Consider the following 72,089-nt stretch of genomic DNA (forward strand, 5'->3'; position numbering starts at 1 on the left):
GATTGAGAGATAGATTGAGAGAGAGAGATAGATAGATGGATAGATATATTGATAGATAGTTATAGATAGAGAGAGAGAGAGAGAGAGAGAGAGAGAGAGAGAGAGAGAGAGAGAGAGAGAGAGAGAGAGAGATAGAGACAGTCTGTAGTGAAGGAGTTTCTTTCGCCGGTCAAGATGTCCGTTAAAGTTTAAATCTTCCGGACAAAATTAGAAAAGTGCCGGTCAAAGGTCTTCTTTGTTATTTATTGAGCTTTAAAACAAATGAATAACAACTCTATAGGCCTATAATAACACGGAGGACGGAGATCTATTTTTCTCCCCCTCTTCTGACTTCATCAGAGCACGGCTCCCCTCTCCTGCAGGGGGGCGTGGTCAGCTGCAGCTCACAGAATCAGCCCCATAGACAGCAAACAGCAAATAGAGCGAAATGAGGCATGGCTAAAATGCATGATCTGTTTGGTATTTTGAAAACAGAAACGTATAAATATACCTTATATAGGTATGGCCCTACAATATATCATTTAAATATAGCATGATAGGTCCACTTTAAGTTATGTTAAATATGTCTATGTTGTTTTGTTAGTACTGAAATTAGCATTATAATTGACTAGCCGCGGCGTGTCCTGTCATGTAAAACCACTTGTTCCTCTAGAGGCAGTAGTGAGTCACTTTTGAGTCCAATCTGCCATCAGTCCACCATGAGGAAAAAGGAGAGCTGCCTGAGGGCTGGTCGATAACATGTTGCATCACATATTATTTGGCTGACGTTTTTATCCAAAGAGACTTACAAACATTTCTATACCGTAGACATGGAGCAATTTAGGGTTAAGTGTCTTGCCCATGGGCGTATGTTTACCTAAAGTGACATAATTTAAAAAATAGCTTGCAACCTGGTTTCATCCACCCGCCGCTAGTTAACTACTCCACCAGGAACAATGTTTGGCAGCTCCCCGAGTCAAACCGTATGTTAGCGATTTGCTCAAATTCATCTTGCATAAACCCCAGCACTGGGGGTCCATCCCAGGGTACTACTGCCCCGACTCCCTGCCAGATCAGGAAGACTTCTGTCAAAGGTTGCACAGGTGATTGGGTTTGGAGTTGCCAGGGCTGCTAACTTGAGGTTCGTGTCATTGGCTGTTGAAAGTTACTGGTGGTTTTCCTGGTACTGCCACCTACATTTGGTCAAATAAACCAACTATCAAAGCTTATCGGAGTGTTCTATCCTGGGTTGGTGCCACAGATGTCCAATGTAAACTAAGGTCTGATGCCATACGTCAAATAATGGACAAGCTAACGGTGTTAGCTAGGAGTCACAGGGAATATCTGGAGTGTAGTTAAAGTGCCTTACGGAAACATGGCTGCACCAAGATATATCTGACAACAACGTCTCCATCAACCTGATCTCACCAGAATGCGTGACTCCACCACGACTCCTTAACACTGCATTGCGTGGTGGAGTCACGAACTTTGTTACATTTACGTGTCTGCACCACGCAAACAACGCCAATGTAAAGTGAATGAGGCTCCTTTGTCGTGGTGCACACACGCATTTCTACAACGTCCAGCAGTGAGCTTTTATTCTATAAAACGTTTTTAAAATCTACTGTATAGCTTGTAGTAACTCACAGGAGGCTTCTTTTATTTTATTTGTATTCATAATAATTTTTATTTTTCGTCAGAATGTATTATGGTGCATTATTCACCAATGTTTGTTCTCAAAAAACAATGTATTGTAAGTAATACAACTGTGATTTTTATTAAATTAGTTCGTTTTTAAGGAAGGCCAGAGCTTCAGCTGTGTCAAAGAGATTGTTCCCTTTAGTTAACGTTATTTAAAAGATAATTATATTCCTATTTGATTAAGTACCCTTTATTGTATTACGGACCCAAAGAGCTGAGCGTCCATTCCCATTGGATAACAGAGCATTTTACACCCGGAAGTAAGTATTCTCCTTACTGTCCATTGATTTTATTTACAGTGATATCTGCACTACTCATCAACTCAAAAACACCAGATTATCCTTGTTAATTACACAACATTGATTGGTTTAAATTGTGTACAATGCTTTTGTATTTTCCACTTTCGATTCGGAGAAACAAATATGTTTTCGGAGTGTGTGGATGGTAGAAGACACTACACTACCCAGAATCCTCAGCTATTGTTCCGCTTTGCCTCAAGCTCTGTGATTGGTTGACCTCCAACTGCATTCCAATGAAAAAAACGTTTCGTCAAAGATCAAATCATACTTTATTCAGCAGTGCTTGCTTTACTCTTTGAAAGTCATCACATGAATGCATTGTAATGAATGGTTTGGCTGCATTAAACATTACACATCTGTCGTAGTTCTTTATTTATCTACAGAGATCGGGCCTCAGAATGGACCGGAAACTATTCTTTTACCGTTCTATTTTAATTTCACAATAAAATTAGTAGTAATAATTTGTTTTGATATTATTGTTTTTTATTAACTACTAGACCGCTGGGTCATGTTAAGACCATCTTTTCTGTGTTGCTGTGGGTTTTTTACATCGCTTTTGTGTTACAAATATCAAAACAATAACAGAATATATCCGTCGTAAACTAAACCAGAAACAGCAGTATATTTTATTTTGTTAACACTGTAAACTTGACAGCTTTTTAACCCGCACCTCCTACTGGTTAAAGCACGTTATTACACGTTTAGAGTAATGCAATGCAGGTAGATTGGGTTGCTTTTTATTGACTGTTTTAAAATGCCTTTTTCTTAATGTCTTTCATTTTTGTAAAGCACTTTTGAATGTGTTATATTTGATGAAAACATTTCAATATTAAGAGTACATACTCTTAATATAGTGGGAAAGTGGAAGGTCAATGATATAAATAATATAGAATAGAAAATATCAAGAAGATACTGTAAGTGATCTCTACAATAAAACAGTTTAGTGCCTGATAGGAGGATGTGCAAAACAGACAAACTTATAAGGCTTTATTTAAACATTAAAGAATACTTTAGGTTAAGGTCGTCTTTTAAATAAGAAAAAAGCTTTGGGGGTATCTACAGATATTAAGCCTGACAAAGTACTTAACGTCTAATATATTGCATGGTTTGTTTTGGAACTTGACAATCAACTTTCCTTCAATGTTAACTATGTTGAAGCACTTATTTTAACTGATATTATACATATTAATTATACTCTTATAAGATGTATGTAGATAGTATAAGAAATGTGCAGAATATGTTTAATGGTGGAGGTACACAGATATCGATAGATGTCTTGTGATGCACTGTTGATGAACCTGTGACCCAAGTGTTTCATCCATTGCATAACTACACCGTAGTTGTGTATATGATATGTCAATAAACCTTAGAAAATCTTGAAATCTTGAAAGGGATGTGCAAAATAGCCATTATATACAGTTTTTAATTAACTATTAGTAGAGAATAACGAGTAATGAATATGCTTTAGGGATCTGCAGATACATATTTAGTCTTCTCAAGCACCCACTACCAAATATCTCGCCTGATTGTTGGCTGAATTCACTGAATTTTACTCCGGTGTAACTAAAGTCTGATTTAAGGGTTGTTTATATTTCACATCATTAATCCAAATCTGTAAAGTAACTAAAATAAATGTAGTGGAGTAAAAATACCAGGTTAACCTTAAAGAAAGCCCTCAGGATTATAAAAGACCCCCCATCACCCCACAAACTGTTCTGTCTGCTGCCGTCTGGCAGGCGGTACCGCAGCATCCGGACTAAAACCACCAGACTCAGGGACAGTTTCATCCCACAGGCCATAAGACTATTAAACACCTGAACTTAGAAACAACATCCATAACATTCATCTGGCTGCTACTTAGAAATTATTTATCTAATATATCATATTCCAATCACTTGTATATAGACTCTTATTGCACTATTTCACTTTTTACTATTTTTCTTTTTGTATTTACTTGCACTATTTGTTCTGTGTAGCCTATCTGTTTTATTGTGTTGCACTGTTGGAGGAGCCTGTGACCTAAGGGGGGGGGGTAGGACACGTTCTAAGCACATGGTGTAGTCCTATAGCTGAGGATTCTGGGTAGTGTAGTGCCTTCTGCCATCCACACACTACGAACAAATATTTGTTTCTCCGAATCGAAAGGGGAAAATACAAAAGCATTGCACACAATTTAAACCAATCAATGTTGTGTAATTAACAAGGATAATCTGGTGTTTTTGAGTTGATGAGTAGTGCAGATATCACTGTAAATAAAATCAATGGACAGTAAGGAGAATACTTACTTCCGGGTGTAAAATGCTCTGTTATCCAATGGGAATGGACGCTCAGCTCTTTGGGTCCGTAATACAATAAAGGGGACTTAATCAAATAGGAATATAATTATCTTTTAAATAACGTTAACTAAAGGGAACAATCTCTTTGACACAGCTGAAGCTCTGGCCTTCCTTAAAAACGAACTAATTTAATAAAAATCACAGTTGTATTACACACAATGCATTGTTTTTTGAGAACAAACATTGGTGAATAATGCACCATAATACATTCTGACGAAAAATAAAAATGATTATGAATACAAATAAAATAAAAGAAGCCTCCTGTGAGTTACTACAAGCTATAAAGTAGATTTTAAAAACGTTTTATAGAATAAAAGCTCACTGCTGGACGTTGTAGAAATGCGTGTGTGCACCACGACAAAGGAGCCTCATTCACTTTACATTGGGGTTGTTTGCGTGGTGCAGACACGTAAATGTAGCAAAGTTCGTGACTCCACCACGCAATGCGGTGTTAAGGAGTCGTGGTGGAGTCACGCATTCTGGTGAGACCAGGTTGTCTCCATTTATGGCTTCCGGACTGTTTTTGCAACTTTTCCATCAACAACATTTTCATTAACAACGTTTCCACAGGCCCGCCCCTCCCTACACGCAGACTGCGTCTCACCTCGCGGAGGGAGCCTCATCTTGCGGAGGGAGCCTTACCTGAAGCGCAAATGCGGCACAATTAAGCCACAGTTCCGCCGCTGCGAGGCTCCGGTGCTCGTTCACGAGCGTGCTCCACTAGCACCCCCAGTCGACGTTCGCAACACAGAGGGCCTCATCACATAACTTTGCGGGGGCCGCAAGTTGGCCAGGGCCAGCCCAGCATTTACAACTTTTAGTTTGATGGCTTCCGGACTGTACGGGCCGACAAGGGGTTTTCAGAGGGTCGCTGTGGTGTGGAGGACATGCTGTACTGTTCCTGTACCTACAGTTTGACAATGTGCCTAAGACACTGTGTCCCTGTGGCTACAAAACCTAATTTCCCTCTGGGATTATTAAAGATTGAATGATTAATGTATTTATTGAGTGAAGATTTATAAAATAGCAGCGTTATATTACCGGCTTTCAGAGTGTCAACAGTTTGGTCAAATGTTGGGTTTTTGCACTACTGTTAGTTAGGACGTTTTCTTTAATGATTTTTATAAACAACGACTTTGATTGCTTAGCTCCAGCTAGAGGGGGTAGGACCAGAAACGTTTTTTTTTAGCTTCTTCTTGCCCCTGTTGAACATGACAGAGACTTCTCTTTGTTATAATTATTATTATAAGATTTTTTGTTTTATTATTATTGTTGTATGTTTTGTTTCTAACATGTTCAATAAATTGACAAAAATAAATAAATAATAAAAGAAAAAAGGTGAAAAGCGGCCACTATCTCTTTGGATCATTTGGCTGGGCATTAACCCTTTCCAATTTAGGTTGGTTATTTCTCCCTTCCTTGTAAATCCCTCTGATCTCAGCTGGTAACTAGACAATACCATTTTATCACTAATACAAAAAAACAAAAAAGATTCACAAATCTATAATAATGAGAGTGATTGTTTGAGTAAACCTCAAACATTGTGTTGTTGATTTGAACAGAATAAATTGATTTGTGGTTATATTTTTACATTGAACTCTTCATGTTGTCTCAGCTGTGTGAATCAGAGACGACACGCTCTTGTTAAAACTGAAACCACCTACAGAGAGAGAGAAAGGAGTTTTAACATGGTAGCTCTCTTTCTCTCTCTTTCTCTCTCTTTCTCTCTCTTTCTCTCTCTTTCTCCCCACTCTTCCTCTCAGCGGGATGGATGGATTTTTCGTCCTCCTCCATCTCTCTTATTTTTTTCACACACCAGTAGGATGAGATGCTTGACTGAATGGCCTTAACACCCTGCAGACATGTGTGTGTTTGTGATCTTCCCTCAGCAGGAGGTCTGAAGATCAAACACACACACCCTAATGTACTTTATTGGCGCGTTTGTTAAACAGAAACAGAATATTGTGAACACACACACACACACACACACACACACACACACACACACACACACACACACACACACACACACACACACACACACACACACACACACAGTGATAGATGCAGTGCTGGCAGCAGATCAATGCTGCCAAACTTTGGTTGAACAAACAGCGATCCATAAAGAGGACTAACACTCGCTTTTCTATCACTCTGTTTTTGTCTTTCTCAATATTCAAATACTTGTCTTTCAATCTCTCTTTTTATGCTTTTTTAAAGCCTCCAGCTATTTGAGGTTATTAAACATATTTTTTTATCTCGGGTCCTTTCCTTTACTGGCCTCTTATAATCCAAATACCACTTTTTCTCCCAAAAAAACACCCATGCTCTTTTCTCTCTTGTTCATATTTATATTTATCACCAAAAAAAAAAAGTGGAAATGCTGAAAATGTTGAGAAAAATCCTAATAATCAAATAACACTTATGGATGGAAAAGCGATTTAAGGGATAGCATATTATTAACCTGTTAAGCCCTGAGCCTGTTTTTCAGGTCTCAGGCTCGAAAATGACATTCCCAGAACAAATGACCATATCTTCCCTTCTAAAAGGGTTAAATTAATAATCTTTTTTCTCAAAGTAATGATAAACCTGTGAGTTGGATGTAGAAAAGTCAGAATCAATATAGATGTTTTTTATTTTAAAGAAAACTCAGATTTTACATAGTAAAAAACTGTAAATTATAGTGTCCGTCCAAAAATTCTTTTTTACTTATAGTGAAAACTACCCTTGGATGATGGTAAGGTAGACTAAAAGCTTTAGGAATCCAAAGTACAACATATAATAAGTACCCTGTATCAAGATTGATGCAAAACAAGTGACATTTGACCTTTTTAGAGAGATTTAGCAAAAAGAAACCACTTCTGGGGTCATTTGGGTGGATTTTCCATATCTCTGGCCCCCCTTGTTCGATTTTGATGGTTGACACCTCTTTCTGACCGTTAGAGCCAATAGAATCAAAGGGGGAGTCCCCCACACACACTCATTGTGAAGAGAAAAGGTGGGGGCTTCGCGCATGTAATTTTCCATCAGAGTGAACCTATCTCTAGCTTTGACATCTGGAAACGGAAAAGCAGTTTTAATGCTTATGGATTATCAGAAATCATTTCAAAGGGACACAGACACATTGGATTAACCTATGGATTAACTTCAGCAGCGTTTTTATCGTTTTAATGCCATTGAAGACCACTTTGGAGAGACTACAGAGCCAAGGTAAAAATGTTAGCATTTTTAGCTACCTAGCGTCATCCTGTTTTGATGTCCGTTTTTGCTTATAACGTCGCCATTTCGTATAATTCAGTGACAATGTGGGTGTCCAACAATTCTGTGTCACCTCACGATGTGAAACGATGTCATGGATGTAGAGAAGAGATAAATAACTAGAGAATGCAATTCCTGAAGAAATTGCTAGTGGGAATGCTTTATGCTGAAAATCTGACGCTAAACTGCTATGCTGAAATGTAATGTGTAAGAAGAAAGTGAAGAATTTAGATTGAAATGATACATGAACACTGGGGGCTTGAATGTGTGATGAGAGAAGAAAAGAGAGTAAAAAGGCTTGGAAAAGCAGCAGAATATTTGAACTGCAAACTTTTGAACTAACTTGATGGTGAATGATATGTCGCCATGCCAACGGCATTTGATGACATCCCATAATAGGCTTAGATGCGTTGATGGCTGCATCGTTACCAAACCTGTGAAGTTTTGGGCCATTTCGAGTATTTTCACTGAAGTTATGAGAAAACCGTGTTTCATGGCGGGCATTGTGTTGCCATGGCAATGGCATGTCCCGTAGATGTCTTCACGGCTGGACTGTTAGCACACATGTGAAGTTTGAGCACTTTTTGAACATTTTCATAGGAGTTATAGCGACATCGTGTTTTATGGCGAGGGATGCGTTTCCATGGAAACGGCATATGGTGAGATCTCATATTTGGCGTAGAGCTGTTGAGGCATGGACCGGTGATATACAAGTGAAGATTGGGGGACGATTGGACCGTGTCCATTGGACTTACAGCGACATCGTGTTTCATGGCGAGTGGTCTGTCGCCATGGCAACGGCATTTGATGACACCCCATAATACGCTTAGATGCGTTGATGGTTGCATCGTTACCAAACCTGTGAAATGTTGGGCCGTTTGGAGCATTTTCACTGAAGTTATGAGAAAACCGTGTTTAATGGCGAGCATTGTGTTACCATGGCAACAGCATTTGAAGAAACCCCATAATTGACGTAGAGCTGTTGAGGGCTGGACCGGTGATATACAAGCGAAGTTTGGGGGACGATCGGACCGTGTCCATTGGACTTACAGCGACATCGTGCTTCATGGCGAGTGGTCTGTCGCCATGGCAACGGCATTTGATGACACCCCATAATACGGTTAGATGTGTTGATGGCTGCATCGTTACCAAACCTGTGAAGTTTTGGGCCGTTTGGAGCATTTTCACTGAAGTTATGAGAAAACCGTGTTTCATGGCGAGCATTGTGTTGCCATGGCAACGGCATTTAATAATAATAATAATAATAATACATTTTATTTTTAGGCGCCTTTCATGACACCCAAGGACACCGTACAATTTGTTAAAAAATAAATAAATAAAACGCTAATAGGCAACAAAACATGATAAAAACACAAACAGGAAATCATGGAGGAGACAGTCAAGTGGACACAAATGAAACATATAATAGGGAGGACTACAGTGAGTAGGCAGATTTGAACAGGTGGGTTTTTAATTGGGATTTGAATATGGTGATTGTGTCTGACTGTCGGATGTGCGGGGGGAGGGAGTTCCAGAGTCTGGGAGCAGTGCAGCTAAAAGCCTGAGCACCCATGGTGACGAGGCGTGGGGTGGGGACGGTTAGCAGACCAGCAGAGGAGGAGCGGAGGGAGCGAGACGGGGTGTACTCCTGAAGAAGGTCAGCCAGATAGGGGGGGGGCCAGGTTATGTAGGGCTTTGTAAGTGAGCAGTAGGTTTTTGAAGTTGATGCGTGATTGAACGGGGAGCCAGTGGAGTTGGATGAGGATGGGGGTGATGTGTTCTGAGGCCTTGGTGCCGGTGATGATCCGGGCTGCAGAGTTCTGTATGATTTGTAGTTTGTTGATGAGCTTGGTGGGGATGCCTGAGAGGATGGCGTTACAGTAGTCGATGCGGGAGGTGACAAAGGCATTGACCAGGATTTCAGTGTTTGATTGAGAAAGGGATGGGCGGAGTCTGGAGATGTTGCGTATGTGGAAGAAGGCAGTCCGGGTGATGTTATTTATGTGAGGTGAAAATGAGAGGGAGCTGTCCAGGATGACACCAAGGCTCTTAACTTGGCCAGAGAAGGGGATGGAGTAGCCATCAATGATGAGGTTGGAGGCAGGGGAGGATGAGGTTTTGGAGAGAGTGGTTTTGGTGCCAACCAGCAGGGCTTCGGTTTTGCTGCCGTTGAGCTTTAGGAAGTTCCTGCTCATCCAGTTCCTGATGTCCTGGAGGCAGTTGGTGAGAGAGGTTGGGGGGAGGGCAGTGTTGGGTTTGCTGGAAATGTAGACCTGTGTATCATCGGCGTAACAGTGGAAATGGACATTGTGATGACGGAGGATAGTGCCAAGGGGGAGTAGGTAGATGATAAACAGGAGTGGACCCAATACTGACCCCTGAGGAACACCATGTGAGACAGTGGAGCAGCTTGACCAGTGGGTGCTGAGACGGACATATTGTTTTCTGTCTGTGAGGTAGGATGAAAACCATGAGAGTGCAGTACCAGTGATCCCAATGTCTGCCAAGCGTTTGATAAGCAGTGGGTGCGAGATGGTGTCAAAGGCAGCTGTGAGGTCAAGGAGGATTAGGATGGTGAGCAGTCCAGAGTCAGCTGCACATTTGAAGAAACCCCATAATTGACGAAGAGCTGTTGAGGGCTGGACCGGTGATATACAAGCGAAGTTTGGGGGACGATCGGACCGTGTCCATTGGACATACAGCGACATCGTGCTTCATGGCGAGTGGTCTGTCGCCATGGCAACGACATTTGATGACACCGACATTTGATGACACCCCATAATACGCTTAGATGCGTTGATGGCTGCATCGTTACCAAACCTGTCAATGTGACATCATCGTGTTCCATGACACAAGTGTTTATATTTGAGCTAACGACGACAGCTGTGTGTCACCAATAATGTATAAAATAGGTGGAACATGTTGAAGTCAGTATGAAGTCTCCATCAGACAGAAAAGAATAGGCTCAGACAGTCTGTTAAACTCCAGTGACCACGTCGTTAGCTCAAACACGAACACCTGTGTGTTATGACATCATCGTGTTCCATGACACAGGTGTTTATATTTGAGCTAACGAGGTGTGCAGAGATCAAAGGTTTCCATTGTTCTGAATGAGAGATAAACCTCTTACATGTGAACGTTTTGTCGAAGAACCGTAATAGATATCTGTGAAATTTCAAAACGTGAAGCATGTCAAGGAAGTTGAATATCTGAAGTGTAATATTTGTGTACTTTCGGGTTAATAATGTGGCCTTTTTGGCAGTTTAACTAAAGGTGTGCGGCTGCTACCGTGAGGAAATATCAGCCTGAAATTACAATGGGCTTTAATGGATGCATGTTGAAAGTTTTTGTCACTTCATGCCCTCAAGAGGCATTTTGTTTAATTATTTTTTGCTTAATTATTTGTCATTTTTCAAGCTACGAGATGTTTTCCTACGTTTGTCATGAAAAATGATGTCTCAGGAATGTAGGGTTTGGGAATTATGGCAGTTTTAAAAAAAAATATGAAGGCAAATTTCAAGATTTCCTCCACTCTAGCTGTGACATCACGCACTCTAGTTAATGTTAAAATCTGAAGAAAGCCTCTTTACCAAGGTCTGAACAATGTTTAATATCTCTAAAAGTAAGAATCAGATTTAAAAGTTGTGTTACACGAATAATGTCAGAAAGATGTGTAACATTTTAAAGTTGGAATGAGGTTTCTGAGTGAAAGTATGAATGAACAGTTAGCAGTTGAAGTCGCATGAAGATTTGTTGAAGTCTGAAGAATTTCTCCATTGACTTCAATGGTTAAAAATGTGATGGATTATGGGATGTATCTCTGGAATTATGAAAGTTATGAATGATAAAAGTAATAGCCTGCGATTCCCGACCGAGCTGAACGTTTTGATGTTTGAACGGAGTTTCTGCGATGTTGAATGTGGGAGGAGAAGAGGGCCAAAATAAGTCGGCGGAATAATAAACTTTTTGTCCGTAGCATAACATATAGTTGGAATGCTGTATCAGCATTCCCACTAAATAAGGTTTTGTGAGTGATTTTCGGTGCAGTAAGGTGTTACCATTTTTCGCTCGTTGCTAATTCAGAGGCTCAGTGTTAGCATTGTGGGTTTTATTTTGAAAAAAAAAAAAAAAAGATCAGTTAGATGAGTTTCTTCCCGTTACATGGATATAAAACATTCATAGTTTATTAAATGAACATGCCCTCAGGCACTGTTTCCTGCAAGATGTTGCGGCAGTGCCCCGGTACCGGGGTCTCTCGGGCTTAACAGGTTAAGTCTAACCTTGTGCATTACACCTGCAATGTGCAAATAGATAGTTTTTGCAATCTACTGTGCAATAATGACTGTTATGTGCAAATCATACATTTCTTTTAAATTCTAATAATATCTCAACACCTTAATATGTTCACTTTTAAAATGCTGCTACAAATTGTATCCATAGATGTGTACGTATTTGTCTTTATTAATATTCTACTAATGTGTGCTTTTCTCTTTATTTAAAGAGGCCCTATTATGCTTTATTTGTAGTGTGTTATTTAGGTTTTAGTGCATGTAAATGGTCTGCAAAGGCTACAATCCCCAAGTTCCCTCCAGAAGGAGTTTCTCTCCCACACTCACACTAACATAATGACATCACTATGTAGGACTTGTGTTTCAATTGGCTTCACACATTGTAAGTGTTTGGCTAAGGGTCGGGACATCACTACAGAGCCAGCAAGCTAACCAATCAGAGCAGACTGGGCTCTGGTTTCAGACAGAGGGTGAAAGAGGTGCTTCACAGTAGAGGAACAAAATACAAATATGAACCTGAAAGTGAGAAGAATACGGCCCCTTTGATATGTTAGCTCAATGTTTGCCTTGCTGTAAGGATGTCTGATTCTGATTCATTCACCTCTCCTGAATCGTTCTCTCTTTTTCAGTGCTTTCATGTCTTCTTTCTTTTTCTCTAAATTCCTCAGCCTGTCTCTTTGAGTCTTCTAATGCTTACATCTCTATTTCTTTTAAATGGTTTTATCCCTCATCCGTCCATCTGTCTGTCCTTTGTTCTTCAAACCGACTCATTCTATTCATCCTGTATTTCTCTATGTTCTGCTGTGATGACTCTGTCTACCCTCTGAAGTGAAGCCGGTGTGATGGAGCTTCAAAGGAGACATGTTGTCTTTTCCTCCTTCTCTCCGTCCATCTCCAGTCTTCTCACTCTCTCAAGTACAATAAAGGGTCCTAATATCTTGTGTCCTCACTTCCTTGTTACCTTTTCAGCATTCCCTCTCTTTCCACTACACCTTCTTGCCTTCATACTTATTTTTTCCTTCTAGAATTTCCTTCAGTCATTTCCTCACCTTATAGATTGCTCCCGACTCTTCTTCCTCATTTACTTTCCTCATATCTTTCCCTTTTTTCTGCACATCCTCACCTTCTTGATTCCTTATTCATCTTTCACCTATTTCCCCCCTCCTTTTCATCCTTCCCTCCTCTCATAAGTTTTCCTTCCTTCCTTGCCTATCACCTTTTTATTATTTTCTTTTCTTCTTCTCTTCATCATTTCTCTTCTCCTCCTCCCTTTTTAATCCTCCCCTCCTCCCATATTATAGGGTGAGGGTCCCTTTTCCATATATTTCCTTAAAATGTCCTCCTCTTCTCCTCTTCTCTTCTCCTCTTCTCCTCTTCTCCCTCCATCACTTTACTATTCCATTCTGTTTCAATCCCCTCATTCCTCTCTCCTGTGTTCTGCAAGGATACACCTTCCTTCTAATGCTTCTCCCTCATTTCCTTTTCCTATTTCCTTACTTGTGTCCTTACCTTTTCCTCTCTTCTCACTTCACCTTCATCCTACCCTGCTCTCATCCTCATCTTCATATTTCTTCTCCATTTCCTATCCTTCTGTTGAATAATTTCCCTTTCTCATATCTCTCTCCCGTTTTCTGCAAGGACACATCGTCAAAACGCCCTTCCTTCTTATCCACTTCCGCTTCTCCCTCATCCTCTTCTCCTATTTCCCATCCATCTCCTCTTGTCCTAACTTCCTTGTCTCCCTTTTCATTTGTTTCTCTCTTCTTACTCCACCTTTGTCTTTCCCTGATATAGTCCTCACGTTTTTTTCACCTCCTATATTGGTGACTTCCTCCCTTATTTCCTTGTTCTCCTTTCTTTCCCATTTAGTCTGCACATGTTCCTAACTTCTTGATTCCTTATTCATTTCCCAATTCCTCTCTTACCCTTGTCTCTTCTCTTCCTCCCATCCTCCCATATTTTGTTGTCTCTTTTCCATATCCCTTCTTCTCTTTTCTGTCCTCTTCCCTACTCATCCTTTCTCCCCTTCTCCAAATCTGTCTTCTCCTCTATCTCCGTCCCTCTTTCATCTCCCCCTCCCTCCTCCCTCCCTCAGTCCGTCAGATATTGTTTAAAAAGCGGAGCTGCAGTTTGATGGTTAAAACGCTGGCAAATCGATACCTTCACACATGACAGAACGCCGGCGGACGACAGGACGGAGGGCGAGCGAGGCAGTGAAGAACAGAGGGAGAGAGAGCGAGGGAGGAGGAGGGAAAAAATAACAAGCTGACAACAAGGAGGCCCTTATTTCCACAAGCTGAGATGGATGGATAGCAGGGGGACGAGGGTGCTTCTATCTTTCTATCCTCCATCTTATCCTCCTTCTCTTTTCCGTCTATTACTTTTCATCATTTTTTTCCATTTGTTTCCTTCGTGTCACCTTCTTTCTTTCTTTTTGTGTCTTTTTACTTCCTTTTTTACTTAATCTCTCCATCTATCTCTCACTGACTTTTCATCCTCTTCATAAATCGTTACACCTTTTATTTGTTGCTATGGCATGGTGAGTCATTTGTATGTTGATTTTAGATTAGACTGATAATAAAAATAAATTAAACACAGTAGTTAAATGAATGAAGAAATAACTAGATAAAGATGTATTCACATAAATGATACTTCAAACTTTATCTATTTACTTTTAATATTGTCTCAGTGATCCAGACTGTGTGAACAGACATACAAAATAGTAGCTTTTGCAGTTATTCTCTGCTCTGTTGTGATTGGACCACCGCTCAGAGATGTCCCACCCCTTAGCCTATCATGTACAATGTTTTGGAGCACTAACCAATAGAAGTGTGAGTGTTGTTGCATAGGGTTGCCACTATGTTACGGGAGTAAACATGGGGGCGGGGGTGCAAGAACAACTTTGGGATTTTAGCCTTTGCAGACCATTTACATGCACAAAATCCTATATAACACACAGTAGAGGGAAACCTCCAAAAAGCATAAAAGGACCCCTTGAACGCCAATCAAGTCTCAATTATTCCAAATAAATTCATGGTGGCTTATTTTCGATGTGGTGCCTGTATTAAATAAATGAAAAAAGACATGTTTGACTTCCATTTGTCATGTGTCTGGTCCCGCAACTTCTGTTACATAGGCAAAATGGCCGTTGTTGAGTGTGAGAAGTGTCCAGCGTTCCACACTCAACTTTTTGACCATTAAGCTTCAGTCACATGATACATGGAAAAAGGGCTCTGCGCTGGCATTGCCGTTATGTTTCAATGTCGAGAGCAGTCCCAGCTAGCGGGGAACGTTCTCACAACTTTGGCTAACGTTACCTACAGGTTCTAATAATGTTTTAAAGAAACTTCTTAATCTGATGTTCAAAGAACCTTTTTAGGATGTTTATTATTTCAAATAATGTTCCTATGAGGTTTAAGGTTAACTAAGACATAACGTTTTAACTGCAACATTCAGAGGATGTTTTGAGGATGTTATTAACCTGTTAAGCCCTGAGCCTGTTTTTCAGGTCTCAGGCTCGAAAATGACATTCCCAGAACAAATGACCATATCTTCCCTTCTAAAAGGGTTACATTAATAATCTTTTTTCTCAAAGTAATGATAAACCTCTGAGTTGGATGTAGAAAAGTCAGAACAATATAGATGTTTTTTATTTTAAAGAAAATTCAGATTTTACATAGTAAAAAACTGTAAATTATAGTGTCCGTCCAACATTTTTTTTTTACTTATAGTGAAAACTACCCTTGGATGATGGTAAGGTAGACTAAAAGCTTTAGGAATCCAAAGTACAACATATAATAAGTACCCTGTATCAAGATTGATGGAAAACAAGTGACATTTGACCATTTTAGAGAGGTTTAGCCAAAAACACTCCACCTCTGAGGTGATTTGGGTGGAAATGTTTTTTTTTTCCATATCTCTGGCCCCCCTTGGTCGATTTTGATGGTTGACACCTCTTTCTGACCGTTAGAGCCAATATAATTGAAGGGAGAGTCCCCCACACACACTCATTGTAAAACAAAAAGGTGAAGGCTTTGCGCATGTAATTTTGCATTAGAGTGAAACTATCTCTCGCTCTGACATCTAGAAACGGAAAAGCAGTCTCAATGCTCATGGATTATCAGAAATCATTTCAAAGGGACACAGACACATTGGATTAACCTATGGATTAACTTCAGCAGCATTTTTATAATTGTAATGCCATTGAAGACCACTTTGGAGAGACTACAGAGCCAAGGTAAGCTTGTTAGCATTTTTAGCTACCTAGCGCCAAATGTTTTGATGTCTGTTTTTGTTTATAACGTCGCAAATTCGTATAATTCAGTGATAATGAGGGTACCCTTCGATTCTGTGTCACCTCACGATGTGAATCGATGTCATGGATGTGGAGAAAAGATAAATAATAAGGTTTTGTGAGTGATTTTCGGTGCAGTAATCTGTTAGCATTTTTCGCTCGTTGCTAATTCAGAGGCTCAGTGTTAGCATTGTGGGTTTTCTTTTTAAAAAAATTAAAAAATGATCAGTTAGATGAGTTTCTTCCCGTTACATGGATATAAAACATTCATAGTTTATTAACCTGTTTCACGCCTTCCCCCCGGTACCGGGCGGATAAACGCGTCATTTGCAGGAAACAACGTCTAAGGAATCTTAATATTGAATAAAACTATGAATGTGTTATATCCATGTAACGGGAAGAAACTCAGCTAACTGATATTTTTAATTTTTTTTTTCAAAAAAAACCCACAATGCTAGCACTCAGCCTCTGAATTAGCCTCGATCGAAAAAACGGGACCGACAAAGACACATAAACTCACTCAGAACTCCCTTATTACTTATCCTAGATGCACAACCAAACACTATTTTTTGGTGTCCTGGAGACACTGAATCTAACGGTGCCCACCTCAACACTCAGTGATAAACATTCGCGACGCTATCAACGAAAGCGTACATCATCACATGTGGAGCCAAGAAGCTAAACATGTAAATATGGCTCACCTTGGTCAAAAGTGGTCTTCAATGGCATTAAAACGATAAAAAAACGATGCTGCAGTTAATCCATAGGTTCATCCTATGTGTCTGTGCCTTCTTTGAAATTATTTCTGATAATCCATAAGCAATACAACTGCGTTTTAGTTTCCAAACTCCAGAAGGAGACATTCCTCCAGTTTAGTTTCGCTTTCCACACGCGAAGCGGCAACATTTTTTCTTTACAACCTGTCTGGGTGGGAGCCTCCTCCTTCGATTCTATTGGCTCTAACGGTCACAAGGGTATGTCAACCAACCAGATCGAGCAAGGGGGGCCAGAGATAGGTCAAATCCACCCAAATGACCCCAGATGGCCCAGTTTTTGGCTAAATCTCTCTAAAAAGGTCAAATTTCACTTGTTTTGCATCAATCTTGATACAGGGTACTTATTATATGTTGTACTTTGGATTCCTAAAGCTTTTAGTCTACTAACCCATCATCCAAGGGTAGTTTTCACTATCTGTAAAAAATAATTTTTGGACGGACACTATAATTTACAGTTTTTTACTATGTAAAATCTGAATTTTCTTTAAAATAAAAAACATTTATATTGATTCTGACACTTCTACATCCAACTCACAGGTTTATCATTACTTTGAGAAAAGATTATTAATTTAACCCTTTTAGAAGGGAAGATATGGTCATTTGTTCTGGGAATGTCATTTTCGAGCCTGAGACCTGAAAAACAGGCTCAGAGTGGAACAGGTTAAATGAACATGCCCTCAGACACTGTTTCCTGCAAGATGTTGCGGCAGAGCCCCGGTACCGGGGTCTCTCGGGCTTAACAGGTTAAGGCCTGAGATGACAGAAAGTTTTTTTATGAAACGTTCCTTTAATGTGATATGTTAACAAAGGTGGAACGTTTTGCCTGCAACATTCTAAGGATGTGTTTTGGACGTTGTTGGGGTAACACATTAAAGATGTTCTTTATAAAACGTTCCCTCAATGTTACATGATAACAAATGAAGAACATTCTCCTAGAAACATTCTGAAAATGTTTTCAGGATGTTATTCTTTTTTTATAAAACGTTCCTGTGATGGCAAATATTATATATTATATTATATATATATATAACACGGTCATGGTCAACGTCAGATTTATTTCTAGAGCGCTTTAACCTGTTAAGCCCTGAGCCTGTTTTTCAGGTCTCAGGCTCGAAAATGACATTCCCAGAACAAATGACCATATCTTCCCTTCTAAAAGGGTTAAATTAATAATCTTTTTTCTCAAAGTAATGATAAACATGTGAGTTGGATGTAGAAAAGTCAGAATCAATATAGATGTTTTTTATTTTAAAGAAAATTCAGATTTTACATAGTAAAAAACTGTAAATTATAGTGTCCGTCCAAAAAATATTTTTTACTTATAGTGAAAACCACCCTTGGATGATAGTAAGGTAGACTAAAAGCTTTAGGAATCCAAAGTACAACATATAATAAGTACCCTGTATCAAGATTGATGCAAAACAAGTGACATTTGACCTTTTTAGAGAGATTTAGCAAAAAGAAACCACTTCTGGGGTCATTTGGGTGGATTTTCCATATCTCTGGCTTCCCTTGCTCGATTTTGATGGTTGACACCTCTTTCTGACCATTAGAGCCAATAGAATCGAAGGGGGAGTCCCCCACACACACTCATTGTGAAGAGAAAAGGTGGGGGTTTTGCGCATGTAATTTTCCATCAGAGTGAACCTATCTCTAGCTTTGACATCTGGAAACGGAAAAGCAGTTTTAATGCTTATGGATTATCAGAAATCATTTCAAAGGGACACAGACACATTGGATTAACCTATGGATTAACTTCAGCAGCGTTTTTATCGTTTTAATGCCATTGTAGACCACTTTGGAGAGACTACAGAGCCAAGGTAAAAATGTTAGCATTTTTAGCTACCTAGCGTCACCTGTTTTGATGTCCGTTTTTGCTTATAACGTCGCAAATATGTATAATTCAGTGATAATGTTGGTATCAATCGATTCTGTGTCACCTCACGATGTGAAACGATGTGTTGGATGTGGTGAAAAGATAAATAATAAGGTTTTGTGAATGTTCTTCTGAAAAGTAGGATAACGTCCTTTAAAAACTTTCTTGAAATGTTTGGTTATAACCTTCTTAAGATGTTTTTGATAACCTTCTTAAGATGTTTTTGATAACATTGTTAGAACATTATGCCCTACTGTTCTTAAAACGTTTTCAGCGGGACGTTTTATTTTGGTTCCCAGAATGTTCTTCTGAAACATTCTTAACATTTTTGGTGAGAACTTTCTGAAGATGTATGAGCGCATTGAGACAATGAATAGGACGTATAAAAACGAATTTGCATGCCAATATTCACTCACATGCACTTATAATCACACTAAGGTATGTAGGCCCACAGTATTCATAATGTCATATGTGTAAAATATCAGAAAATATACACACTTTTTTCTTACTATAAAGGTTGTGTCTCGTATGTAGGTTCTAACTGTTAGATAAGCTATCTGGCCGTGTGTGGTTTGTGAGGGCTGTGTATAAACAGTGTCCGCTGTTTATGCATATTGGATAAAAATCGTTATTGCACCCTTTAGATTTGAGACCGACAGACATATAGAAGAACGGACCGACTGTCAATGCCCGTCCCTGAAACCCCTGTTAGTGTTTGTATGTGTTTGTTTCTACTGTGTGTCTCTCTCTCTCCCCCCCCCCCGCCTGCTGGTCTGCTCTACACGGCTGGGAGCAATCTCCAATCAACCACACCTGCAACCTGCTCATCAGTCACACTATGAAAGCCTGCAGCCTGCACTCATTCCCTGCCGGATTATAGCCGTGAATGGTTTGTTGCGTGCGTGCCGCTCTAGCTTTTTGCCAGCATATTCTTTGACAACTTTGCCTGCTTTTGCCTCACACTCATTTTGATGTCTCTCCCAGGAGGAATCCAAGGCCTTCCACACTCCCAAGAACAGCCAGGCCTCTCTACCCACCCTGGAACAACTGTTTTCCACTGCCGCCATAACCAACCTCCACTCCCAGCTCCCCTTTTCTAATAAACAAATGTTACTTTCACCAGCTGATTCCGAGTCTGATTCTGGGTCCCCTCCCGTACATGTGACACCGACAGTGACTTGTACTAGCTGCTGGTCGCGTTTAAAAGAAAAGAAAAGACTTCTGATAAATCGGAACGATAAAGCACGTTATCCTACTCTAAAAATAATAACATTCTGGCAACATAAAAAAATCGAACTTGCAGTTGAAAACGTTTTAAGAATAGTAGGGCATAACGTTCTAACAATGTTATCAAAAACATTTAAAAAAGGTTATTACCAAGCATTTGAAGAATATTTTTAGATAAAGTTATCCTACCTTGCAGAAGAACATTCTGGGAACCAAAATAAAACGTCCCGCTGAAAACGTTTTAAGAACAGTCGGGCATAATGTTCTAACAATGTTATCAAAGACATCTTAAGAAGGTTATCAAAAACATCTTAAGAAGGTTATCACCAAACATTTTAAGAATGTTTTTAGAGAACGTTATCCTACCTACCAGACTCCGCCCATCCCTTTCTCAATCAAACACTGAAGTCCTGGTCAATGCATTTGTCACGTCCCGCATCGACTACTGTACCGCCATCCTCTCAGGCATACCCACCAAACTCATCAATAAACTACAAATCATACAGAACTCTGCAGCCCGGATCATCACCGGCACCAAGGCCTCCGAACACATCACCCCCATCCTCATCCAACTCCATTGGCTCCCTGTTCAATCCCGTATCAACTTCAAAAACCTACTGCTCACTTACAAAGCCCTACATAACCTGCCCCCCCCCCTATCTGGCTGACCTTCTTCAGGAGTACACCCCCTCTCGCTCACTCCGCTCCTCCTCTGCTGGTCTGCTAACTGTCCCCACCCCACGCCTCGTCACCATGGGTGCTCGGGCTTTTAGCTGCACTTCTCCCAGACTCTGGAACTGCCTCCCCCCGCACATCCGACAGTCAGACACAATCACCATATTCAAATCCCAATTAAAAACCCACCTGTTCAAATCTGCCTACTCACTGTAGTGCTCCCCATTATATGTTTCATTTGTGTCCACTTGATTGTCTCCTTCATGATTTCCTGTTTGTGTTTTTATCATGTTCTGTTGCCTATTAGCGTTTTATTTTTTAACAAATTGTACGGTGTCCTTGGGTTTCATGAAAGGCGCCTAAATATAAAATGTATTATTATTATTACCTTTCAGAAGAACATTCTGGGAACCAAAATAAAACGTCCCGCTGAAAACGTTTTAAGAATAGTAGGGCATAATGTTCGAACAATGTTATCAAAAACATTTTAAGAAGGTTATCACCAAACATTTTAAGAATGTTTTTAGAGAACGTTATCCTACCTTTCAGAAGAACATTCTGGGAACCAAAATAAAACTTCCCGCTGAAAACATTCCTAGAACAGTGAATGGTAACATTCTCAGAATGTTTTTAGAACCAAAAATGTCTAGCTGGGGTGCTGTGTGAAACGAAGGGTAGCGCTTCCACCTAGTCGGCTGTACTGCTCTCTGCTATAAATTGTCCCAGATCGCTGTATTACCTAAAACCTAAATTCAAATTATTCAAACTTTGACCTAATTTACTGCTGACTTTTCGACGGGTAACCAATCAGAAGACAGCCGTGCAAAGAGGAGCACGCTAGCAGGGAACGTAAACACTGTATACGAAACTTTTCAGCTGTTTTCACCATAAGGGTCTGGGCCCAACCTCACTGTGAGCAAAGAGCAAATCTCATATCGTGAATACAGCTTTTTGAGTGGACCAACAGGTTTAAATTGTGAATTCAGCCCTGCTTTGCATTGTGATGCACTCAAAAAGCAGATGTAAGGTAAGTACTGAAGTATGCAAAATTGAGAGACAGCACGAGTCTCTGCTCACTTGGTTGGGTTCAAACACTGGGAGACCAAAAAGGACCAGTATTTGGATGAGAACTCATGCTCCATTTAGGAAATCTTGGGCCAAATCTAGGCTAGCGCTGACCTTGACTTTCTATAAAAGCACACACATGACTACCTAAATGTTTTAGCTTGTGCCAGAAGTCCTACAGCTTTTTATCATGGATTTGTTTTAAACTACAGAAACCCGGTCATGTCTCAGAAGCTCTGGAATGAAATTGCTTGATGTATTAAAGTAGTTGTTCATGCATTAAACCTACAATTTGATTCTCCAAGGGAGCTGAGAATGAGTCGAGTTAGTGAGAAAGAAACACAAAAAAACAAAGAGGAAGAGAGGGAGTGACGCTTCAAATGAGAATGAAGAAATTGAAAAAGAAGAGAAGCTGCGATAAAGGCCCAGATGAAGGGATGTAAAAAAAAAAGGGAAAGGGAGAGAGAAAGAGCTGATTAACCCTTTCTCCAGCCGTTTGACAAATGAACAAAATCAAGCGGAGCCACACTGCATCTATCACAGCTGATACACACTCACACACTCTCACAGGGGGGCCCAGAAATAACTAGTTTCTGCTAATAAACCCAACTAGCATGCCAGGACACATTACTCTGTCATAGGCCACACACATACACATCCATCTTCTGCGGAGGGGGAGAGAGAGAGCGGTGGGGGCGGGCGATCGAGCTTCACTACACAGGCAGGAGTGATGGGGACATTTGTTAAGGATGCAGTCCATTCAATAGCAGTCATAGACCACCACCGTCACTTTAAAGCCCCATCCATCTCCCCTGCTCCGCCTTAATTTTTCAAGAAAAAAAATCCTTTGTGAGGAAATATGACTTCCCGTTTTTATCTTTTCATCATTTGTAAAAAAGGCCCGCCAGCAGCCGGCTGACCGGATGTTTCTCGGGATAAATCATATCGGCCACGAGGCGTCGATAACCCGCCGCCCCCCTCCCCCCCCCCTGCAGCAGCAGAGCGGATCCTCCGGAGCGGGGGGGGCGATCACAGGTCAGGATTGGATCTAAGGAACAAATCCATCCTGCTTGTTAGCTGAAGGCAACTTCACTGCGCGCAAATGTGTGTTCAATGTTTGAAAGAGTTTATAAATCTGAATCAGTGTCAGTTACCGCAGTGACCTTTGGATAAAAGCCTCAGCTAAAATTGTACTGGAATGTAATATATTACCTCGACACTATCGCAAATTGGCACATGTTTAAATTGGTTCACTCAGTAGCCATTCATTGGTTCAACAGTCAGTCACTAGATCATCTTGTAATTGAACCACATAATCAAAAAACCCAAATTGGGCCTTGTGCTTAAAGTGTGTTGACCAATGGCCCCCTTTGCCTGGACCCATCCCGTCTTTTAGCTTGACCTTCATTTCAAACTCAGCACACTTCTGTAAAGTTTCTTGACTGCTTCTTGGACGGTTGGGTCGGTATTTGGGTCACAAAATATGTCCACCGTTGGACATCCAGACAACAATATAAACACCTGGCTAGTTACTCAAACCTCCTCCGTGGTGGTTCCTGCTACAGTAAGTGTCTCCAAGACTACACCTTTCCATAATGAACCATACAGACTCATGAGGTGAAAATATTACCAGCATCGCTTGGTCGGTAACTTTCTCTCAAACAAGTACTTTTTATTGATAGTGGTCGAGTATGCCACTTCCATGACGTATTCAGATTGCCTTCCTTCTAGGGATTCCAAAAATGATGCCGCATGGAATCCAATGCTACCACTGTGTTAGAGCTTAAGGATAAAGGATTGATTTATTGCTAAAGCTATCAGGTTTCCTACTGCTGCTTGACAATATTTTTTATGAAATAACTACAGGAAATGCTTTACCGTGGCGTAAAATGCATCTACGGAGCCAATAAACTCACTTTTATAGGATAAGCACTACAACACTTCTGTTATTGTGACATCCCAATTGCAAAGAGTACAATACATCGGACATTGAGTGTATCCCAGCTAGCGGGGAACATTCTCACAACTTTGGCTAATGTTGCCGACAGGTTCTAATAATGTTTTAAAGAAACGTTTTAATCTGATGTTCAAAGCACCTTTTTAGGATGTTTATTATTTCAAATAATGTTCCCATTAGGTTTAAGGTTAACTAAGACATAACTTTAACTTTAATAAGTTTTAACTGCAACATTCAGAGGATGTTTTGAGGATGTTATTGAGGCCTGAGATGACAGAAAGTTTTTTTATAAAACGTTCCTTTAATGTGATATGTTAACAAAGGTGGAACGTTTTGCCTGCAACATTCTAAGGATGTGTTTAGGACGTTGTTGGGGTAACACATTAAAGATGTTCTTTATAAAACATTCCCTCAATGTTACATGATAACAAATGAAGAACATTTTCAAAGCAACATTCAGAAAATGTTTTCAGGATGTTATTGAGGCCTAAAATGACAGAATATTTTTTCTAAGTTTGAGAAACCGGCTCGAGATACACTTTTTGTTATATTCCATGGAATGCTCTTAACATCCCGATAGCAATGAATATCTTAAGTGCTTTGACAAAAAATCCATAAAAAAATGTCATCTGTGGAAGCCGTAATACTGTAAAAAGTACGACCAATCATTTTAGCCGGCCCGGCTAAAATAACTGGATGGCCTACCCAGTGGCGTTTTTATATGTACAAAAGTGGTGGGGCACAAAAAACTTAGATGTCTATATATAAGCTTCTGCAGTGACGTGCAGTGAGGTTCATGGCTGGTGAGGCACTGGCACTGACTCTTCAGGTTTACAAATCTTATATTTTGACCTAAACCAAAATATAATATTATTTTCAAAAGCTTTTTTTGTCTGATGCTTCGATTAATTTTAAACAGACAGTTCAACAAAAGGATACCCAAAAAATGTAATTTGATCATTTAAATATTGAATTGTTCTCTCTAAGTAAGATCCCATTTTCAAAAAATTGCGGTCTTACCTTGACTTGAAGATGAAGTCCATTTGCCTATCCTTCTGGACAAAAAATTCTATGACTTTTTTGTAAAAGTCCTCCTTATCTTCTTGTAGTTTCAAAAGTCTATCATAAATCTAATCGATAGATTTATGATTCGAAAATTATAAAAGTAGGGTAGACATGTGGATATTATCCGGCTGAACAAAACGTGCATTTATCTAACAGGTACGTTTCCCACAGATCTTATTTCAAGCTATTTTCTAAAATCCTATAGAGAAACCTCATTGCTTTTTTGCAGCTTACTTCCTGGTTTTAGGACGCGTCACTGCAGCTCTCGTCTCCTCTTATTATACATCCATGCTCTTCACACACCACACTTTTCGCGGCACACGTACTTACAGCCAATCAGCTCTGAATGATGTGAGATGACGTATGGTGGGGATGGCAGCTCTGTGCCCCTATGGTGTTTTTTTTTTTGCTACACACATTACATTGAAAAATACTCTGAGCATGCGCAGTGTAGTTTTTACAGTCACCGTTCACTTTGACAGTGAAAGGGTGGGGCATGATCAGGTTTTGTCCCACATGGCTCAAAACGGCACTGTAGACACTAATTAGAAGAACACAGACTAAAACAGCAATGTACAGACGAATCAGATGATTAAATATGACCTTAAAATATATTTTATATATTTTTTAATTTCTTTTTTTGCATCTCTTTCCATTTTTTGTAATCATTATGTGTAATACTTTCTGCTGACACTAGGGGGGGCTGTGCCCCACCTGCCCCTAATGACCAGTCGCCACTGGGCCTACCTGCCTGTCAGCCTTCCACCTGTGCACAAACTTATCTCGTGCCCTCATTGGTCATGTGCGCATTCGTGTGTGTTGGAGGAGGGGCTCTGTAAGGAAGTGGCAGATTTTCTCCGGTTGTGTATTTTCAAATTCTAGCGATCTCGAGCCGGTTTCTCAAACTTACATACCCTACCTTTAATGTGATATGCTTACAAAGGTGGAACGTTTTGCCTGCAACATTCTAAGGATGTGTTTTGGACGTTGTTGGGGTAACACATTACATATGTTCTTTTATAAAACATTCCCTCAATGTTACATGATAACAAAAGAAGAACATTTTCAAAGCAACATTCTGAAAATGTTTTCAGGAGGTTATTCTTTTTTTATAAAACGTTCCTGTGATGGCAAATATTAACACGGTCATGGTCAACGTCAGATTTATTTCTAGAGCGCTTTAAAAAACAAACTTGTTGCATTTGTTTGAAAAGGATGTTTTAAAAAATCTGATGTCACCATATTTTCCTTTTGAAAAAAACAAACAAGCACGTAATTCATGATAAGTTGTAAGCAGATATTGCATTTTGCTCAGGGGGTGCTGCCACAAGTGGGGAGGGGGGCTGCCCGGGGGCGTTTAAAAAATAATAATTAAAGGTGGTGCCGTCAGCGATACGAGCCGCATAAATTGTTTGTTTTAACTGTTAGGCTTAATAAACCATTATAGACCTTGGTTACATCACTTAGCTGCACATGCCCACATGGGTCTTACAAACCTACATAACATTACAAATAGTCAGACGAAAATATTATTTACAATATTAATAAAACTATGAATTCAATTTTAACTGATTGACAAGGCAAAACACTGCACAGCGGCAGCAGCATTAAAGGAAAATATCGTTTTACCTTGTGTTGGGGCTTCACAAAACTCCAAATGTAGCCTTCCTCTCTGGGGTGGCACTAATGAAGACCCCTCATTAGAGCAGATACATCCACATTGTCCAAAATGTTACTATGGACATGCATCAAAGTCAGATGTGTCAGTCGCTTCTGTGTCATATTACTCCGTAACCATGTTTTCAGACGGCGTAGGGTGGAGAAAGACCGTTCGGATGAAGCAACCGAGATTGGCATACAGAGGTAAAGTTTTATGAGTTTTTCAACGTCTTGGAAAATGCCTCTTGCTTGTGGATGCAGCTTAGCCACACGTGTGGCTATGTCTTGTACCATGTGACAGGGAGAATCACCAATGGCATATCCAAGCATCTTAAGCTGGAGGTCCAGTCGGTAACGGTCCGATCAGAGATTAGCTGTGGAAGATGAAGAGACTCTAGCTCCAGGGTTCTCCCACCGACAGTGACTTGTACTAGCGGCTGGTCGCGTTTAAAAAAGACTTCTGATAAATCGGAACCACAAGCATTTTAAGAATGTTTTTAGAGAAAGTTATCCTACCTTTCAGAAGAACATTCTGGGAACCAAAATAAAACGTCGCGCTGAAAACGTTTTAAGAACAGTAGGGCATAATGTTCTAACAATGTTATCAAAGACATCTTAAGAAGGTTATCAAAAACATCTTAAGAAGGTTATCACCACACATTTTAAGAATGTTTTTAGAGAATGTTATCCTACCTTTCAGAAGAACATTCTGGGAACCAAAATAAAACATCCAGCTGAAAACGTTTTAAGAATAGTAGGGCATAATGTTCGAACAATGTTATGAAAAACATTTGAAGAAGGTCATCACAAAATATTTTAAGAATGTTTTTATAGAACGTTATCCTACCTTTCAGAAGAACATTCTGGGAACCAAAATAAAGCGTCCGGCTGAAAACGTTTTAAGAATAGTAGGGCATAATGTTCGAACAAGGTTATCAAAAACATCTTAAGAAAGTTATCACCAAACATTTTAAGAATGTTTTTAGAGAACGTTATCCTACCTTTCAGAAGAACGTTCTGGGAACCAAAATAAAACTTCCCGATGAAAACATTCCTAGAACAGAGAATGGTAACATTCTCAGAATATCTTTAGAACCAAAAATGTCTAGCTGGGTAGCCTTTTTACTTAAATGTTCTCACCATCACTCCTTTCCCAAGACCAAGGGACCACATTTTCATTCATAAATAATTTTCTTTTGCAGAGGATTAGCCCTTCTTTATGTTGTACCCTCCAGGAACATGACACATTATTAACACAGTATTTTTACATTTAGTATAACCCTACACTGTAAAATGTTTGGCTGTAAAATTACAGTAAATTACTGGCTACTAGTTGCATGGATTTCACAGTAATTGACTGTAAATATTTCACAGTAATTGACTGTAAATATTTCACAGTAATTTACTGTAGACATTTTACAGTAAATTAGAATAAAAGTACAGCTAAATACTGTGACTTTACAGTTGCCATGCCCATGGAATTACTGTGATATAGCAGTACAGAGCTGTGGTATTATGGTACCTTGCTGTACATAAATTACAGTAATTACCTGTATTTTCACACTTTTACTGTAGAAGTAATGCAACACAGTAGCCAGTAATTTACTGTAAATATAAAAATGTAAATAATACGATAATATATTGTAAATTTGACTAGTTAACTGGGATTTTACCATAACTACACAATTCAATCAGCTCAATCAACCAAGAAAAACAAAGAAAAAGAAAATGCCCATTTTAACTTTGTATTACTCCATTGAAGTGCAAAGTACATTTCACAGTGTCTTGGACATGTTGTTACGGCCCCAACCTCTACTCAGCGGTAGTGGCTCGTGCTGAGACCCGCAACATGAAAGAATACACGCAAAAAACAGTACTTGGTAACGAGCATTTATTGATAATCAGCCGTTTGCTCACACAAGCAAAACGGGAAACAAAAAGAGGTCTGGAGGACTGGCCAAAAGGAACAAACAGAAGGAGGGAACCCGAGCCAGCCACACCACGGACCGTAGGACCCAGAGCTTCCCCCCCTAACCAGAAATCAATTATAAACCCTATGGGAAACAAAATAAAGCCGCGAAAACTGGACTACCAGGTCCTCCAGGCTAAACATAAACACATCTGCAAAAATATGGCCTACAGCTCAAAATGGCAAAGAGGTATTCTAAGGAGAGTGTCTCCCGGCGTTAGGATAGGCGAGACATCCTTCTCCTCCAGCTTCTCTTTATATATACACGGCTGAGTGGAATTAGGAACACCTGGGCAGAGGCGGAGCCAGGGGCAGACCAGGTGCACCTGCGCAGTAGGGACACAGAAAAGAAAACAAGGAGGGGAGCACTTAACACATGTCTACACAGACATCCACTCGAAGTCAACCATTTTTCTGAAGAATGTGCTGACATGGGGGTTTAAATTGCCATGCCTCTTTTTGGCTTTCGAGCCCGTCTCAGGATTAATGCCCAGGAAGCACCTGAAAACAATAAGCCAAGACAACAATTTCAATTTTACATAGATTTATATGTTGCATTGTTTATTTTTAAGGCACATGCAGCGGTGCCCCTTTCAATTTAAGTAAAACCTGCACCAAAGAAAGAAATGAGTATTTAAAGCCAAGTAAGAGCGATAAAAGCAAGAAAATCACTTAATTTGTTGTGTTATCACAGAGGATGGTCTGAATACAGTATTTTACTGTGAAATAATACAGTAACATGTTGTGAAATCCTGGTAATAATTTATCCTGTACATTCACAGTAATTAACTGTGCCTGCATTGATTTCCCTGTGAAATAAAAAATTACAGTATTATATTGTGAACATTACAGGTAAAGACTGTAAAGTGGTAAAACAGTAATTTATTGTAAAATATTACAGCTAAATATTGTGAAATCATGGTAATATTTTACAGTGTACATTTAAATAGTTATTTTGATCAATTAACTAAACCAACCACTGTTTGGAATTGACAGATGGAGAAGTATGAGGTATAATAATGTTTTTTTTTTTGTCAGCCGTGATAACTGGCAACGTTAAAAACTTTTTTTTTAAAAGGTTGAAAGTACAGACTTTTTACAGCCACCATTCAGACACGTTTTTTGTGTCTTGAAAAAAATGCCAAGACTAAGGTTTTTTAATGCAATAAAATTATGTCAGATAACAGCAAAATATACCCAATTTACAATGACCTACACAAAAGAGAAGCAGCATTTTTTCACATCTTATATTTATATTATATTGTATTTTTCTATTATGAATTCATTTGTTTGAGTTATTGTTTTTGCAATTGAGTCATTTAAAAAGTGTGTCAACCCTTTCTTAAATAAGACAAACATTTTTTGCAGTTTCCTGACTGATGGATATTTCAGGGTTTCAACAACTGAAGTAGCTCTTTGAGGCTGAATGGTGAAAACGGACGCTGTGTTTGGCTGTTTGCTGTTGGTCTGAATAATCACTGATAAATAAAAAGCCTGCAGGTTCACTTTGGTTCACTGGGTTTTGTTGGTTTTTCTGTTGGTTTGTGTAGCGAGATCTCAAACACATCCATCACTGCTCACAGTCACAGCGCCACTAACGTTAGCAATCTGCGGCTAACACGCACTCGCACCACAAGGTCAATTAGCCTGACCCAGCTAATTACACACACACACACACACACACACACACACACACACACACACACACACACACACACACACACACACACACACACACACACACACACACACACACACACACACACACACACACACACACACACACACACACACACACACACATGCACCCACAAACACTTGAACATATAGTAATAAATCGTCCATGCTCAAAGACCTGCATGGATGTTAGGAAACACACAGACAGACACACACACACACACGCGCGTGCACACACACACACACACACACGCACGCACACACACACACACACACACACACACACACACACACACACACACACACACACACACACAACACACACACACACACACCACACACACACCACCACATACACACACAAACACACACACACACAGAGGTCCATTAGCAGTGTGTTTTGGTCCAAATGAAGACCAATGGCCGGGCAGCTTTAATCTGCTGCTTCTAATGAGGAAACAGAGGAAATAAAACAAGACTAAATGATGATACAACTATCCTTCAACTAGACTGTGTGTGTGTGTGTGTGTGTGTGTGTGTGTGTGTGTGTGTGTGTGTGTGTGTGTGTGTGTGTGTGTGTGTGTGTGTGTGTGTGTGTGTGTGCATGTGTGTGTGTGTGTGAAGGGGGGGTGGTTGTCTGTTTGTGTGTTCTCCTCAGGAAAAACATTCAGCACTGATGCTGACATTCAGTTTTGTGCTACTGATGCTTACAATACCCAGCCGCTGTTCAGGGGAAGAGTTTTCTGAGAGTTTGTGCCAAAACATGAATCATTTGAACGCCACTCCATTGGAGTTCAGGAGGATAATAGAAAGTTATTCAATGCTGAGGCTTCATTAAATTACCTCAAATAAAAATGTTCATCACCAAGGGGGCTAAAGATATCATGTTCGCTTTAACCAATCATTATACAATAGATTCTGAATTCACTAATAATGTCTGATATATAATGACACCATCGACATTTAGCTTGCTTCCTTATAAGCTTCACTTAACAATGGTTCTGTTTGCCTTTCACAATAAAAGCCCTGAACACTGTATCACTGCTTACAAGAGAGCATTTCACTGAGAGGCAACAAAACTAAATAGCTTACAACTCAACCAAAGCTAACAATAGCTATCCCCAGGTAGCGGTAAAACTTGAGCAACATAAACTCTGAAAACTCCACCCAGCAGAAGATAGACGTAGAAAACAAAGAAGACGATTGGTGCGTTTACACCGGACGCAAAGGGAACTTTATGTGCAGCTTCATTAATTAATGTCCAAGGTGAAGAGTGAACTTGTATCGCAAAGTTAGACTAAAGATAAAAGGCTGCATGGGACAACTCACAGTCTTGCTTAAAATAATACTTATTTTCTAACACACTTTTATCATGGATTATTGTGACTCTTTTCTTAAACCTGCTTTTCTGTTGCACTTTAGCCTCAGTGAGGAATAATATTTAGATGTTTTGGGGTTTCTCTTTCCTGTATGGTTATATAGGTTTGTGTGCATGTAAATGGTCTACAAAGGCTAAAATCCCAAAGTTCCCTCCAGAGGCAGTTTCTCCCCCACACACTCCCCCCCTGCCTGAAACACCTCCTTTGGACTCCTTTCGCCCAGCTAACCAATCAGAGCAGACTGGGCTCTGGTTTCAGACAGAGGGTGAAAATAGGCAGCACAGACAAGATGAGAAGAATAAAGAGCTTTTTGAACATTAAAGCATGGAGACATGTCCCAGTAATGGAACAAAAGACAAATATGAGCCTGAAAATGAGCAAAACATTTTCTCTTTAACTGTTAATGGGTGAAAGACAATAATTCAGAAATAAAGGAGGTATATATAGGTTTATAAGAGGAAATATTATGTCTTTTATTGCTACATATAATATATTCTTCGCTTCCAGTGAAGCTAAGCCATCCTGACACTGTGGTTTTTCATAACAGGAAAAAACAAAATACAAATAATAGAAAAGAAAACAGCAGCAGTGATAAGTAAGATATAGCAGGCTGAGTAAAACCCAAATAATAGAATTCATCTTGATCCAAAATATTAACAAGAGAGTGTTTTTCAAAAGCACACACACACACACACACACACACACACACACACACACACACACACACACACACACACACACACACACACACACACACACACACACACACACACACACACACACACACACACACACACACACACACACACACACACAGTTTACAGGAAGTGAAGGGAATCCAGAGAAGAAGAAAGGAATTATTTTTCTTTATTAAGTGAGCTGTATTCCTCCAGGACGACAAACACAACACACATTAATCTAAACTGCTACTGCTGGATCTCTGTGTGTGTGTGTGTGTGTGTGTGTGTGTGTGTGTGTGTGTGTGTGTGTGTGTGTGTGTGTGTGTGTGCGTGCGTGCGTGCGTGCGTGCGTGCGTGCGTGCGTGCGTGCGTGCGTGCGTGACTGTGAGTCTCAGGAGTTTCGGCTGCTGTATTGGCTCTCTGCTCAGGCCAAAGACTAATTACTCAGAGTGACGTGGCACTCACACACGTACTTACAAACAAACAAACAAACAAACAAACACACACACACACACACACACACACCAGTCAACAGGTGTGTCTGGTGGTGAGGTGTGGAAGCATTACAGCAAAGAAAGGTGGGCAGGAATTAATTATAGCGAGTTACAGGAGTGTTTGTGTGTGTGTTTTCTGTACAAAACAAAGTATCAGGTAAATTATGTGTTTGTGTCTTCTGTGCATAACATCTGCCTGACTGTAAGCATGTCTGAGACAAAATGTAGATACCCAGAGTCCCTTTGGAGCAAACCTGCAAGCCACAGAAATGCATTCTAAGTGAGATGTCCAGCACCTTCTGCTTTCTACAATTAGAAATGAGCTCAAATCGACAGAAATCTACAGAAACTTTATTAGGAATGTAGCTTGAAAATGTAAGTGGCGGAGGGTACTAGCTATAAACCATGTTGATCAAACAATCATGACACCAAAGCATCTGAAGTAGTATGCTGAAGAACTCAGGGTAACCAACAAGTGACGAGAGTGAAAACTTTGTAAAAGCAGCCGTTTAGCTGCAACCCAAACGAGCCACCAAGAACAAGTGGAGCTACGTCAACTAGACAGCCTTATCTGACAGCCTGTTCAAGAGAAATGACACAGCTTTTTGAAACCAGACGGGAAGCTAAAGCCTTGAGTTTACACTTTAGACACCAATGGATGGACTTTACTGGCAGTGTTGGGCTTTAACACATTTTTGTTATGGTAAATGGTATACGTAATGCCAACTGTTAGGTATTAAACGGCTTAGCTAGTGGAGACATTAGACACGTCTATTTCATCCCCGCCTCCAAAGTCTCAAAAGTCAACTTGACAAGCTGGTAAAGCCCCATGTTTGCGGGACCACAAGGTCAAAATGCTCCCTTACTAGGATGGTGAAAATAATGTGTACATTTTTTTTATTATTATGATGTAGTTGGTGTAAATTTGCAACAGTTTTGTTTTCAGAGTGGTGCAGAAATCTTACCTGGGACACTCAGCATTTTTCCACTTACGATTCTCTCATCTGAATCTTTTTTTGTCTTTTTTGGTAAGATGCTTTGCCTGAAATAAGGTCTGTGGTTAACAAAAGCTTAAGATATCACAATTTGTTCTATGACTTAAAATGCTTCAGTATACGCCCCACTGCTGAATGTGAGAAACGCCCTGCGATGAACATTAGCCGCCTTTAGCTTAGCGGTGGTGATGCGCTGCCATGCGACCGTGATGTAGTTTGTTTATAGCCTTATCTTAGCTTATTCTTTCTGGCGTTTGTATTTGCATTTCAAAAATCCTTAAAGAGGTGATATTGTGTGAAGATGATCCTGCTGGACAAAATGTGTAAGTAATATAAACATGTGTTTGCCACAGATTTTTTTCTGAAATATTTTAAATATATATACAATGAAAAATATCCCATTGCAACACTCTTTTGTTTTATTACGAGCAATTTCACTTATTTTCTGATCCCTACATTTTCTTGTCTATTCTTGTTTTTTTCTGATTTTAAAAGTTATTATTGTCTTTATGTGGAACCTAAGAAAACTAATTGTAACTAATAATAGTAATTCAACTCAAGAAACTGTACTGTAACAATTTAAAACAGTGCTTTATCAATTTAGTTGTATTCTATTCATACTGCAATTATGATGTGTGAGGTTTTTGGTGTGTTTTAGTGCACTTTAGTGCGTGTGTGTGTGTGTGTGTGTGTGTGTGTGTGTCTGTGTGTGTGTGTGTGTGTGTGTGTGTGTGTGTGTGTTCGTTCAACAAAGAGCTGTTGGCTTCAGTGACCCTGAATATCAATAAAGGCCGAACATGGGGTTACTGCTGCCGATCAATACACACACACACACACACACACACACACACACACACACACACACACACACACACACACACACACACACACACACACACACACACACACACACACACACACCTTCTTTCTTCTGTTCTTCATGGTGTTTATAAAGAGTTCACTGCAAATGTTTCATTCGTCATCAATAAATAACTATTTATATATATTTTTTTAATCACTGCTATGGTGTCTGAAAGGGGGACACATGCGCAGCATTTAGAAAACATTCACCAACTTGAGAAAACATGCGCAGCATTTACTAAAATTGCTGCATAAACACTGCAAATACAAAACGCTGCAAGAAGCTCAAAACACAACAGAAACGGGGACACTAAAAAGTGATGCACACAGCTGGGACCGGAGCGCTTGTTGAAGTTTGGGGATTATAACGTTTATTATTATAAACCTTGTTTTTGAAAGTGCAGCGAGTATCTCCAATAACACGGTTTTGGGCCATTGTAGCGGGTTTGCCCCTGTCGCCCACCGTACATTTCTATTCCTATTTCATTTATATAAATTATATTACTTTATTATATCCTCCAAACTATTAAATGTTTATGTCTCATGTTCAAATGTTTGACTTTTTAGTTTTTCTTTGTATACATATTTTGCCTGAGAAAATACTACTACTGTTTTATTGGAATTGTTGTGCGAATGACTTTGAACTTTTGTATTGTTTGAATTGTATGTGTGTGTGTGTGTGTGTGTGTGTGTGTGTGTGTGTGTGTGTGTGTGTGTGTGTGTGTATGTGTGTGTGTGTGTGTGTGTGTGTGCGTGCGTGCGTGCGTGCGTGCGTGCGTGCGTGCGTGCGTGCGTGCGTGCGTGCGTGCGTGTGTGTGTACCATATCACCAAGTCCTACTTTCCAAAACTAAGAAAGAACAGATAGAAAGGAAAAGGATGAAAAAATAGAAGGAGGTAAAGTGAAAAGAGAGGAAGGTGAAATGAACAACAGTAGAAGAAGGACCAGAACGAGAAAAGAGAAGAGAATAAATAAAATGAACTGGAGCAGATTAAGTGGAGGGAACAAGCCACACACACACACACACACACACACACACACACACACACACACACACACACACACACACACACACACACACACACACACACACACACACACACACACACACACACACACACACACACACCCTGGCCAAAACCGGGTGAAACGGTGATGGATTTCAGTTATTAGCCAATCAGAAAGATGGATGGCGCCGCGCTCCGTCCAATCAACATCATCATCTAGATTCAGTTAGCAGATAGCGCCTCGCCGCTAATCAACTTATTAAAGTTCCTGATAATATCGCAGCAGAATAATCTCACACACACACCCACATCCACATCCACACCCACCCACCCACCCACCCACCCACCCACACACACACACACACACACACACACACACACACACACACACACACACACACACACACACACACAGTGAGTAAGGAGTCGGGTAGTCGATAAAATCACTTGAGGCAAGGCCGAGCTCAGAGGTAAGTAGTGACGCTGGAGGTCATTAATATTATTTAACACCTGCAGGCACAAACACTAATGAAGAAGAAAAACTGGACCGCCCACTTCCTGCTGCCTCGTCTTGCAGCTGGAGAGAGTGTGTGTGTGTTGAAGATTATTTTTTTACACACATTCCAAGTCCTCTTTGTGTGCCGGTGTGTTTTGGGTTTGCTCACAAATAGACATGGATATTTTACAGTGGCAGTTACCAAGTTTCAGTTTCTTGCCGTAAATGAAAGAACATCCCAAACTGACGTCTCTAGGAGAGCAAGCAATCTGAAAGTCTTGGGCATTATGTGATAAACCACAACATGTGGATATAAATATTCTGGATACAGAACTAAAATGCCCAAATAGTGGGACATATTGACACATGCACTCAATCAGAATATTTTAAGTTTAAAAAATAATCAGATTAAGGGCCAAACTAACAGCCAAGCTACTGCGGTACAGTAGTGGTTTGAGCTAAGGCTAATGTTGGCATGATAACAAGCTAACAGGGACAATGCTAATTTATCAATGTGTTAGCATTTCTATATTCCAAGGATTCTAGGTTTCTAAACTGGTCTTGGGCATTATGTGATTTAAATGATCTAGATAGGGAACTAAAATGTCCAAAAAATAACAGGACTAGACGCAATGCTAGCAGCCAAGCTACTTTGGCACAGCGGTGGTTTGAGATAAATGCTTATGTTTTCATTATATCAATCTCACAAGGGCAATGCTAATTTACTGACATGTAAGTGAATCCATATTCCCATCGTCCCATTATCAGCAATGTTGTTTTCCTAGGTCAAATGTTAATTGTATGTTTTCCTAGGTATATATACTATAGTAAGTTCACCTGCAGCTTATGATACTGATTTTGAACTCCTTAAAACCTACATCATCAAATCTCCAGAAACGTTTTGTGACAATAGACATTGTTAACTCCACAGTGGCTGAACAGATTATTCACAGTCCATCTGCATTGAAACATCCATCTTCCTTTTGTTCTTTTGCATTAAGATTCTGGTGTTTAGCATGGATAATTATTTAGTCTGTTTAAATTAAAAGCTTCTGGTGTTCCATGCTGGGAGGATTTTAGCTGAAGAATGTTGGTTTTTGAAATCATTTTTTGTCAATAGATAATTTCACACACAAACTGTGTAGTGTACAAACTAAGAAATAATACTTCTGTTGTCATTCAATTTTTTACGACAGAGAGTTTTAGTTTCTGGTAGTCAGACAAATTTGTGTGAGTAACATAAAGAATGTAATCACTTTAACTCTTTTTGGATTTTAATTAAATAATGGAATTGGTTTTAATGTTGAAACCATTTTTATTTATAATGATGAGTTAGTTAGAGTTTTAGTATAAGATTTAAATGGATAATCGTTTCAGAGCAGTTTAATCATTAGCTAAGAGAAAAATAGAGTGTATCTTTGACAGTTATTTGACGGGTCAGGGGTCAGAGGTCGTCCCGGAGCCTTGTTTTATTCAACAGGGATGGCTGGAAGTAACACTGCAGGGATCGAACCGGCAACCTTCAAGCCACGGAACCACCTGAAGCACACGTGCAAGCTATTTATTTTTATCACAAATGTAATGTTTTAAACTTTAAGTTAAGTTTACTTTTTCACTGTCAATGTGTTTAATCTGAACAGATCAGCTGCAACTTCAGTTAAACAGCAAAAAAGGGAAAAACAGCTTTTCTCCTCATTAAAGCGACACCTAATTGAGTATCAATTCCAGTTCAATGCTGTTCCTGTCTGCTGATTCTTCTGCTGGAGGTTCCAGCTGCAGGACGGGACGTTTGATCTGCTTACGTGGTTTTTTAAAGTGGATCGAAAGAAGGGAGGAGGAGTCCTGCTTCCTAATCTGACAGATTCATCTGAGAGTGTGTGAAAAATTACATCCATGATATATGATGGTGTGTGAAAATAATAGAAAAATAAAAAGAGTAATTCAATTGAATACTTAGAAATAAGTGTGAATAATTCACCCAAATAACGCAGTGTAAGCGTGTTGGAATATAACATGCTATAAGCATAAAATAAAGTGTATTTATTAGTGCGCAGACACAATAGCCTGCCACATTTTCATTAATAGAATACACACACGGTATGTGGTCCAGCCTGTGATAGAGGTTGTAAGGGTTTGATCTGGGTAGGTGTTGAGGATAAAAAGGTTAGGAGTGACGGCTGTGATGCTGCTCAGCGGGCTGACACTGACAGCCACCATGCTGGGAAAATGACTGTCACATTACTGTCACATACCTAAACCTGCCCTGAGTGTGTGTGTGTGTGTGTGTGTGTGTGTGTGTGTGTGTGTGTGTGTGTGTGTGTGTGTGTGTGTGTGTGTGTGTGTGTGTGTGTGTGTGTCAGGCCGTGATGTGGGGGGTCAGGGTCCTGGTGTGACCCCAGCATTCGATCGATGGCCAGGCCATCAGAGCTGACAGATGGCAAACCTGAGCCTGACTCCAACAGAGAATTTCTTCCACATCCTGCCACTAACAGAAAGTGAACGTATCGCGACGGAAGTGAAAAGTGTCAGGTTTCTTCAAGAAACCAGATCGCGCATTATACTGCAGCAACTTCTGTCACTTTTTTCTGTAGATAATGACATTATCATTAACTGGAAAGGAATGCTGATCAATTTAATCATCATAAAGTATTACTGTGTAGATTTAGATTATATAAATGAAGATAATGTGTATTTATCAAGCAGCAACATCCGGATATAAGAAGTAAAGCAAATGCAGCAGTGCCTTCAAATTGCCGTGTTTCTAACAGCCAGCAGGGGAAGTTTTTTTACGACGGGTTTATGGAATCACTAGTTTCAATACAGCAAGATCTCTAATTTGTAAACTATGGTCACATTTTGAGTCAAATCTACTATCAGGAAGGACATGCTTTAGGGAGTTGCTACATTGTGATTGACAGGTTGCTAACGCATAACTTATGGTTTGTGTGTGCTTGTTTTTGTCTTGAAAAAGGACCGTTTCACAGTGTGTTTTCATTTCATGAAAGTTAACATTTTGGTCACCTTAATTTGCCTTCTTAAAGGTGGGTATGTAATTTTGGAGAAACCAGCTCGAGTGCGCTAGAATTTGAAAGTCCACAACCGGAAAAAATCTGCCTCTTCCTTCAGACTTCCTTACAGAGCCCCTCCTCCAACACACACGAACGCGCACATGACCAATGAGGGCACAAGATAAGTTTGTGCACAGATGGAAGACTGACAGGCCAACACACTCTCACTCCATAAACGTCCTGGAGCGACGCTTGGTCAGGGTCCCGAGGCGTGCAGTTGGGACGCTCCTAGGCTCCTTCAGCTTCATAAACAGACGCAAATAGATTTCAACTGATTGCAATGTATTCCCATCTGCAGCGGGATTTGACGCTCATGGAAGCACGGCATTCGTTTGTGTCGGAGGCTGTTAAAGGCAATGTGAGCGTCCATTCCCATTGGATAACGGAGAATTGTACACCCGGAAGTAAGTATTCCCCTTACTGTCGATTGATTTGACAGTGATATCTCCACTACTCATCAACTCAAAAACACCAGATTATCCTTGTTAATTAAACGACATTGATAGGTTTTAGTGTGTGTACAATGCTTTTGTCACGTTTTCCCCTTCAATTCTGAGAAACAAGTAGTTTTCTATGAGTTTTGGATGGCCGAAGACATTACATTACCCACAATCCTCTGTAGCAACCATAGACTGTATACAAAATTAAATAATACATTATTCCGAGTGTGCTTGCTTTTCTCTTTGAAAGTCATCACATAACGGCATTGTAATACACGGTTCGGCTGCATTAAATATTACATATCTGCCGTAGTTAACTCTATTTATAGAGCCCTGATGACAAGACTTCTAGACAAACAGGAACTGCCGCCAAAACTGAAAACTTGACGTGGATCTTAAATATATAAGCAATTAAACAACATCTTACATTTCTTTTCACACAATACGTCTCCTTGCAGTATCAACACTAATTCGGCTGACTTTTATATTTGATCCAATTGGTAGATAGGCTGTATTTATGCCATAACGGTGCACAGCTGATAGAAAGGGACACCTACTGGTTAAAGCACGTTATTGCATTTTATAATTGTATTATTAGATATTAATAGGAGGATGTGCAAAACAGACAAACTAATAAGGCTTTATTTAAACATTAAATAATACTTTAGGTTAAGGTCTTCTTTTGAATAAGAAAAAAGCTTTGGGGGTATAGAAGATGAATATGGAGGGATGAAATCCTGTTTGATGGTCACACAGGCAGAGCACACAGCACACACAGTGACATTTGTATCTACAGATAAATATTAAGCCTGACAAAGTACTTAACGTCTAATATTGCTTTCCTGCAATGTTAACTATGTTTAAGCACTTATTTTAACTGATATTATACATATTATACTCTTATAAGATGTATGTAGATAGTATAAGAAATGTGCAGAATATGACAATGTAATGGTGGAGGTACACACATATTGATAGATGTCTTGTAATGCACTGTTTAGGAACCTGCGACCCAAGTTTTTCATTCATTGCATAACTACACCGTAGTTGTGTATAATATGATATGTCAATAAACCTTAGAAAATCTTGAAATCTTGAATGGGATGTGCAAAATAGTCATTATATACAGTCTTTAATTAACTATTAGTAGAGAATAATGACGAGTAAAGAATATACTTTATAGGGATCCTATTAATATCTAATAATACAATTATAAAATGCAATAACGTGCTTTAACCAGTAGGTGTCCCTTTCTATCAGCTGTGCACCGTTATGGCGTAAATACAGCCTATCTACCAATTGGATCAAATATAAAAGTCAGCCGAATTAGTGTTGATACTGCAAGGAGACGTATTGTGTGATAAGAAATGTAAGATGTTGTTTAATTGCTTATATATTTAAGATCCACGTCAAGTTTTCAGTTTTGGCGGCAGTTCCTGTTTGTCTAGAAGTCTTCTCATCATGGCTCTATAAATAGAGTTAACTACGGCAGATATGTAATATTTAATGCAGCCGAAACGTGTATTACAATGCCGTTATGTGATGACTTTCAAAGAGAAAAGCAAGCACACTCGGAATAATGTATTATTTAATTTTTTTATACAGTCTATGGTTGCTACAGAGGATTGTGGGTAATGTAATGTCTTCGGCCATCCAAAACTCATAGAAAACGACTTGTTTCTCAGAATTGAAGGGGAAAACGTGACAAAAGCATTGAACACACACTAAAACCTATCAATGTCGTTTAATTAACAAGGATAATCTGGTGTTTTTGAGTTGATGAGTAGTGGAGATATCACTGTCAAATCAATCGACAGTAAGGGGAATACTTACTTCCGGGTGTACAATTCTCCGTTATCCAATGGGAATGGACGCTCACATTGCCTTTAACAGCCTCCGACACAAACGAATGCCGTGCTTCCATGAGCGTCAAATCCCGCTGCAGATGGGAATACATTGCAATCAGTTGAAAGCTATCTGTTTATGAAGCTGAAGGAGCCTAGGAGCGTCCCAACTGCACGCCTCGGGACCCTGACCAAGCGTCGCTCCTGGACGTTTATGGAGTGAGAGTGTGTTGGACAGGCAAGTAGGCCATCCAGTTATTTTAGCCGGGCCGGCTCAGATGATTGGTCGTGCTTTTTACAGCGCTACGGCTTCCACAGATGACATTTTTTTATGTATTTATTGTCAAAGCATTTAATATATTCATTGCTATCGGGATGTTAAGAGCATTCCATGGAATATAACAAAAAGTGTTTCTGAAATAAATTACATACCCCACCTTTAAGTGTCCGGATGGAATTAGCTCCACCCTCTTTTTCCTTTCTGAGGAAAATGGCAATGGCCAACACAAATCTCAATCATTCAAAAGGGTCCACAAACAAACCAATGCTTAAACCCCGCCTCCGATCCACAGAGTCATGACCGCTTTTGACAACTTTAAGACCCTAATGGTTTAAGGGCTATACACGTGGTCATACTGGGTCGTTGTTTTAGGTTTCAGAAAGTGATCCGCTGATTTACAGACATCTCTTTCCCAATGTATGTCAATGGGAAAAGTATTTTTGGGCCCAATGACGTCATGGACTAACACACATGTTGTAGTACCACCGTTTGGCCACTACATAAATAGCTTTAACGTCCAATGCACTTCTATTGGGCTTGCCTCACTCTGCCCGCCCGTGTTATCACAACTCCTTCAGTGCTAGGAAGCTATACTTGCTGGTCCGATGCTAAGCTAGCTGCTGTCAGTCATTCATACTAGCTAAATGTTTATCAGTTTTTCGGTCTGAGCCTGAGCTGCTTTTAAAGACAACTAAAGACAATCACAAGCAAAAGCAACACTTCACAATGAGATTTACAGCCCCTGACCAACACACACACACATTCACACACGCACACACGCACGCACGCACGCACGCACGCACGCACGCACGCACGCACGCACACACACACACACACACACACACACACACACACACACACACACAGAGGATGGAGTGTGCTGTGGTTGATATGTGAGGCTCATTAACACCATTGTCTCTACAAGGGATGGTGGACACCTAAACAACAACAGCAAAAACGACAGCTACATCCATCCTGTCTGAGGATTTACACGCTCTCTGTTGGGACCTCAGCCTTATTTTTAACATTTGGCCAGCTGCACAGTCTGCCAGCATTTTAGCCTCCTTAACAAATCCTACTTCTTGTGTTATTGTTATCTATTGTGAACAGGTTCCAGTCCTCCATGTCCATTTGTGGACATCATTCCCAAATGGAAACATAGTATAAAGATGCTACGTGAGTTTGGCTTCATTATCAAATCAATCTGATCTTTTATTTGCAAGAATTTCTTGTGAAAATGATGTCGAAGTGTTTCTGTTTTGATTTGAAATTGGAAAATATGATAAATGTTGATGTACAGTACACTACCTTTCAAAAGTTTGAAATGGGCCATTATTGATGTTTTCTTCTTACTTTCGAAAAAAGCTATTTGAACTGAGATCAAACCGAAAGAGTATTAACATTTGAAATAATTGTTGTCTCTTAAGAAGACTATTCTGATAAGGATAAGATTCTGAGGTCCATTTAGTTGATTTTGAATGATTTCTGTTGGGTACAGGAAGTAAATGTGGACTTGCACAATGCACAGATCGACTTTGCCAAGGAGGTGAAAGGATAAAGCATACAAATATGTCATCAAACCAACAGCACATAGAGATTTTTACAATTGCGTCAAACGTCTTGGGCGATTTTGTATTCCTTGGTAAACAACACACTCTCACTCCCTAAGCGTCCAGGAGCGACGCTTGGTCAGGGTCCCGTGGCGTCCAGTTGTGACGCGCCGAGGCTCCTTCAGCTTCATAAACGAACGCAAAGAGCTTTCAACTGTTTGCAATGTATTCCCATCGGCGGCGGTATTTGACGCTTAGGGAAGCACGGCATTTGTTTATGTCGGAGGCTGTTAAAGGCAATGTGAGCGTCCATTCCCATTGGATAACAGAGAATTGTACACCCGGAAGTAAGTATTCCCCTTACTGTCGATTGATTTGACAGTGATATCTCCACTACTCATCAACTCAAAAACACCAGATTATCCTTGTTAATTAAACGACATTGATAGGTTTTAGTGTGTGTACAATGCTTTTGTCACGTTTTCCCCTTCAATTCTGAGAAACAAGTCGTTTTCTATGAGTTTTGGATGGCCGAAGACATTACATTACCCACAATCCTCTGTAGCAACCATAGACTGTATACAAAAATTAAATAATACATTATTCCGAGTGTGCTTGCTTTTCTCTTTGAAATTCATCACATAACGGCATTGTAATACACGTTTCGACTGCATTAAATATGACATATCTGCCGTAGTTAACTCTATTTATTGAGCCCTGATGACAAGACTTCTAGACAAACAGGAACTGCCGCCAAAACTGAAAACTTGACGTGGATCTTAAATATATAAGCAATTAAACAACATCTTACATTTCTTTTCACACAATACGTCTCCTTGCAGTATCAACACTAATTCGGCTGACTTTTATATTTGATCCAATTGGTAGATAGGCTGTATTTACGCCATAACGGTGCACAGCTGATAGAAAGGGACACCTACTGGTTAAAGCACGTTATTGCATTTTATAATTGTATTATTAGATATTAATAGGATCCCTATAAAGTATATTCTTTACTCGTCGTTATTCTCTACTAATAGTTAATTAAAGACTGTATATAATGACTATTTTGCACATCCCTTTCAAGATTTCAAGATTTTCTAAGGTTTATTGACATATCATATTATACACAACTACGGTGTAGTTATGCAATGAATGAAAAACTTGGGTCGCAGGTTCCTAAACAGTGCATTACAAGACATCTATCAATATTTGTGTACCTCCACCATTACATTGTCATATTCTGCACATTTCTTATACTATCTACATACATCTTATAAGAGTATAATACATATGTATAATATCAGTTAAAATAAGTGCTTAAACATAGTTAACATTGCAGGAAAGCAATATATTAGACGTTAAGTACTTTGTCAGGCTTAATATTTATCTGTAGATACAAATGTCACTGTGTGTGCTGTGTGCTCTGCATGTGTGACCATCAAACAGGATTTCATCCCTCCATATTCATCTTCTATATCCCCAAAGCTTTTTTCTTATTCAAAAGAAGGCCTTAACCTAAAGTATTCTTTAATGTTTAAATAAAGCCTTATTAGTTGATCTGTTTTGCACATCCTCCTATTAATATCTAATAATACAATTATAAAATGCAATAACGTGCTTTAACCAGTAGGTGTCCCTTTCTATCAGCTGTGCACTGTTATGGCGTAAATACAGCCTATCTACCAATTGGATCAAATATAAAAGTCAGCCGAATTAGTGTTGATACTGCAAGGAGACGTATTGTGTGAAAAGAAATGTAAGATGTTGTTTAATTGCTTATATATTTAAGATCCACGTCAAGTTTTCAGTTTCGGCGGCAGTTCCTGTTTGTCTAGAAGTCTTGTCATCAGGGCTCTATAAATAGAGTTAACTACGGCAGATATGTAATATTTAATGCAGCCGAAACGTGTATTACAATGCCGTTATGTGATGACTTTCAAAAAGAAAAGCAAGCACACTCGGAATAATGTATTATTTAATTGTTTTATACAGTCTATGGTTGCTACAGAGGATTGTGGGTAATGTAATGTCTTCGGCCATCCAAAACTCATACAAAACGACTTGTTTCTCAGAATTGAAGGGGAAAACGTGACAAAAGCATTGTACACACACTAAAACCTATCAATGTCGTTTAATTAACAAGGATAATCTGGTGTTTTTGAGTTGATGAGTAGTGGAGATATCACTGTCAAATCAATCGACAGTAAGGGGAATACTTACTTCCGGGTGTACAATTCTCTGTTATCCAATGGGAATGGACGCTCACATTGCCTTTAACAGCCTCCGACACAAACGAATGCCGTGCTTCCCTAAGCGTCAAATACCGCCGCCGATGGGAATACATTGCAAACAGTTGAAAGCTCTTTGCGTCCATTTATGAAGCTGAAGGAGCCTCGGCGCGTCACAACTGGACGCCACGGGACCCTGACCAAGCGTCGCTCCTGGACGCTTAGGGAGTGAGAGTGTGTTGTCTGAAAACGCCAAGAGACAGGTCTTAATTGTTTCGATTTCTTCATCTTCTCTTATTTTTTGAGCAGATGAGGCAAAGGCTGTGCAATGCTGGTTAAAAAAATTGAAAGAATCAACGTGTTTATGTGCATATTTAGCAGGGAAGTTATATTAAATTATAAGTGGTCAATCAAGTCTGATGTAGGGATGCATTCTAATGCAGTGTTTGAACCGACATGTTTAGAGCTGTCCGCTTTTTATTGGATCACCCAAGTTGATGTTAATGCCAGGCGGTAATGGAACCATTCATTCGTTTTGTATTTGTTTGTACCCATAGAGTGGTGCAGTAATGAGTACTAAAACCCGGGAAAAGACTTGGCATGTCACTACTTCCAGTTACCTCAACTTGAAGTCAACAGTTGTTTGAAGGTATTTGTGGTCAGAAGCCGGAAATAAGGTCTGTGGTCTACTCAAGCTGAAGAGATTTTTACGTTTTGTTCTACGACATAAAATACACCAGCAATTACTCCACTCTTCACTGCTTCTATGTGTCATAAAAACGGCGGTTACTAACAAGTAGCTAAATTAGACTACTAAACGCCATCACGCTGACACAAGTTCGCCTTTAGCTTAGCGGTAGTGCTGTGCAGCCCTGCGACCGTGATGTACCGTAATTTTCGCACTATAAAGCGCACCTGAATATAAGCCGCAGGTGTTTTAATGTTTAATTACCATATGTAAGGGTTCGTGCACAGAGGGGATTGTCGGGAAAGAGATGGCTGTTTGAGGAAGCTCCCATTTATTAACATTTCAACAAACAAGTTGCATATTTGCATAACGTATTCAAGTGTTACCATTTAGTGCAATAGTAGCTACAGAACATGTACTGTGCTGTGTAAACTGTACTGTATCACATAGCGTTTCAGACACACAAACTTTTCAACTTTCAAACTTAGGAGAGGTTACGTCTTCTTTGTGTTATAAGATAGGACTGGCAGGGTCAGTCAAACCTGGTCGTTATCCCGCGGAGCTCCTGTCCCGGTCCCTTGTGCTCTCTCGGCCCGGTGTCTACAGGGCTAGCCCGAGGATCCCCCGCTAGCATCCCCCGCTAGCATCCCCCGCTAGCATCCCCCGCTAGCAACAGGCCTTCAAAACAATGTTAGAGGCGCTCCTGAAACAGCGTCAAAACGGGTATATTTCCCGGGCTTTAATATACGCTTTGTTTCACTCGTTTGTTGTTTTGCTCCTCCGTGTTTTCAGAGCAAGTCGTCGGAGCTGTAAAAATCCATAGATTAGCCGCACCGTTATATAAGCCGCAGGGTCGAAAAATGGGAAAAAAGTCGCGGCTTATAGTCCGAAAATTACGGTAGTTGGTTTAAAGCATTATGTAAGCTTTTTATCTCTGCCAATTGCATTAACACTTAAAAAATCACAAAGTGGTGTTAAATATGTGGAGATTATACTTCTGAACAACATGTGTAAGTATCATAAACGTGTGTTGGTCACAAACAGGGCTGCCCCTGGCCAACTTGAGGCCCCAAGCAACATTGTGTGATGACACAACAGCACCCCCCCAACTACACACACATCTCTATCAGTATTTCTCTGTGTTGTGGTTGACATGATGATGACTGTTAGGAATGAAGGGGAGAGCATCACCATGAAATGTGCAAATTGACTTTATCAACTGAAAAATGCATACATTGCATACATATTTCCAGGTCCGAAATCTGGACATTGGATGAAGCAGGGTTCAATATTCTTGCTTCATTTTGTAGACTGTAGACACATTAGCTTTTTACAGAGGGGAGGTTGGATGTCTCTTTGTATCACTCCATCAATCAATGAAATAAAAGGGGAACAAAAAATGCTTCATGTTTTTTAGGCTGCAAACTTTAACTGTTATGTAAGCCAACTAGACAGTTTATCACGCTTCCTCCTGTACATTAGATGTGAATCCAGAGGGCAGATAAAAGGCATAACATATTTGTAATGAATGGTAAATAAAGAATGCTGGTAATAACTGCCTCGGGCGGCGGTCCTCACGGCGCGGATTGCGCAGCATTTGCGCATAAGACGAACGCATAAGACGAATGCATAAGACGAGCGCATAAGACGAGGCCCCCTGCGCAAGGTGAGGCCCCACACAGTCTGCGTGTTCTGCATGTAGGGAGGGGCGGGCCCGGTCACAAAGCTAATTTCATGCAATATACGAAAATCCAATGAGGAAATCCCATTGCTTTTTGTCGAGGGAGCCCTTGTGATGCTAACTTACAGGTCTGGCCTAGAAAAATATGTCAACAATGTACCACTCTATACTGTTGGTTTTATTTATCTATATCCAATTTTTGTCCAAGTAATTAACCTTTTATTCCAAAACCTGGCCAAATTTCAAAAACAGAGGTGGAATATCCATCATATTAATCTTTTCTTGTGCTGATTTGTAACAAATGACTGGTATGTCAGATACACTCAATATTATACAGTGCCTAATTGGATCCTACTCTGCTGCTCAGTTGCACTTTTGGTGTTGCCAAGTCGTTAAGTTAGAATACAAATGACAATCTTCAAGTCAAATAATCTTGACTAGTAAACAATAACTCACTTCAAAACAAACTTTCAAAGTCCACAAACCAGGTCGTGAATTACAGAAGAGACAGTAATGGTAATTCAATACATCGACCCTCAGTAGAACCCAGAAGTATCCAACCATCAAATATGTCTGTATACACAGTCAAAGCAGTGTGTGCTTGATGTCTCCCACAGGCTCCAGACCAGTCTAATGATGACCCTCGACGCGCTTTGCTGAGAGGTCATAGGTCAAAGGTCAACATTAGAAACAGGGAGGGAAGAGTGTGTGTGTCTGAAAACAGGGATGAAGTGGGAATTCAATAAATAACTCTTACTGAGAGGTGCAGTTGTCTCAAACTCTAGAATCTAATCTGCATCTTTTAAAATGAAAACCATCAATGAACGAACAACTGTTTATAGTGCCAACAGGAGCTGCTCATAGGTGCTACAGCAAAGCTTTATGTTGTGGATTTTCCCAGAATGCAAACCAGAAAGAGGCCCTATTAAGGGGTTTCCCTTTCCTGTGGTGTGTTATATGGGTTTTTGTGCATGTAAATGGTCTGCAAAGGTTCCCCAAATCTCCCATTCACTCCCCCCCTGCCAGAAATGCCTCGATTGGACACCTTTGTTTACTTCCTAACATATTGACATCAATATGTAACACCATTTGCTAGTACTCCAACACATTGTACGTGATAGGCTAAGGGGCGGTGCATCTCTTACCTGTTGACCCACCAAAACAGAGCCAGCCAGCTAACCAATCAGAGCAGACTGGGCTGTGGTTTCAGACAGAGGGTGAAAAGAGGTGCTGCAGCACAGGCAGTATGAGAAAAATAAAGAGCTTTTTGAACATGAGAGCATGGAGACATGTCCCAGTAGAGACATGAGTGAAAACCTTTTTAAGCATATCCAATAAATATATATATATATATATATATATATATATATTAAACAAATAAGGGTCAGAATTGGCCATGAATATGATGTTCACCTTTATCCATGCATTTACAGTACAGATATTTTTTTTAATTCTAAAATCACCCCGCTAAAATGCTTACAATGACAATGCAATCATGTAGATATTTCAAGTATGTGCCTTAATTTTTGTTTTGCATTATGTATATATCATGTCCTTGACTTGTGAAATTAGCATACCGAATATTTTTGGAGTTAAAAGCGGGCAAAAACAGGTTAAAGTGTTAATCATGATAAAATGTTTGGCTAGCATGCATTTTATTAACAGCAGCTCACCAACCTAAATAAAACCTAAACCCTCATTTAAAATCTTGAGTTTTCAAAACTCTAGCATATCTTCCCTTCTTTCTTTCCTTGAATTATCTCAGCTTCTTCTTTCTCTGTTCAACTCCCTTGTCTCCCACCCCCATAAAAACACCCTCCCCGTCTGCTCCATCTTTCCTCCCTCCCAGACTTTTCTGGCTCTAAAAATAATCTTTGGTTACTGGCCTCCCCCTCTGCTCCTCCTCCATTCTTAACCTCGTCCTGGTCTGCAGCTGATCTTCCTCGGCCGGACCCTCAGGTACCGGGCTAACCGGACAGCGAGGCCGAGGCATGCATCACTGTCAGGAGAAATGTAGAATCAGCATTTCTGAGCCCGCCAAACCCCCGGCCGGGCCTAACCCTTACCTGGTCAGTCCTGAGGAGACGCTGTGGCCCCTCAAGGCTCCGCACCGCCCCGGTATTGATTTTTTTCTTTTTACGGCAGAAACAAAGAGACTTTCTCTGTTACATGATATATCATAATCACGTCATTTGTAGCTTTGAGTGCGCAGATGTACGGGAAGCAGGCCAGCGTTTTAGAGGGGAGAGCGATCTGTAGAGAGAGGCCTATATAAAGAAGTCTGGCTTTTTTTGGGGTAAAAAAATGAATAGCGGGGTCTGATTTATGCTCCATTTCTGTAAAAGTAAATATACATTGTGGAGTTCAAAATGAAGTTATTTTCTTAGCTTCTGTTGAATGTGAAACTACAAAAAAATACTACTTTATTTACTTTAAATTTGTTGACATTCAAAAAAGCAGGCAGAATTTGAGGCAGTATTTTCCAGTTCATGTCCAGATAATTCAAAATGTTTTGTATTGCTTAATTTATCATTAAATACAAGAACAACTTTAATATCAGCTCAGTATTGCCCTGACACATAAACATCACACTGCCGGGAATAAGGAACTAATTACCAAAATCCCCCACATTTTTGTCCTTGAATTTGTTTAAATGTGTTTTTTAAGAATGTTACATGATACCATCGCAGTTAAATTGCTAATGTTGGCTGAATAAAAACTTGGTAGACTTACCTGACCCTAAAAGTCCTGAAAGATGGTTTGGTGTTTACAAGATCCAGAAAAAGCTAACGTTAGCCTGTAAACAAACGACATCATGGTCGCAAGGCCACACATTACTGCCACTAAGCTAAAGGCTATATGTTTGGCATGGTGACATTAAGTAGTCTCCATTAGAAACTTGTTAGCAACTGCTGTTTTATATGACACATAGAAGCTCGAACATTAAGTGGGGTATTTACTGACGTATTTTAGGTCGTAAGACACTAACAAAATGTTAAACTCTTTTCAGCTTGTGTTAACCAACACATGAGAACCGGAATTGGTAAAATGCTAACTCATTTTTCCTGCACCACTCTATTCAAAGCAAACTAGAAAAATAAGCAATTGTCAAGCTTTTGCAGGGACACAATTGTTTCAAATAAAGCTTAACTTCACCCTGATGAATTCAGCCGTGTGAAAATATCTTGAGAACAATTTGATGTACTAAGTTGTGTAATTGAACAACGCAAATATATAACTGCATACCAGAACACACATACATACACAGCTGTGGTTAGGATGTCTCTTGGACGGTGTGTCATGCTCAGGAATATGATGGATGGTTTCCAAACAAAAACCAAGTTTGAGGAGCGAGCAGCAGAGAGACTACGAGCTGATGATGGATGGATCGGTCAGCTGCATCGCCTCGCTACAGCACACAGCGCTATCAACACAACACATCATACCACCCAAAAATGTGAAGAGCTTTGGCAGGAAACAACCCCCCCACCCCTCTGTACACACACAGTTAGACCACAAAATTACCTCACATGGACTTATTTAAATACACAAACTGTAGGTCCTGTACACGTTGTGTTTACTGTACAGCAGCAAGCGTAAAAATTTAATTTCCGTTTGGGGGACAGAAGCAAACTCCCCCCAAGAAAGCATTAAAGTTGAGCTTTAACATCAGTGTTTAGACTCAGATATATGAACTCCGGAGGGGGTCAGACCGCCTGCTGCTCGGAAACACTGATGTTTAATGCAGGCTGAAAGGTTTTTACCTTTGACACGCAGAGTCTCACTTCTTAGAAAAATATTTATTTTAAATGTGGGTTCAGTCATTTTACACCTACTTTCAATCAAGAGTTTAGAAATGTTTCTGACAATCTGGGCATGAATGTTCATTTTAGACTTAATATGAAAAAAATCTTAACTCAAGGTACATGTAATAACCTTTTTCATGATAGTAACATAACATTTACAAAATAATAAATGTCAACACATCATAATAATGTCATGTTTTGGTAAAAATGTTTTACTGAATAGATACATACCATGATGCAAGTCAATGAAACCTTGGCTAGCTGTTGCAGGATTGTCGTTTTCAACGTGAAAGTATCAATAGCATCTTTTCAGATTTAAACTTTATAAAGACCAAGCTATGGTGGCTGGCAGGTGCAAACCGTTTCGGCACAAAAAGTAAACATTTGCCAAAACAAATGCAAATTATGTAACATCTTCACCAACTTGATGAAACATGTGCAGCATTTATTAAGGGATTCATAAAAGAAACGCTGCAAAAAGCACAACGAAAACGGGAACATTAAAAGGTGATGCACACAGCTGGGGCCGGTTCTTGTTGATATTCGAGGATTATAAAGTTGGCCAACAATCACTCGAAATGTACATTAAAAGCTGTACGGTTTATTGGCTTGATTAAAAATGTGATTACATGATTCATTCCGACATTATTGGAGATCTGCTGTAAGCTAGCTAGCTAACGTAGCTAACGTAGCTAACGTAGTCATTTCAAACATACTGACACAACACTGACAATTAGGAAACAGTGACAGTTGGCCAAATGTATAATCCCTGAACGTCAACAAGCGCTCCGGTCCCAGCTGTGTGTCTCCATTTGCGTTGTGTTTTGAGCTTCTTGCAGCATTTTCTTATTTGCAGCGTTTGGCACCTGTCGGTCACCGTACTGGACAACAGGACACATATATTCGTCTTTTGCCGACTGAGGGGATTGAAGTTTGTGTGGAACAAAAAGTCAACTTTTGACTGATTTACTTTTACTATTTAACTTATGTGCCTAATTTGATTTAGGTACCATGTGCCCTATCATTTGTCGTGAAATGTCCGTAAAAATGTTGTTTTATTTATGTGCTTTCCAATGAGATCAAGGATTAATTCTTCTTGTGTTTTATTGTTAAGATGTATCACATAAAACACTTATTTATTTGTGAATCGGATAGATCAGAAGTACAACTTGAATCTCCAACACATTGTACATGATAGCTTAGGGACGGGACATCTCCAAGCGGTTGACCAATCCCAACAGAGCCGGCCAGCTATCCAATCAGAGCAGACTGGGCTCTGGTTTCAGACAGAGGGTGAAAAGAGGTGCTGCAGCACAGGCAGTATGAGAAAAATAAAGAGCTTTTTGAACATTAAAGCATGGAAACATGTCACAGTAGAGACACAAAATATAAATATGTACCTCAAGATTTGCATAAAATGGTCCCTTTAATTATTATTTATGGTAACAAGTCCATTCATTATGTCTGTCATGTTGTTTTTTTCACCAATGTAACGTCATGTTTATAAAAACAAGACTCTTTTTTTAGGTAAATGGGATTCAGAAAATCATGAAGAGTCCTTGAATGATATGCCAAAGTGAGTGTGCACGCGCTGAAATCAGAAATGCCATTAGCAACAGAGCCCGCAGCCAGCTGAACTCTGGGTAATTCCTGTCACAGAGCATCGGGGGAAAACACATTTGGGTTGTTGAGCAGTGTGACTCCGACTCACTTCATATAATCAATACGAGCAGAATCCCAGAGCCCTGCTTCCCTCAGAGGCTCCGGCATTTACATTTTGATTCAGGTCCTCCATGAGGAGAGGAGGAGGAGGAGGAGGGAGTCATCAGAAAAAAAGGTTAACTCTGCTCCCTTTTAACTCCCCTCCTCCTCCTCCTCCCTGCAGGCCTGCAGATGAAGCAGGGTTTGATCTTCCTCGCGGCCCAGCGGTGGCAGCAGGAAGCGTATCGAGATGCCACGGAGCATCAGAGCCAGTTTGCCGCCGCCTCCTCCGACAAGTCCGAAGCACTTCTCCTGATCTACGGCCCGCTGATGGCTTGTCAATATATGGATCCCCCCCCCTCCTTGCTCTAATTCAGTGAAAAAATCTAGTTTTCCATTAGTCTCTGCCCTGCCAACGTCACCCAGAGCTTCTCCACCTGTAATTATTAAAGGCAGATTCCCTGAAAGCAATCAGCCCGCCGCCATTTGTATCTTTGAAATCTTAATAAGCTGAAGGCAGAGAGGAGAGGGAAGGAGAAGTACTGAGAGGAGAGGGAAGGATAAGTACTGAGAGGAGAGGGAAGGATAAGTACTGAGAGGAGAGGGAAGGAGAAGTACTGAGAGGAGAGGGAAGGAGAAGTACTGAGAGGAGAGGGAAGGAGAAGTACTGAGAGGAGAGGGAAGGAGAAGTACTGAGAGGAGAGGGAAGGAGAAGTACAGAGAGGAGAGGGAAGGAGAAGTACTGAGAGGAGAGGGAAGGAGAAGTACTGAGAGGAGAGGGAAGGAGAAGTACAGAGAGGAGAGGGAAGGAGAAGTACTGAGAGGAGAGGGAAGGAGAAGTACTGAGAGAGAGGAAGGAGAAGTACTGAGAGGAGAGGGAAGGAGAAGCACTGAGAGGAGAGGGAAGGAGAAGTACTGAGAGGAGAGGGAAGGAGAAGTACAGAGAGGAGAGGGAAGGAGAAGTACTGAGAGGAGAGGGAAGGAGAAGTACTGAGAGGAGAGGGAAGGAGAAGTACTGAGAGGAGAGGGAAGGAGAAGCACTGAGAGGAGAGGGAAGGAGAAGTACTGAGAGGAGAGGGAAGGAGAAGTACAGAGAGGAGAGGGAAGGAGAAGTACTGAGAGGAGAGGGAAGGAGAAGTACTGAGAGGAGAGGGAAGGAGAAGTACTGAGAGGAGAGGGAAGGAGAAGTACTGAGAGGAGGTTAACTGTGAGAGAGTAAGAAGAGAGAAGATGAGAGGAGGTAATGTGAAAAACAAAAGAATGATTTAGGGAGGAAGGAGGGAAGAGAGGAGGTGAAGAAAGAGAAGGAAGATGGAGGCGAGAAAGAGTGGTAAAAGAAGAGAAAAGGAAAAAAAAGGAAATGGAGGAGAGGGAAGAATTCGAAAGAGGGTCAACAGAAGAAGCTGAGATTGAAGAAGAGAAGGAAAGACGAGATGAGAGAAGGAGGCTAAGATGAGGAAAAGGAGAATATAGTAAGAGGTCTAAAGGTCGAAAGAGGAGAAGAACAAGGAGAGGTGGAAAAGAGAAGTGTAAGAAGGTTAAGAGAGGGGGAGCACAGGTTCAATCCCCACTGCAGTCAGCATGTCGCTGTGTCCCTGAGACACTTCACCCCAAAGTGCTCCTGTGGGGATTGCCCACAGTACTGAGTCTGTAAGTCGCTTTGGATAAAAGCGTCTAACAAGTGACATGTAATGTATTGTAAAGGTTTAAGGTAGAAAAACAATGAGGGGAGAAGAGAACAAGAAATTGATGATTTAGGGAGAAAGGAGTCAAGGTGATAAGAAATTATAGAGGAGAAAACAAATGAGGTAGATGGGAAAAGAAAAAAGAAGAAGGTGGAAAAGGAAGTAGAGAAGATGAGGAAAATGAGTAGAGATGAGTAAAGTGATAATGAAATGAAAGGAGACATGGATGACGAGGATATGCTACATGTGAAACAAATATTTTTACTTATTAGTGTTCCCATGGGCGTCACTTTGTTTTGAAAAGCGTGAGGACACTTTTTTTCAGATAAAAATAAAACTGTATTGTGCGCCACCTTTTTTTGTACACCCTATTTGTTAGGAACACCTGTAGACACAGGATTTACAGTCAGGCTACACTATGTGGCACGAACCATTGTATTGTGGCGGGGGGAAATAATTGAGGAAGCCAATAATCTCCGTCTATTTTAAGGAGACTTGCACACGCCCGTCCTCCGGGCTGACACACATACCTGCAAACTCATATGTTGTGAAAAATGCGACATGGTTGTAAACTGAACTCCTGTGGAGATCCTCCCCCAGAAGATTTGTTTAAAATGTTAACATGTAAACCACACATTCTGTTACTCTCTGAGAAAGAAAATAAAGTAAAAAGACACGAGGCAGATGAGAAAGTATTTTCCCGCTGCAGTGAAAGCGGAGGACAATATCCAAGTACACCCTGTAGCGAGTAAAACTCTAACACAGAAAAGACCTGTCTATGCTGCCCCAGAACGCCTCGTTGGAGATTTCTATTTTTCCATTTTTTCTGCAACGTCCCGCCAACACGGCACCCAGACCCCACGCAGCATTCTCATCTGTTTGTCATTACTGGTGTCATTTTCTGGTTGCTAACGCCATTGTAACACATAATCACTGATGTTCCGCTGTAACGGTGGTGGACTCATCAGAACAGAGTGGGCGAGCTGACCAATCAGAGCACACTGGGCTCACAGGGAGGGGGGGGCAGGAGCTCCAACAAGCCGTTTAGGACAGAGAGTGAATACACATGCTACACAGAGATGCTGTATTTCATTTACCCATCCTGAAAACACTCGCTAGCGGGGCGGAAATCATGCAGCATGCAGATGTCCGTATGTGAACTTAAGACAAAAAAGAATAAGGTCAATATGTGCCAGAGAGTGACAGGAGCTAAATAGGTGGCATCTTTCTGAGACTGTTGACCTAGTCTGAGGTTTGAGAAAGCTCCACTGCAATGAACAACTTTAAAGTGGGTCAAGTTGAGGAAAGTACACCAAGAGTTTCCATAGAGTTTGATACCAGTGGGGATATGAGGAATGTCATTAAGAGAGCAGGTAAAGAGGTGCAATCGAGGTGGCAATTGTATCCTCAAGATGTTTTTATTCAGTCTTAGGAAAGAGTACATTTTACTCATGCGTGTTTCCTTTTTCATTGTCCTTAGAGATTTTGCTTTTCTTTTAAGAGTTGTGCTCTGCACAGCAACTGGATGAAAAAGCACAACAATAACGTTTGTAAATGTCTTTTTAGAAATCTGGCAAATATAAAATGTGGCAAAAAAGATGTCAAAGATTACAGTGTGATTAGAAAAAAAGCAACTTCTACCATTGTTCTATTGGTCTGGAGAAAATACTGGGGCTATGGAAGATTTAAAAATAAACTTTCACAAGTGAGAGAATAATTAAAAAAGTAAAATGGTACAATGTCAAATATAAAGCTTGATCTTGAAGCATTGCCTGGAAATGTCATGGAATCAAATATCCAGCAAGTATCTGGGGTGAGTTATGTTTCTTCCTGGACTACGAGGTCTTTTTTCCCCTCTATTTGCTCTTTTTATTCTTGCACTTTTTTCCTAATTTGTTGTTTCTCAGTTTTATCCTCCAGCAGATAGAGGTGAACTTTCACATTTTCATTCTGTCAAGACGGACTGACCAAACTTTCTCGAAAAGGTCTTTCTCTTTCATTATCTGTTTTCTCTCTGACTCTTTCTCTTTTGTAACCTGCAGAAATATCTGAAAATGTTGATTGCAGGCGCTTAAAGAAAAAGCAGAGCCTGAAAAGAATCTGTCACCACCCTATCGCCAGACAAGATCGCCCATATGGGACTATTCGATAAAAATCTTGATATCATTAATTCATGCTTTTTTACTTCAAATTCTTTAGAATTAGGCAAGTATAGGCCAGGCAAGTAACTCCAGTCTCCTGCGTTAAAATATCAGATTAGCTACATTCCATTCAACCCAATTAAAAAAAGCATCAGTGGTGTTAAACTGAAAGACTTGAATTGTTTGGTATGCAAAAGGAAAAACAATAGTACAGCAAATGTACGACAGGAGCATATCAGAAAACTGGAGAGTAAAGATTAACACCTCTAAAATGGATAAAGGATGGGCAAATACAATTGTACAGTACCTAGTTGCTCTACTTTTTTTTATTGAAGTTCATTATTGACAAAATTACTGAGGAGATTCTTTCAAAATAAATCCTTCCATATCTGAAGAAGGATCCATGTCCCAAGCAATTTGGATTTTAGGTGAACCTCTGCAGATTTTGAGTTTAACTTAGAAATGTGGTTTGCCTGTATGTGAAAATAATGTGTATAGCCTACAACAAAATGTTAGTTTAGTTACCTCAATTTATGTATTTTACGTAGTTGAAAATTGAATAGAGCCTACAAGAAACATAGATACAACAAAATAGGATGAAACTTTAACTTTATTAATTGTAGCAGCTACAGCAACAAGAGTGACGCACAACATAAAAACAGTATATATTAAAAAAATAACAACAATGGTAATACAGTAGGTAAGACTGTTCATATAGCTCTGGAAAAGAGTTAAGAGACCACTGCCACATTATCAGTTTCTCTGGTTTTATGGTGTGTTTGAGTAAAATGTACATTTATTCTATTCTATGAACTACTGACAACATTTCTGTGTGTTGGAATTCAACAGACACTGGAATGGAATGGCTGCCATACATGTAGAGATTGAGACTTAAGACACATTTGGAGTGGTCTCTTAATTTTTTTCAGAGCTGTATATATAAATATCAATTATTATGAATAATACAAATATATAAAGATTAGAAAGAAAAAGTCAGATCTGAAAGAACAAAAAGGTGGAGCTGAATAAGAAAAAAGAAGAGAATAAGGACCTGTCCGACGCAGTCACACATCTAAAGTACGACCTACAGACCAGTGAGCCTGACTTGATCAGTTAGACTGGGTTTTTAAAAAAAACCTGAAGTCCTTCAATCTTTGCTAGTTATAAGACAACTGTATGTGTCAGAATGAGATTAAGTACCTGATAAGAGAGTGATTTATGACCCTCATAAGTGATTTATGACCCTCATAAACCTTAGTCCCGCCTCCAAATCCTTTTGATGTGGCACCTGTCACTCTGACATCCCTGACCTTTGACCCTTTTATCATGACTTCTTTTCTTTAAGTATTTGCAGTCGGGCCTCTTGGATATGACTGGACATATCGAACTACTTGAATCTTGGAACTGATGACTGACAGTGACCAAAATGTTTTGTTTTTATGTTCTGGTGGTCACGAGTGTTTTCTAACAACATATAACATTGGGGTCTGATAACACACAAGAGTTGCTAATTACGTTAGCTCTGACCTAGCTTTTATTTCTGGGTTGTTTTTATATTCACACCATACTTCTCAGTATTTATCCAACGTTGCATAGCGTATTTAAGTTAAAAGCTTGAAAGCAATAGATGAGCAATAGCTTTAAATGAGGTTGAGTTAAGGGAGGCGTGTGGTGCAGTGGGTTGTGCGTTGGTGTTCGGACAGGTTCAAACCCCACTGCAGTCAGCATGTCGTTGTGTCCCTGGGCAAGACACTTCACCCCAAATTGCTCCTGTGGGGATTGCCCACAGTATTGAGTATGTAAGTCGCTTTGGATAAAAGCATCTTACAAGTGACATGTAATAAAGTTAATAATAGAGGCTAACTCTTATGGAGATTGGTGATTTAAAGTGGACCTATCATGCTATATTTAAATGATATATTGTAGGGCCATACCTATATAAGGTATATTTATACGTTTCTGTTTTCAAAATACCAAACAGATCATGCATTTTAGCCATGCCTCATTTCGCTCTATGTGCTGTTTGCTGTCTACGGGTCTGATTCTGCTGACCACGCCCCCCTGCAGGAGAGGGGAGACGTGCTCTGATCAGCTGCTGGGCTGTCAGAAGAGGGGGAGAAAAAGAGATCTCCGTGTTTTATTATATAGAGTCGTTATTCATTTGTTTTAAAGCTCAATAAATAACAAAGAAGACCTTTGACCGGCACTTTTCTAATTTTGTCCGGAAGATTTAAACGTTAACGGACATCTTGACCGGCGAAAGTAACTGAAACTGAAACTCTGCCGCACGGTCCCCTCGTTCCTTGGAAGAGGCGGAGAGGTGGGTGTTTGTCATCTGCTGGTGGACTAACCGGAGAGAATTACAGTGCTTGCCTCGACGTGGAGGGATTGCATTGAGCAATCCCTCCCTGCAAGCGTTTGCAGCGGGAGCAAACACTTGCCTCGGGGAGGGAGAAAAAAAGCCACAGCGGAGAATAAACTGAAGGGTAACCATGGTAACTATGCGCGGGAAGTCTTCTTCGCTGCTTTTGTGGCAGACTACAGCGCCACGTACAGGCCTGGCATATGTACTACAGCGTCTCCAGCGCTTTCGAGCGGCAATGGCCGGCCGTGGCCCAACCCCACATTCCCCTGATAGGTGGAGAGTTGGCCCAATAGCCACCGTCCTGACGTCAGGACAGTGTTGAAATCTGGATCAGTTTTTATCAGATCCGTTGCAGCCCCGTTTTTAGAGATTTGGGTATGGAGGAAAATAGAGAGGGTTGTGTTTTCTGACACTTGGTGAGTTCCCTGGAACACCGGGGACACATATTCATGTATAAAAGACGTACAAAAGTGCATTTTGCATGATAGGTCCCCTTTAAGTTAAATTTGGCTCTAATAATATCAGAATATCATAAAATATATATTTTTTAAAGTATACAGTATTTTTTTTTTGTGTGTGCTTGCATGTGTTTGGTGTGCGTGTGCGTGTGCGCGCGCGCGTGTGCGTGTGCGTGTGTGTGTGCGTGTGTGTGTGTGTGTGTGTGTGTGTGTGTGTGTGTGTGTGTGTGTGTGTGTGTGTGTGTGTGTGTGTGTGTGTGTGTGTGTGAGACAATGGGAGACACTATTATCTCAAAAACATTGTGAGTAAAGAAACTGTGACATGTAAAGAAAGTATTTTCACTAAAACTGTGATGTTACATCCCTCAGAGATGTCTATTCTTCTTTTTTAAAACCCATACTGTGAGAAAGGAACTAGATTATCTGAAAGATTACTTATTTTTGTTTAAACCAACAGTGTGGGGACACCTGCCAGATACAGAGTCACAGGGACTGAGCATAAAACAGGAAAGGGATATAAAAGAAGGGGGAGGGTCTGGAGGGGGAGGTGTTTTGACTCTGGACCAGTGGCGAGCCGTCAAAAATAATATTTAAAAACATTAAAAAAAATAATATTTTTTTTAAATATATATTTTTTTAATATTATTTTTGTTATATTTTTCATTAGTTTTACCGAAAAAAAACTTGATTTAATTGTATTTAAAATGTAAATGTTGTAATAGTTGTATGTTGATACAAATCTCTGTGTAGTTATGAACGAAGTCATAGAGGGAAAAAATAGCACAGTATGTGGAAAATATGAAAACAGCACGTTGAAAAAAGTAATGTTATGTTAGAATAACATGAAATAATTCATAGTAAAGCATCTAAAAAAAAACATTTAAAAAAAGTCAGGTTATTAAAGTTATCAAAACTGCATTGTTTCACCGAAACAGTGTTAAAATCACAAACTTTGCATTTCGAGTTTGATTCTTTAAGAAACTCAATTCATTACAAATTAATTCATATTTGACCAAGTTGTAAAGTTTTGCATCCATTAAAGTGTAACTATAAGTATCTTTGTAGGAAAAAAAAAAGAAAAAGGAAAAATCATTTAAAGGGGACCTATCATGCAAAATGCACTTTTTGATGTCTTTTATACATAAATATGTGTCCTCGGTGTGCCGGGGAACTCACGCAGCGTCAGAAAATAAAACCCTTTCTCTTTTCCTCCGTACCCAAATCTTTTAAAAACGGGGGTACAACGAGCAGATACAGATTTGCTGCCGATATGACGTCAAATCAGCGGCGGACCCACAGAAAGTTGCTATCAGAAACAATGCCTGACGTGTTTTGGACCTAATCTCATCTTTGTTTACATTAGCAAGCCTCGCTAACACTCAGAGCTAACCTGTACTGAAGAGCACAAGCAGGAAATAAAAAAAGGAACTCACCTTGTGATAAACCTGCAAGAGAAAAAGCATTTGAGCTCCATACTGTTTCAGAAATAATCCTTGATATGGTTTAAACAGGATGGCGTTTTATCACAGCAGAATTTAACTTTATCTCCGGTAGAATTCTGATCAGGCATTAGCTCTGCCTAATTTTTTTTTTCAAGCTAAGGACCCAAAATCCGTGTTTCTCTAACAGGGCTGCAAAAGAGGGGTTTGAGCAGTATGAGGCATGGCTACAATGGGTGATCTGTTTGGTATTTTACGCAAAAAACTTCACAGACATGTTTTTTATAGGTATGGTCCGACAATATATTTTTCCAATACAGCATGATAGGTCCATTTTAAGTTTTTTCCAGAAAACTGCGTTGTTTCACCGAAACAGTGTTAAAATCACAAAAACGTCCCTTTCAAAGTCACATTCTTAAAGACAAACTGTTCAGAAAAAGTACTTAACTTTCTACCAGTTGTAAAGTTGTCATACATAAAACTGTATCCAAAAGTAAGAGAAAGACAATGAGAGAAAAAAAGCTAAATCTGCCTAGTGTCAGTGAAAAAAAGTGTTAAAATCACAAACTTGCCTTTTAGAGTCACAGTCTTTAAGAAAATACATTTGTTACAAAGTAATTGACAATCTACCAGTTGTAAAATGTTCCTACATAAAAGCGTATCAAAAAAGTCTCTTGGTAGCAGAAAATAACTAAAATATGTAAGGTTACAGTATCAGAAAAAAAACCTACATTGTTTAACTGAACAACTAGTGTTAAAATAAAAAAACGGCGATTAAAAGAAACCCAATTCCTTACAAAGTACTTCATATTCTACCAGTTGTTAAGTTTCTTGCACACTTCAAAGTGTATCTAAAAGTATCTTAGTAACACAAGAAAAGAGAAAAAAGCATTGATGTTAACAAAACTGGATTGTTCCACTGAAATAGCGTTAAAATCAAAAGTGCCTTTAACAAAGTATTTTATTTTCTAGTTTTTAAGGTTTTGCATACATAAAAGTGTATCTTACAGTTCCTCTGTGAGAGAATTACACACAAATCTGCCGAGTGTCAGTAAAAAAAAAGTGTTAAAATTACAAACTTGCCTTTTAGAGAAACAGTCTTTAAGAAAATCTATTCAGACAATGTACTTCATTTTCTAGTTTTAAGGTTTTGCATACCTCAAAGTGTATCTAAAAGTATCTTGGCAAGAGAAAAAAGCCCAAATCTGCCTAGTGTCAGTAAATAAGTGTTAAAATCACAAACTTGCCTTTTACAGTCACAGTCTTTAAGAAAATAAATGTGTTACAAAGTGATTGACATTCTACCAGTTGTTAATGTCAAACAACGCTACGTGGAAGATGATGACAGAGGGCTGATGGATGACTCGAGGACAGACTGACTGCTGGTTTGAGAAGTTGTCGTTTTGTCCCTTACACATTTTATTTGGAACACAGCAAGTCAACGCCGTATCTTGCTGAGCCCAAGCTTCCTTTCTTTTCTTTACGAGGCACCTCCATTGTCCTTTTAACCTCCCAAAAGCCATCTCCACAACAGACTGTGTAATGTCCCACATCAGTCAAATATGGTCACTCTGTTTTGGACTTCCAACACCCCCTCACCAATGATATTCCACAAATGTGACTGATTGAGAACTCTGGCATGTACACTTCCTGAAATGACATCGTAGCTTTGTTGGTAAATTCCCTTCAGTTATTCCTCTAATGCTATATTTGGGATGTGGCTTCTGTCGTCTGCTCCAAAACTTTGTGGTACCCTTCAATGGTTATTGAAGAAAGTGGCCATTTCCACAAACTTCAGACCCCATCAGAAGGTCTGATATGCACAGGAAGCAATACCGCAAAGCCTGCGTTGCAAAATTCCTGGATACAGTCAAAGATGGCTGATGGCCCTGTGAAAAGATGGCTGACGGTACTGTATTCACCGCCAGTGGGCGATTGCAATTGCAACCCGTTTTCAAATGGGTACACACTAAATGTAATGGCAGATGTAGTCGTATGACTCCCTGGACACAAGTTTATTCTGCATTCATTGCTGGTGGTTAGAATCTGAAGCAATGGTGTCCCATAAGCTGTGTAGATAAAATCAGTATAGAAGTAAATCATTTGTATCACCGTAATCAATGCTGAAAAAGCTAGGTATTTTGAGCTAGTGTTCTAGCAGAGGCTAACAGGAGCTTATGTTCAATCCAACAAGATGGATAATAACCTTCTTTCTCATACGTTATCGCTGTGGAAATTGTGCCGAGAAAAGACAAATAGTTGAAAGTCATTGGAGATGAGTGGAAAGTTGAAGTCGTCCTTTCATAAAAGCAACATCAGCACAGCTCCCATACAGTCCGCGGTTGTTGATAAAGTGGGGGAATTTCACGCTGCTGTTGCTAGGAAAGTAGGGATTAAACGTTATGTGACATTATGACGTGGCTCCAGTCAGGCTCTAGTTGGTGGTAAAGCAAACTGGTTCGCAAGTTGAAACAACTGGGAACCCAACTAGCAAGGAACTACAATGGGGGTCATTTTAATGGAAAAGGGGTACCGGAGGTTGCAGAGGAAACACCATCCCTTACCCAGATGACTGCAGTCACCAGAGGTGTAACACGAAGTAATATCAAAAGAGAGAGGGTTTCTCGACCCCAGAGATAACGGATAGTTCAGAGATCGTTCACTGATTGAATTTAACGTGATTGATTTATCTCTTAACTCTTATATCATTCTGGTCGTAGTTTGTTTGCATCACAATTATTGTCTGCCTCAGCTCACCTCAACAGTCAGAGAACTTCCTTTCCTTTTTTTCTGACTTCGCTGCCTCTCCATCTGGAGAGAGATGAACTTTACCAAGTGTCCTTTAACATCCTCATCTTGTCAGAGCGGAGAGAGAAAACTTTGATGGAAAAGGTCTCTCTTTCTCTCTTGTCGGCCTTCTGAGAAACGAGGCCTTCACCCCATTTATTGCTGAGCTGCGGCGCTTTTTCTAGCGCCCGGCCCCCCGACAGGAAAAGTGTCAGGCTAGTTTCTGACATTAAATTTGCATCCCTCAATGATGGGTGACAGCGCTGAAAGGCCAGGAGAAAACCGGCGCATCGATCTGCTCGTGGAAACTATTCAAAGAAACAGATGAGCTGAAGGAGCAGAGAGGTTCTCATACCTCCCTTCATCCCTGCAAACCGCCACTTGCTTTAAAGAACAGAACTTCATTAAATTGTGCCACTCTGTGTTTGTATCACGGGGTGGGGGTGTGGAGGGGGTTTAGGGGGCGTGAGGGGGGTGTTGACAGATCAGAGCTTTGCCACAGAAGAGCTATTAACTCTGCTCCGCCATCAGTGCTGTTCTCCTGCATACGCAAGCAGCAGGTTGTCACGGTGCGTTCCCACGACGACACAACACCGGGAACACTGCCAGGTAATGAGGGAGCACACACACATGTATACATTCAATCAAGAGCGCATGCACATCAACACACACACATACAGAGTATACACACAAGTACAAAGAAAATACTGTAAAAAGAAAAAGTATGTGAACCGTACAAACCAATATTGGAACAATTATTGAGATTTCTTAACTTCAAGATACCTTCAATAAAATAAGTAGCTCTACACTATAAGAAATGCACAACAGTCATCCATTTGTCTTGAAGGGTGTCCTTTTTCTGTGTATTTTTTTTCAAATGCTCTTTAAATACCTAAATATAGTTAGGTATCCTAACTCAAATGCTGTCCCAGGACTGCCATAAGCATAGATGAGTTATAGTTTTCACTTCAGTAAAAGTGGCAATACAGTGTAAAAATACTCACTCAAAAGAAAAAGTCCAAAAGTATTAGCATCAATTTATGCTTGGAGTACCAACTGTAGGAGCACTAGTTTTGCAGTATGGGCCATTGCAAACACCGACGGCTTACTTGCGCGACATCGACCCAAAACACTTACCCTTGCTGACATTCGAGGACTCTAAACTTGGCCAACTCTCACTGTCATTGGAAACGTACCTAAAAGTGTTATTGGCTTATTGTAACAATTTGATCACATGATTCCTCCAATGTTATTGCTGATCAACTGTAAGCTAGCTAGCTAACGTAGCTAACCTAGTCAATTTAAATATACTGACAAAAGACTTACTATTATGAAAGAGGCTAACTAAACTAAATGTACACATACATAGAATTATACACACACTCACAAACACACACACACACACACACACACACAGTGTACATTCACTAAAACATTTGATTTAAAAGAAACAACAGATAGAGAAATAAGTTCTTAATGGACTTGAGGTTTAACGTATCTGACTGAATACGTTGCAGAATGGCAGCTAATGAAACCCTGCAGAAACTGAAACACATCACCCAGGTAACACACACACACACACACACACACACACACACACACACACACACACACACACACACACACACACACACACACACACACACACACACACACACACACACACACACACACACACACACACACACACACACACACACACACACACACACACACACACACACACACACACACACACACACACACACACACACACACACACAGAGGCCTGAATGGTCTGACAGAGCCAGCTGTGCTCTCTCACTTTTCAATTAATTCTCTCTGCTGCTTTGACCTTTTCCTCCGACAGAAACAAAGAAACCAGAGGTTGCACTGCTTTGCGCACACTGCACACACAGATACACACACCCACACAAAAAGATGAAGCAACACACTCACTTAAGAGGAGAAAAAGGCGGAAACGCACACACAAAGTGCAATCCACTCTCCAAACATAATCCTCGATTTTAAATATAGTGTGTGAACTGCATATAATGCACATGCACTAGCACGTATCACCTTTAGTAATGATCAGTCTGATTTAGTGGCTATCAACCATGGGGTCAGGACCATGTAAGGGGTATTTCTTCACCAGCTGTAACAGCCATACTAGTAATGTTTCACTTTATTCTGCCACTTAGGGTTTAGCGCAATAAACAAAGTATCAAAGCGTACACAGACTGCTCCAAGTTAGTGCTGTAGGATTAGTAAAGTGAAATATAGGCAAACGCCAAATGTGAAGATAATAAGATACTGTAGCAATGTTTAGTTTGCCAAATCCATGCGGACGGTTTTTGAAAATTATTTGTATATTCTTTTCCTGCTGTCAGTTTGTAGTATGTTTTTGGTTTATAACTGATCAAAGTTAACTTATAGCGGATTTACCTAGTGCTAAAGGTGTAATTCTTGTGGTCATTTATCACACATTGACACTTTAATAAAGTCAAAAGAAGACCTCTGGTTTTGATTACTTGTTGTTGTCTCTTCAGTCAAGTACAAAATATCTCAAGATTAACGGAAACTTTGTCATCACATTTCTTACCACATTCTTCCAATGCAGTGGACGAACACTTCACATTTTTGATTATTAGTATCAACTGGTATCAAAATCAGAGAGGACATAATTATGCACATTTTCAGGTTAATATTTGTCTCTACTGGGACATGTCTCCATGCTCTAATGTTCAAAAAGCTCTTTATTCTTCTCATACTGCCTGTGCTGCAGCACCTCTTTGGGATGGGGGGTTAAAGGTAAAAAGGTACACAAATGCATATTGTCATTCAAAATGTATGACAAAATTCAACTTAATGCTTGTGATAAATCTTGAAACCTCAACCTATACATTAATGAAAATTAATCACATTTCCAAGTTGGATCAAAAGTTGCTCCCGTCACACCAGCGCTCATGTTTACCATGAAAATTTGGCGGACGTTGAAGCAAATGTTCGTACTGGCCAAACGGTGTTACTACAACCTCTGTGTCAGTCTGTGACGTCATTGGGCCCAGAAATACTTTTTCCATTTGACTTACATTGGAAGAGAGGTCTGTCAACACTCAGTACGAACACTCTAATAGCCCTTATTATCATTAGGATCTTAAAGTTGTAAAATGTGCTAATAGCCAAATCCAGTTATTTCCTCTTTCCATTCATTTGACTGAGCCTACATAGGCCATGACGCTATGGATTGGATGCAGGGCTTTAAGCAAAATGCAAGTGCGCACTCTCTATGGACCCAGATAGGGGTACTTTTGCTCTTGATTCAGGCCATTTTGGCTTCATGCCTCACTGAGCAACTTTCACAGGAATGAACGACCCACCTCCAACGCTGTATCCAGTTCTCTTTATACATCCATGCATGAATCGCATGTGAAAAGGCAAACAAAGCAGCGGAATCAGCACAAGAGTATTCCACTGACTGGAGAACACTGGCCGTCAGTAAGAAGCATCACTACCTCGCTGTAACGGAACACCTGCACTCGTTCGCTTTAGGTGTGGGGGAAATGCACAAAGGGCATTTTGCTGAAGCATGTGCCAGTTTCTTGAAGTTGTACAGGAGTGGGAGATGGCGGACAGGGTCACCAATGTAGGAATAGATAGAGCTAGCCGTGTTGCCCACATTATACATGCAGAGGGCAAGCACAGCAGCTGTCCGTGACAGAGGCTTTACGATGCTAAGTGTCGGAAAATTGTCTGACAAAATGCAGATAATTCAGGAATCATGGTCTAATACAGTAAAAAAAATACATGAAAACACTAGTATTTTAAACTTGTGATAAATCATGAAAAATCCTGGATTATTGTTGTGGTTAACGCAATTATATTTTTCAATTGATTGACAGTACTAAACTAAACTAAAACATACGGTCATTGACATTATCTCTTATTAATAAATATAAAGATATCCAGGCTAATGTATCCTCACAAAGCCACATGTTGCTGTTAAACCTGGCCCGTGACTTTTTACAGTGCAGTCTCTCAGCCAGTCAGGCAGCAGCTGTGCAGCGCTGTCACACTTCATCAAAGCTCCATCACCAATGATAATGTGACCTGGCCGACTCAGCACCGCCACTCCCTGCTGCCCAGAATATTGGCAAGTGTCAGATAGCCAATAGATTTATGTATGCAAATCAGCCCGATCAATACCGTCTGCCACGGCCCGAGATCTACAACCACGCCACATCGCCTGGAATATTTCCTGTCAAATGAAATCCAGTGGCAGAGCAGAGGGAGAGAAAAAAAAACTTAATATGAAAGGAAAAATGATTTGGAGGAGAAGAGGAGAAGGAGAGGAAAAGTGGAGATATGATGAAGAAGGTTTGCTGTCAATGAGACAGCAGACGGCCAATCATCCGGGAGAATAAATCAGTGCAGGGCTGTCATTGGAGGAGGGGAGAGCATGAAAAGGGTTTACTGTCGCACAGTACAAAGACGTTTACTTCACGTGTCAAAATACTTTTATTATCTGTTTTTATGATTGCAGGTGTGGGATCACGTGTCACATACACATGGTTGTAGTCACTTCAAAAGTGCTAGAGAACCATAAATCATTCATTAATATGGGTTTTAATTGGAAGTAGAACATGTTCCTTTTTTTGTGCAAATTCTTCCAATTTTGACTTGATACAAGACATACATTGTCCCTACTAAAGGTGCACAATGATCATATTTGAGTAATTCAGAGAGGAAAGAGTATTTAACATTTATCAACAGTATTTTATGGGAGATATGTTTATGAATTCAAAATCTAGTCATTTAGGTTAATCAGGTTAAATCATTTCAAAACCATTCAATAATAGAAATGTCATATATATATATATACACATTTAAATATATAATTGAATAATTGAAAATAAATCAGTTGTTGTAAATCATATGCATGTTTTTAATAATTATTGTGTTTTGAATGAAATGCTGATATTGTTGCTATTTCAGTAGTGTCAGTTTAAAATGTGAGAATGTGAGATATTGAACAGTAAGCAATACTTTTCTGAATTAATGTTTTAAAAAAATAGTTATATCATAATCTAATGTTTTGTTAACTTTGTTTGGATTAAAACTGAAACCTTTTTTATATTCTCTTCTTAAATTAAATATTCTATTATAACTTATTATAGATGATATTAATACAGTAGTAACATTATGATGTGAAGCTAAAAGTAATTAATACTTAAGAAATAACATAATAACTGGTGATTTTCTGAATGAACCTCTGATGCAGCAGAGCAGTCAGGTAATGTGTTATCGTAGAATCTTTCCTTTTAAGATAACAGCTAAATTGTTGATTTAAACAGACCTGCTCCTCCATCACCTCCTCCACCCTCCAGGAAAAGGCCAGACTAAGCACAAGGAGAAGGCTGGGGGGGGGCGACGGAGGAGAGGGGGCTTGTCGGGCGCCTGTCTGCGTGGCAGCATCCGCCGTGTCACCGCCCGCCCCGTGGGAACCGCCCGTCAAACGGAAAGGTTGTGCCACATCTGCATAATCATTACCACGGCGACAGAAAGTCATTCTGGGAAACAATCAATGTTGTTTTAAGAGATCTTAAAAAAACAAAAAGACAGGAAAAAAAGGGTTGAAGTGTCTTAAAGAAGATCAAGTGTCTCTTCCGGACGAACGGCAGCGCTGGCAGTTTTACCGGAAGCTGCGGAGCGCCTCAGAGGTTTTTAGAGACAAACACTTCCAACCTGTTTTTCAGTGAATCAGGGCTGAGCTGTGCCAGCACACTGAGGAGACACTGCATCTGCCATCGCTGTGGCTGAGCGTGTGAGCATTTATTCAACATGAATTATCATGCTGCAAGTCAACGGGGAAATACATTTAAATTAAACACACTATTCTATTACGTCTAATCTACTGTGTGAAATGTACTCTGTCCTTATACTCATACCCTGCTGTTAACTAACACACATGTAAAACAAATCCTTAAACATCTGGGTAACATCTTAATAAGTCCCAGTTTAATTCAAGCTAACATTTGTATTTTAAGCTAACTGTTAACCAAAATACTGCACTGTAAGAGTGTTTGAACAGAAAGCGAAGGCATTTTTCTCCCCCAATTAAGCTGCATTCACTTGATATAACGTAAAACAGCCCTGTGCTGACACCTTGTGTACCGCTGACCTTTCAAAGCGCAAACAATCAGATAACAGCTGTATGTAGCGGCGCAAGCAGAGGAGGTAGCTAGTGGAGCCTCGCAGCGGCGAAACCACAATAATTGCGCCGCATAAGCGCATAGGTGCGCCGCATTTGCGGCTCCCTCCGCAAGATGAGGCCCCCTCCGCGGGGTGAGGCCCCCTCCGCGGGGTGAGGCCCCCTCCGCGAGGTGAGGCCCCCTCTGCGGGGTGAGGCCCCCTCCGCGAGGTGAGGCCCCCTCCGCGAGGTGAGGCCCCCTCCGCGAGGTGAGGCCCCCTCCGCGAGGTGAGGCCCCACGCATCTGTGTGTTCGGCCTGTAGGGAGGGATGGCCCTGGCCACATGCGTTTCTTTCCTATTAACATTGTAACCCTTCATTGTTATGTCATTGCCTTACACTGTTTTAAAAAAGAAGAGTAACGGAGGAGATGAAAAACAAAAAGGTTATAGGAAACAACACGATGAGGATAAAGAAGGGAAGGTGAAAAGAGAAGGAGACAAAAGAAAAGTAGAGGAATGTAATAAGAGGTGGAGGAGAATAAAAACTAGGTAAGACAAGTTGGACTAAGGAAAATAAAAGAAAGAATAGGAGAAAAACAAAAGATCTGTGACCAAAGATAGAAGATGAAGACGGGAGGCAAAAAGGAGGAAGATGAAAGAAGAGTGAAGGAGGAAAGAAGTGAGAAGGAGACAAGAGGTAAAGGATGGCGTTGAATAAGCTAAGGAAGGGAGTTGAAAAAAGAGGTAGGAAGGAAAAGAAAAAAGAACAGAGAGGTTCCTCCTCTATCAGCAGATAAGAGGCAGAAATGGATGAATCCTATTGGCCGGCGAGCCTCTTCCAGCCTCTTATCTCCTCGCCTCCTGAACTCAGGACACATTTCATAGAAATTTGCGAAATCAGGAAAGCTGGGTATCGTGTCATCTATCACCGGGCGACACTGGCCCATACATCCTCCTGGATTCACAATAAAAGCTACAATTGACACTTTTTTAGGGGGGGTTCTTAACAATTATATGCTGCAGTAGCTACAAAGCAGCTTTGGGTTTCTTGTTTGTGGTCTTCAAGGTCAAACTGAATTCTAACGACTTCCAATCGGCTTTAAGAATGACCAAAGTCAGCCTGCATCCAACTCTAGTAACACGTGTTTATAGAAAAGTTAGACTGTACGATTTTAAGGCATAAAATCAAATATGACAGTAAATTTGAGCTGTGGAGAAGAAACAGGACATGAAGCACAGTGTAGGAACAATACAGAGAACGATTGGCAAGGTAGCCATTAGGCTGAAGGAACAATGCTTTAGCTGATTTACAGATTTACTACATGGAAAGGATTGATAGTTTAGATTAATAGAAGAAAAATAATGAGCAAAACTTAACTATATAGCTAAACATATGATAAAGTAAAAAAGACTGAATAATGTGTAATTGGAAGATAGTAGGGGTTATAATTGTACTCAAAATGAACTGTTACCTGCTCAGCCGCCGTTATGTTGAGAGCCGTGTGGAGACAGCCCTTAATCACAGATCTGAATTTCGTTCAAAGAAATGTTTAAGAACCTCAATCTCAGAAAATAAATAACAATATTTGTTCCCTGTCAATGCCGAGTACAGCAGCTGGAGTTCCAGTAGCCTCATAAATGAGGGTATGTATTACATTCAGATGGAACATCTGGAGTGTAGTTGTATTTGCTTTACTGAAACATGGCTGAACAAGGATATTTCGGACAACAGTGTTTCCATC

This window comes from Trematomus bernacchii, unplaced genomic scaffold (genome assembly GCF_902827165.1).
Source record: "Trematomus bernacchii unplaced genomic scaffold, fTreBer1.1, whole genome shotgun sequence".
Lineage (NCBI taxonomy): Eukaryota > Metazoa > Chordata > Actinopteri > Perciformes > Nototheniidae > Trematomus > Trematomus bernacchii.